The sequence below is a fragment of the Cucurbita pepo genome, chromosome 15, assembly GCF_057944985.1.
Source record: "Cucurbita pepo subsp. pepo isolate OVF chromosome 15, ASM5794498v1, whole genome shotgun sequence".
NCBI lineage: Eukaryota > Viridiplantae > Streptophyta > Magnoliopsida > Cucurbitales > Cucurbitaceae > Cucurbita > Cucurbita pepo.
The window spans coordinates 3,682,419-3,754,507 of NC_141812.1; the positions used below are offsets into that span (position 1 = coordinate 3,682,419).

The following is a 72,089-nucleotide window of genomic DNA, read 5'->3' on the forward strand; positions in this document are numbered from 1 at the left end:
AATTTGGCGAGGTTTTTCTGCGAGATCTGAACCCGTGACCAAAACGACCAAACTTGACTTCGAAACTCTCAATTCATAACACAAAGGGATCCTCCATGACTGTACATCATCTAAGGTACGTTTTGCATCCCTCTTGTCTGCATCGTTGTTGGTAACGAGGTCGAAAATTTGGTTTGTTGAGATACTTATAGATCTGTGGTTGTAGGACTTTTGAAGTCACAAGACTTCGGGAAACGGAAGAAGAGATGTGGATAGAGACGTAGAGGAAGAAAAAGGATGAGAAACGGCTTTGGCGAGATCTAAAATCGAGAACCCATGACCAAAGCGACCAAACAAATTTAGGAAGGTTTTTTGGCGAGATCTGAAATCGAGAACCCGTGACCAAAACGACCAAACTTGACATCGAAACGCTTGAATCACGCCACGAAATGGATCCTCAACGACTATACATCAATCTAAGGTGAGTTTTGCATCCCTCCTACTTGCGTCGTCGTCAGTAACAAGGTCGAGAATTTGTGATATGGAAATCAACCCAAGGGAAAGTATGGAACGGATTACCTTGATGATCAAGATCAAGAGTAAAGAAAACTCGTTTCTAAACTCGTGATTCGAATCACTCCACAAGAGGTTTGATCAATACCACTTGAATGACTCTACATGCAAGTTCTAAACACAAGAATTTGCAAAGAAAGTTTAGCTCTGAACAAAGCTAAAATAGAAATTCTATTCTTAATTCCAAAATCTGATGTCTAATCAAAGAAGAGAAGCTTTGAATAGCCTTTACAAACCTTAACCTATGTGATACATAACTCCAAAATTAAATGGGCTAGTAAATGAGAAATACCCATAACCTCCATATTAAAATGGCTAGTTAATGATGGAATATAGTAACCTATGTGGGTTACAATATAACCTTAACTCCTATATTTAAAACTAGCTTGAATATGACAACAAATAGTTAAACTATAATTAAATAATGTAAATAATAAAATGTGCTTATTAGTCATCCTTGGACTATTTGATAAATTCAGCGGAGTTCATTAAATGCAACTTAAAGTGCATTTAATTCATCTCTATCTTGAAGTTCAACTTTGCATAACTTATAAGGGAGGTCTCCAACATCTTCTAGAATTTCCTTTGATGAGCGCACCATAGCTTGAATATAACTGTATAAGGTTTGTTGTAGCTTCTTGGCTCTCGTCCTTGTAATTGGACCTTGAGGTATGGAAATTCCTTGGTCGTGGTTCATATCAATTTGGTTTGTTGAGATGCTTATAGATTTTTGGTTGTAGCACTTTTCAAGTTATAAGACTTCGGGAAAGGGAAGAAGAGAGGTGGATAGAGAAGTAGAGAAAGAAAAAGGACGAAAAATGGCATCGAAAACGTCAAATAGAGGAGAGAGAAAAGTCGCCATTGAAAAACCACGCAGAAGTCGGGTAAAGAAGAAAGGATCCATCGAATTCGAATTTGGGTCAGATTCAACCTGTAACAACTGCCCATCCATTCACTGCAACCAACGTGAAACGAGCCCCAACCTGTAACTAGTCTACCCCTAACAGCTAACCTGCACATCTGTTACCCGCATCGCCTACAGCCCATGAATCGAGGCCCAATCACCTCATCAGCCCAGCCTACAACAGATGAGACCCGTGTACCCGAAAGTGACCCGTGCACACCCTCCACGATCAAAAACTACCTACACACGCATCGACCTCCTGTTGTGCAACATGGTGCACCTACATCGAGCAGCTCCTTCGCTCAACGGCTGGAATCGGCTCGACTTCGATTCCTTCGGCTCCAAATCGGCTAATCGGCTCGGGTACTCCAATTTTAGCTCAATTTTCACCGTTCTGACCGTCTCGAACCTATTTTCGACCCTAATTAAGGTAATTGAGGTCGTTTTAATGCCGTATTTTACATATGTCAGTTGGAATTATTATTAAATTGTGAAATACTAATGAAAGGTGATGAATGGTCTAATAGGAAACAAACCCCAGCGACATTTGAAGCAGCTTTTTGTTGGGTTTGATGTCCTAAAACTCATAGTTTGTAAACAAAATCATATTCTGTTTTCAATAAAGTTATTATTGATGTTTATTCAGTAAAGATTGTTATTGAATAAAGTGAATTTTACGATCATTAATCTAAATCCAATAAACTAAGAACACTCTTGGTATAGTATGATTACTTGAACTATATGTATTGACATAAGAGTGGATCAAGTTCAAGTATGTAGTCAAAATGATCAATAGTACAGGGATAATGCTGAGTACCTTATTCTGGGGACACTATGGATGCGGCCCACTTTTGTATATGATATAAACAATGTGATCACTAAATTGTACATGTGGAGACATGTAAGTGGGGGCGTCCTTTGCAATGAGTATTGCATAAGATCGGATCATAAAGAAAACCTCTCTCACTTTATAATGTCGTTTACTGTTGAGACTGATTTTTTCATTCGATGACCTAGGTAACTCGATCTTAATCCTGAGCTAACTATGAACTCCTGTTTATTCGGAATTATCCTTAGATTTGCATGGGTGAGAGTGGCCTGAGTTCGCCGACTTAATAAGCCTCCCATTTCAGGGGTAAGACTGGGTGAATGGTTGGGGACATAGGGTGTAAGACGGAATTCACTCCTACCTGCTTTTAGGGATAGTAGAGAGGTTGTTCCCTTAAGTACTAACTCCAAGTCTTGAACAAGGGGCCCCACCCTCTCATTGGCCCGAGAGGGATTCAGTTTGGTGGTTGGACCACAAACCAGTTGTTCATTAGAGGATCAATGGGACTTAAGTAACAAGAAGTAACTTTAGGGGTAAAACGGTAAATTGACCCAGCTCTAGTTACGAACAACCTGTGAATGATCAACGTACTAATCATGGTTATATCAAATGGACAGAAATATATCTATAGTGAGGGGAGTGCAACTACTAGGCTATAGTGGAGTGTCTTAGTAGTTAACGAATGTTGGTTAACAAGGTTAATGAGTTTAGCCGGTTAATCTCGGATCATTGAAGCCCATGATCTGTAGGTCTATTAAGTCCCCCTGCTAGCTCATATCGGACTAAACCTTAGAACAGCGTGACGAGTGACTTCGAAGTGTTCGAATTCAAATTAGGGAATATATGCTAAATATATATAATATATTTAACCACATTTTATTTTAATTATGAATTAAACAAAAGGAGAGTATTGGAGATATTTAAATAAGATTTAAATATTTTAATTATGAATAGGGATTCATAATTCATATGTGCCGAGATTGATTAGGATTGACATTTGATTTAATGTTATATATTAATTAAATTGTTTAATTAATCATTTAATATTATTTTGATTCAAAATTAATTATTTAAATTAATTGTTGAATTAAAATAAAAAAAGTCAAAAGACTAACTTCACTTAATGGAAAAATCGATATTTGAGTTAGTGGTTGAGTTAGTGGAATATTGAGTGTCAATATATGGTTTAACCAAACTTGCATGTTTGCCACATAATCCCACAAATTTGAGTGAAATTTTGAGTGTCAAAGTTTGGTTAACTCAAACTTACCTGCTTGACACATAATCCCACACATTTGAGTAGAATTTTGAGTGTCAAAATTTGGTTAACTCAAATTTTCATACTTGCCACATAATACCACAAATTCCACAAAGTTGAATGGAATTTTGAGTCTCAAAATTTGGTAATTGCAAATATGACTCTATAAATAGAGTGATCGTACATGGAAATTCTGCTTTGAGAAAATCTCTCAAAACTCTCTCTTTACATATACTAAATTTCTATCAAGTTTAGTCACTCACCCGATTCCACAATCCCGTTCTAAGGCCGCATCTCAATCATGTAAAATTGATGGACTAAGAAAAAAGAATACGAAAATAGAGAGTATCTCGGTTTGTTGTAATTTGTCAATGGAAGTTCCCTTCTCTTAAGCTCTCACGTCCACCTTTTTGCCCTAATCAATCCTTATTGGCCTACTTTTCCTTTTGTTGACGGTTGGATTAAGGTTTTCTTCTTCTTTGGTTTTGTAAGGCCTACATTTTGGGCCCATGGGCCAATAACAAAATAACAGTTATAAAAAAAATATAAAAAATAAGCTCCAGGGTTCAGCAGAGGAGCCAAACCCTTAGCTAGCCGCCGCCCTTCCTTCCCTCTTTTTCACTTTTCTTCCTTAAGCCGCTGCCACCCAATGCTCACGGTCCGCAGCCGACTGTTTCTCACACCACTCCGTGCTCTTTCCCACATCAGAAAAACCCCCGCCCATCACCTACATCACCGCCGCGAGGGAACACCATTGTCGTTGCAAGATCCGACATCAAGAGAATTAAACGCAGCAAAGATTCAACGCCTACGTAGGAAAAAGGCTCAGTTCGAGGGGATTCAGACCGTCGTTGAAAAATGGGTCGAACAGAATTGTCCTATGGCTAGGTGCTGTGTAATATGATCGCCGTGTGTGTAATTTGATCGCTGTGTGTAATCTAATTGTTGTGTGTGTAATCTGATTGTTGTGTGTGTAATCTGATCGTTGTGTATAATCTGATTAGTGTGTAATTTCATTGTTGTGTAATCTGATTGTTGTGTAATATGATTATGGTGTAATATGGTTAGGTTGTGTAGTTTGGATAGGTGTCTATTGTCGGCATATTGTGATTTGTAGGTAGCCACTATTAAGGAGTTGTGGTAATAGTTACACGCTGTGTATTTCGGGTAACTAGCCACCAATAGTCACCTTTAGGGTGATTCTAGAAAACGACTATCCAGGTAAGGGTTATACGCTGTGTGTTTTGGGTAACCAGCCGTTGATAGTCAATTGGAGGAAATAAAGAGGTGAGGCCCTTGTGGTAATGGTTACACGCTGTGTGCTTCGGGTAACCAACTAGGAATAGCCACTTTAAGGAGTAAACGTGGCGTTGAGGTTGTGGTGGCAATAATCACCTACTGTGTGTTTTGGTTGATCGTTGACGATTTATATGTTGACACCAATAAGGGAGTTCCTTACTGTGTATTTTTATACTCATCCCGTTTATAAATGATTTTTCAGGCGAAGCTGTGGCACGGAGGTGACGAGTAGGATGCCAAAGTCAGTCACGGGGCGATTCAAGGATTTTTATGTTTTTTTTTTTTTTTGTAGTCTCATTTTATGGGATAGATGTTTCCGCACTTTTGTTATTAATTTAAACTATGTTGTGGACGCCTAATTTTGGGAACCAGGCGGTCACACCAGATTTTCTTTTTATTTTAAATTTCCTACTTTATTTTGAATAACTTTAGGCGACATTGTTTTTTTAAATTTTAAAGGGGTACCCCGCACTTGATTTCTAATAAATGATCGTTTTGCATGGTTTTCATTCTTTTCCAAATAAATTACATTATTTTTCATAACGGCCTTGACAGCTACTGATATGCTGAGTCGGGTCGTTACAGTTGGTATCAGAGCCCAGTTATGGGATTTTGTAGACTGCTTACATCGTAAGCCAAAGAGTCGCCCATGACTGAACGGCAAACCCTCGTCACTTCCAGGTACACTTGGCCATAAAATTGAGGAATATGTATTGTCGAATATTGAAATTACCTTGGTTATCATGGATGATTTTATGTATGCTTGTAACGCAAAATTAGTGGATAATGCATGCTGCTTAATGTACGAATATGTATTGTCGAGCATTGATATTGTGATTGACTATCATGTGTAGTTTTATGTACTCGTCAGTCATATAGTGTATAATACACGTGGTATAATACTCGGCTGAAAAAAAAAAGAAAAGAAACTTTACGAGGTAATTAATTGTGGATTAGAAACGAAACAAGCGAAAGGATGTCTGGCCAAGTAACAAATTGAGGAGGTAAACGTGCTTGAAGCGGGCCGGCATAGTACTCTACGCAAAATGTGCCCCTTTAGAGTACTACACACTTTAAGTATGGGTACAGGAGAACCTATCTTTAGAGGCCCCACCTCAAGAACAGTCAGTAAATGCGAACCCAAATCCGGGGATAGGAGTTCCCTCATCTGGTCTATCGAGAGCAAACTTTGATACTCCGGAAGTACCTAATATGACTGTGATGATGGGACTGATGCAATCCATGGCACAGACAAATGGGCAATTGACACAACTAATCCCGACCTTTAAGCAAAGTGCCAGGCAGATGACCCATCACAACCGAGGGGACGCAGACGCATCAGAAGAAAGCAAGTATTTTCGAGCTTTCAAACGTCGGGACCCCGAAGTATTCGAAGAAAAATCCAAGGACCCTGTCGTAGCTGAATTATGGTTGTCGGCTATTGATGAAATTTTCTACGTATGAAGTGTTCGAGGAACATAGACTGAGTTGAGTGACCTACCTGTTACGCGAAGATGCTAAACTGTGGTGGCAATCAGCCTCCCAGGCGATTGCTGCAGATGAGGATGACATCACCTAGACGTAGTTTAGAACAACGTTTCTCCAAAAATACTTCAAACCAGTTGTGCGATATAAGAAGCAACGTGAATTCCTAAGCATAGAGCAGGGAAACAGGTCAGTAGAGAAGTATGAACGAGAGTTCACCTATCTGTCCCGTTTCGCACCAATAATGATCTCAACAGAAGAGCTGAAAGTAGAATATTTTATTATGGGTTTGCGGCCCGATGTCCGAGGGGCGGTGTTAGCTCACCTTCCACCTGACTATGCAACAGCACTCCGACTTGCCGAGATGCTCGACGATAGGGAATATCCAACAGTAGACACCCAAACCCACTTAAACACGTCGGTTGACTAGAAGAGAAAGAGAGAGCAGACGTCACCAACCTCCTCAAAGGTACCTTGGCACCAGGCCAGACAAATTTAAACCAAGAGCGCAGACAACCAAAGGCTCGCCCACAGAACACGCCACATGATAGACCACGTTGCACAAACTGTGGGAGACGTCACCCAGGACAGTGTAGGTTTAAGAATAGGGTATGTTTCAACTGTCACCAAGAAGGCCACGTTGTCGTGCATTGCACCCAAGAGAGAGAAACTAGTACCAATAGACCCCTTGGTAATCAACCGACCTCAAACTCGAGGCCAGCTCCGCAACAGGGGCGAATGTATGCTACCACTCGCTTGGAGGCAGAAAACTCGAACACTGCAGTCATAGGTACGCTCTCTATTTTTGGGTACTACGCATGGGTCTTATTTGATTTTGGGTCAACCCACTCTTTTATCTCCACTAACCCTGTAAAACACGCAAGAGTAGAAGTTGAACCACTAGGGTACGAGTTGTCTGTAGGTACCCCGGCAGGGGTAAGTATGGAAGCCTTCGAGAGGGTAAAAGATTGTCAATTGTGTGTGTCAAACCACACAATGGATGTGATGCTGATAGTCTTAGATATGACCAATTTTGACGTCATCTTAGGGATGGAGTGGTTAGCTAAAAATCATGCATCCATTGATTGCTTCAACAAGAAGGTTGTGTTCAGACCTCCTAGTTAGCCAATCTTCAAATTCAAGGGGACCAAGGTGGGAACGGTCTCAAGGATAGTCTCGGCATTAAAGGCAAGGAAGATGCTATCCCAGGGTGCTTGGGGGATATTAGCTCATGTGGTGGAATTAGGGCGAACTGAGGCAAGCATTAACTCAATGCCAGTAGTGAGAGAATTCGTCGACGTGTTCCCAAAAGATCTCCCCAGCCTACCCCCGGAGCATGAGTTGGAATTCGAAATTGTACTTGAGCTAGGAACAACCCTTATATCAAGAGCCTCGTACAGAATGGCCCCTGCTGAATTGAAAGAACTAAAGTTGCAGCTTCAAGAGCTACTAAACAAAGGTTTTATATGATCAAGTGTGTCTCCTTCGGGAGCCCCAGTGATATTTGTGAAGAAGAAGGACGCCTCTATGAGCTTGTGCATGGACTATCGCGAACTTAACAAAATGACAATTAAAAACAAGTATCCTTTACCCTGGATCGACGACTTGTTCGATCAGTTGCAAGGAGCAGTTGTGTTCTCAAAGATTGACTTATGGTCAGGCTACCATCAGTTGAGGATTAAGGAGAGTGATATCTCAAAGACAGCATTTCGCACAAGGTATGGACATTACGAGTTTAGGGTAATGTCGTTTGGCTTGACCAACACTCTAGCAGCATTTATGGGGTTGATGAACAAAGTGTTCAGAAAATTCTTAGACAACTTCGTGATCGTCTTCATTGATGATATCCTTGTGTATTCCAAGACTAGGGAACAACAAGAGGAACATCTCAGGAAAGTGTTGACCATTTTGAGAACGGACAAGTTGTTTGCAAAGTTCTCCAAGTGTGAATTCTGGGTAGAACAGGTGGGATTTCTTGGGCATGTAGTTTCACGAATGGGAATCACCATAGACCCAACAAAGATTGAAGCGGTGACACATTGGCCTCGCCCGACCATAGTGACTGAGGTACGAAGTTTTCTTTGTCTAGCAGGGTATTATCGGCAGTTTATGCAGGATTTCTCCAAGATCGCCACCCCCCTCACTAAGTTGACCAAGCAAGTAAAGTCATTCACCTGGAATGATCAGTGCAAGGATAGTTTCCAGAAACTTAAACAGAGGTTAGTAACAGCCCCGATACTTACTGTGCCGTCAGGAGATGAAGGCTTTGTAGTTACAGTGATGCTTCAAAAAGGGGGTTAGGGTGTGTCCTCATGCAACATGGGAAGGTTATTGCCTATGCTTCGCATCAACTAAAAGAATACGAGTGAAACTATCCCACCCACGACCTAGAACTCGCAGCAGTGGTATTTGCACTAAAGATTTAGAGACACTACCTTTATGGAGAAAGGACCCAAATTTTCACTGACCACAAGAGTCTTAAATACTTCTTTACTCAGAAGGAGTTAAACATAATTTTCACTGACCACAAGAGTCTTAAATACTTCTTTACTCAGAATGAGTTAAACATGAGACAACGCAGGTGGTTAGAGAAAGGACTCTATCACTCGTGAAAGGCGAATGTGGTAGACGATGCGTTGAGCCGAAAATTAGCACACACGTCCGCTCTAATCACCACACAAAAAGCGATCCAGCAGGATCTGGAACGCGTCGGTGTAGCGGTGGCCGTGGGGGAGGTCGCTGCTCAATTGGCCCAATTAACCATAAAACTAACTTTGAGGCAACGTCTTATTGATAAACAACATGGTGATCTAGATTTGGTTGGAAAAAGACGTTTGATAGATGTCAATCAGACAGAGGAGTTTTCATTGACAGATAATGGGGGGCTCTTGTACCATGGGCGATTGTGTGTGCCAAATGAAGAAGAACTAAAGGTAGAAATCCTAACCGAGGCTCACCACTCGCCATTCGCCCTACATCTTGACAGTACCAAGATGTATCAGGATTTGAAACGACATTATTGGTGGCGGAATATGAAACATGATGTGGCCGAGTTTGTGAGCAAGTGTCTGGTTTGTCCACAAGTCAAAGCCCCAAGGCAGAAGCCAGCGGGGCTATTACAACCACTTAGCGTACCTGAATGGAAGTGGAAGAACATCACCATGGACTTTATCGTGGGATTACCGAGGACGGCCAGAGGCTACACAATTATATGGGTTGTGGTTGATAGACTCACAAAGTCAGCTCACTTCATGCCAGGGAAATCCACGTATTCCGTGGATATAAATGGGCTCAGTTGTACTTGAAGGAAGTAACAAGATTGTACGGGGTATCGGTATCCATTTTGTCAGATAGGGATCCCTGTTTAACATCAAAGTCTTGGAAAAGCCTTCAGAAAGCGTTGGGTACACGGCTAGAGTTTAGTACAGCATTCCACCCACAGACGGATGGGCAAACTGAATGCTTAAACCAAATTCTGGAGGACATGTTACGGGCCTGTATGTTGGACTTTGCCGGTAGCTGGGACACACGCTTGCATCTCATAGAGTTCGCTTATAACAATAGTTATCAAGCGACGTTGGGTATGACACCTTTTGAGGCCTTATACGGGAAGAAGTGTCGATCCCTAGTGTGTTGGGATGAAGTGGGAGAACGCAAGTTGTTGGGCCCCAACATAGTGCAAGCAACTAATGAGGTTGTCCAGAAAATAAGAACTAGAATGCATACGGCCAAAAGCAAGCAAAAGAGTTATGCCGATGTGAGACGAAGGGATTTAGAGTTTGAGATGGGAGACAAAGTATTCCTTAAGGTGGCTCCCATGAAAGGTGTTCTTACGTTCGGGCGCAAAGGAAAGTTAAGCCCACGCTTCATCGGACCATTTGAGATCTTGGAGCGAGTGGGACAAGTAGCTTATCGATTGGCCCTACCACCTGTACTCTCAGGAGTCCACACTGTGTTCCATGTATCGATGTTGCGACTATACATATTTTACCCATCGCATGTGATAGATTTCAAACCTCTGCGGTTGGATAAGGGTTTGAACTATGAGGAAGAACCAGTGCAAATTGTGGATAGAGAAGTGAAAACCCTACGTAATCGAGAGATTGCGTTGGTCAAGGTATTATGGCAGAATCACCAGCTTGAAGAAGCCACTTGGGAACGAGCAGACCAAGTACCCTGAGCGGAAAGGAAGTAGCGCAAGCCTTATGTATTTAAGTGAAGCTTTCTAAGACGAAAGTTTCTTTTCGGGTGAATATTGTAAGGCCCACGTTTGGGCCCATGGGCCAATAACAAAATAATAGTTATAAAAAAAAAAAATAAATAAGCTCCAAGGTTCAGCAGAGGAGCCAAACCCTTAGCCAGCCGCCGCCCTTCCTTCCCTCTTTTTCACTTTTCTTCCTTAAGTCGCTGCCACCCAATGCTCACGGTCCATAGCCGACTGTTTCTCACACCACTCCGTGCCCTTTCCCACATCAGAAAAACCCCCGCCCATCACCTACATCGCCGCCACAAGAGAACACCATCGTCGTTGCCATATCCGACATCAAGAGGATTAAACGCAGCAAAGGTTCAACGCCTACGTAGGAAAAAGGCTCAGTTCGAGGGGATTCAGACCGTCGTTGAAAAATGGGTCGAACAGAATTGTCCTATGGCTAGGTGCTGTGTAATCTGATCGCCGTGTGTGTAATTTGATCGTTGTGTGTAATCTAATTGCTTTTAAATTTCCTACTTTGTTTTGAATATCTTTAGGCGGCATTGTTTTTTTAAATTTTAAAGGGGTACCTCGCACTTGATTTCTAACAAATGATCATTTTGCATGGTTTTCATTCTTTTCTAAATAAATTACATTATTTTTCGTAATGGCCTTGACCGCTACTAATATGCTGAGTCGGGTCGTTACAGGTTTCACAGCAGTTCACTGCAGCAAAGGCTGCTATGCAATTCGATTTTTCTCCCAAAGTGTGTCTTCTCCTCTTTCTCCTCTTATATTGAGCATGGGTTCCCCTTTAGTGCTGAAAAGCAATGAGTTGTCCACATAGGATTTTCCTCATTGGGTAGTTAATGACACACTTGTTTGTTCTGTTGATGTGGATTTAAAAATTTCCATGTCATCTCCCATTTATTTTTACTCTCTCATGGTTCAGCATAAATATCTGAAATTTTACCACATAGCTCAATTAAATATACAATTAAGATTGATTTATGCCAAATCATTTTTTTTTCCATGTTGAACTGCAACAAACAACTTCATGCTCACTAAGTAGAATAAATGAGGTAATAAATGAGAAATGATGAATAAGGGTGTCATATTAAATACAAAAAGACATGATATTACTCTACTTTTAGAGTTATCAGATACATAAACATCACATAATCATAAACAAACATATCACATATAATATGGTGCATGCACCATCATACATCATATAAGCTAACGCCAACAGTAAGGTCACTTAGTTGGCCTTGGCCAAAGTCACTCACAATAAGGTAGTCACCTCGATAGTACAATTTCAATGCCTAACTATTTCCTATAAAAAAACATATAATCTGCTTAGGGCCGGTTCATAACTTAACCAAGCAAAACACCATGTTTAATTACTGATATAAGTCTCTAAACTAATCATATTCGGTAAATAAGAGTCATACTGACTTGAAATGGCTTAAATAAGGTCAGAAATGGCTTCAGAAGGGTAAAAAACGAGTCGTCTAAGCCGAGATAACAAGCCGCCAAGTCGAGCTGCTTGAAAAACGTAGTCGAGCCGACGTTACGCACACATTCGAGCCGAGGCGAGTTTGCGTGCACGTGCGAGCCAAATACATGCGAGTCTTCTGGGCATAGGTCGCATGTCGTAGGTGTTAGGTTATGGAGTCTGCTCCCTGTATTTATAGCTTGGTCAACGGCTATATCCGGTAAAGCTTTATTTGGTAAAGCTATATATGGTAAAGCTATATATGGTAAAGTTATATATGGTAAAGCTATATTCGGTAAAGCTATATATGGTAAATAGCTATATATAGTAGATGGTTAAATCTTGTAAAGCTATATATAGTAAACTGAACCATATATATATATATATATATATATATATATATATATATATATATATATATATCCCGTCCTGTAAAGCTTTGAAAATGTACTTTCTATTCTCTGTAATTCTCTCTTACTGTACATACGTGAAGTCATCCATAAAAAAATAAAAAAAATAAAAATCTTTTAACCAGAGTTCTCCTTACACTTTTCTCTATCCTGTTCTTTGGGTTCATCTAGATCGAGCATGTGCGTTGTAGTGCGATCCTAACAACTGGTATCAGAGCTAGACAAAATTCACCATGATCTGTGAAGATGGAAAGTTCAAAGATTGGAATTGAGAAGTTTGATGGATCTGATTTCGGTTTCTGGAAGATGCAGATTGAAGATTATCTGTACCAGAACAAAACTCTGGAGATTGAAGGGAAGGGAGATGTCTCCATTACAAACTCGAGCAGGAAATCAGTGGACATTACAAGATGTCAGATACATCCCTGGTCTCAAGAAGAACCTAATCTCTATTGGTCAGTTGGATAGCACAGGCTATACAGCAGAGTTTGGAAAGAGTTCATGGAAGATTGTGAAGGGCGCCATGGTTGTTGCACGTGGCACAAAATCCGAAACCTTATACACTACTGCAGAGTGTATAAACATGATTGCTGCTGCTGAGAGTGCTTCCAATTCAAGTCTATGGCACAATAAACTTGGACATATGAGCGTCAAAGGAATGAAGATGCTGACTGCGAAAGGAGCTTTAGAAGGCTTAAAATCTATTGATATGTGTCTTTGTGAGAGCTGTGTTATGGGCAAACAGAAACGAGTTAGTTTCACAAAGGCTACCAGAGAATCGAAGAAAGTGCGGTTGGAAATGGTCCATACAGACGTCTGGGGACCATCTCCAGTTTCATCACTTAGTGGATCAAGGTACTACGTCACCTTCATCGATGACTTCAGCAGGAAGGTATGAGTTTACTTTCTGAAACACAAGTCAGATGTGTTTACCATCTTCAAGAAGTGGAAAGCTGAAAAGGAAAATCAGACCGGCTTGAAGATCAAATGCCTGAGGTCTGACAATGGAGGAGAGTACAACAAATCAAAGTTTATAACATTTTGTACAGCTGAGGGAATTAGATTAATAAGAACAATTCCCTGTAAGGCAAGACAAAATGGTATTGCAGAAAGGATGAACAGAACATTGAATGAGCGAGCAAGAAGCATGAGAATTCATTCTAGACTACCAAAGACATTCTGGTCTGATGCTGTGAACACAACAGCATATTTGATTAATAGAGGGTTGTCAGTACCCTTGAAGTTCAAATTGCCCAAAGAAGTATGGACAGGAAAAGAACTCAAGTACTCTCACTTGAGAACTTTTGGTTGTACTGCGTATGTTCATGTTGATCTAGAGAAGAGAGATAAGCTTGATGCTAAGGCTGTGAAATGCTACTTCATAGGCTATGGCTCTGACATGTTGGGGTACAGGTTTTGGGATGAGAAAAATATGAAAATCCTAAGACACTGCGATGTGACCTTTCATGAAAATATCATGTACAATGACAGAGAGAAGATAAACTCCGAGACTACAAAGCAAGTGGGAGTTGAACTTGAGTGGCAGGAAAATTCACGTAATGATGTTAAAACAGAAGCTCAAGAAACTCCTGATCCTATTGCTGAAGAACCAGACGTGGAGCAAGTTGCACCTGAGCAGGTGTTGAGAAGATCATCCAGAACTATCAGAGCACCAGATAGATATTCAGCCTCATTACATTATCTGTTGCTGATTGACGAAGGAGAACCAGAGTCCTTTGATGAGGCCCTACAAGTGGAAGATTCAACCAAGTGGGAGCAAGCCATGGATGATGAGATGACCTCACTTGAAAAGAATAATACGTGGGTGCTGACTGAGTTGCCTACAGAAAAGAGAGCTCTGTTGAACAAATGGTGTTCAGAATCAAAGTTGAACTAGATGGCAGAAGGAGGTTTAAGGCTCGGTTAGTAGTTAAAGGATATTCACAAAGAAAAGACATTGATTATGCTAAGATCTTTTCTCCAGTTATGAAATTAACTACTATTCGAATTCTGCTGAGTATTGTTGCATCGAAGAATTTGCACCTTGAGAAAATGGATGTAAAAACGGCATTTTTACATGGTGATCTAGATGAGGAGATCTATATGCAACGACTAGAAAGGTTTGCAGCTCCATGCAAGGAGCATATAGTGTATAAACTCAATAAGAGCTTGTATGGACTGAAACAAGCACCGAGACAATGGTACAAGAAGTTTGACTCCTTCATGTGCAATAGTGGTTTCCACAAGAGTGAAAAGAATCAGTGTTGTTACCTCAAGAAATACACTGATTCTTATGTGTTTCTACTCCTGTATGTGGATGATATACTAATTGCTTGATCAAGTATGAGGGAGATAAACCACCTGAAAGCAAGCTTGTCTTTAGTATTTTAGATGAAAGATTTTGGTGCAGCGAAGTAGATTCTTGGGATGAGGATTTCTCGAGATAGATCTGCTGGCACATTAAATCTATCCCAAGAGCAGTACATTGAGAAGGTGTTGTCCAAATAAAAGATGAATAACGCTAAACCTAGGACTACCCCCTTGGCAAATCATATTAAATTTTCAAAGAGGCAATCTCCCAAGACCGTTGAGGAACGTGAGCACATGCCAACAGTTCCGTACGTTTCTGCAGTTGGGAGTTTGATGTAAGCTATGGTCTGCACTAGACCTGACATAACACATGCAGTGGGAGTTGTTAGCAAGTACATGGCAAATCCAGGGAAAGAACATTGGGAAGCTGTGAAGTGGCTTCTGAGATACTGAGAGGTACATCCAATACTTCACTTTGTTATGGCAATGACAAAGTAGTTCTGCAAGGTTTTGTGGATGCTGATTTGAGTGGAGATGTAGACTCCAGCAAGAGCACATCTCAATATATCTACACTATAGATGGAACAACAGTGAGTTGGATGTCCAAGCTTTAGAAATGCGTTGCTCTTTCATTACTGAAGCTGAGTACGTGGCAATAGCTGAAGCTGGAAATGAGATTATATGGATGACAGACTATCTAGAAGAATTAGGCAGGGAGCAGTACAAGAAGATCCTTTATACAGATAGTCAGAGTGTCATACAGTTGGTGAAAAACCCAGTCTATCATTCAAGGAAAAAATACATTAGAAGACGATACCATTTCACTCGCAGGTTAGTGGAAGAAGGCGATATGTGTTTGGAGAAGATAGAGGGTGCAAAGAATCCAGCATTCATATTGACAAAATGTGTTGATGTTGGAAAAATGAGGTTATGAAAAACCTTAATTGGTATGGTGTAGGATCAGTCTCCAAGTGGGAGAATTGTTAGGTTATGGAGTCTGCTCCCTTTATAGCTTGGTCAATGGGTTTGTTCGGTAAAGCTATATTTGGTAAAACTATATATAGTAAAGCTATATCCGGTAAAGCTATATATGGTAAATAGTTATATATAGTAGATGGTTAAATCTGGTAAAGCTATATATAGTAAACTGAACCATATATATATATCCCGTCCGGTAGAGCTTTGAAAATGTACTTTCTATTCTCTCTAATTCTCTCTTACTGTACATACGTGAAGTCATCAATAAATAAAAAAATCCTGTTCTTTGTGTTCATCTAGATCGAGCGTGTGCGTTGTAGTGCGATTCTAACAGTAGGATTGTTGACCGGTCGTAAATCTATTGGGTCGACGCCTTCACTTTGGCCGAAATTGTGTTGGGCCTGGACTGTGGCTAGCGGATTATGTCTGGGCTTGAATAATTTGATTAATTGTGGGCTGGATCATGGGTCGTGAGAAACTGGTTGGGCCGAGACAATTATGCTCAGGTGCGAGGTTAGACTGTGCGTGATCGTGGGTATTCGAATGTTGAAAAATTGACCCAACTCGTACCGACAAACCATCTCTCTACCCGATAATAGATCGCAAAACCCTAAATCGTATTATGTTGGATTCCGACGATACTTTGACACCCTTATGCTCGATTCTGCTGCCGTTTGTCTACACTCCTCGTTGTTCAACACTCCACGACATTACTTCGCTCCCACCCGAAGTCATCACTTAAAACTCAAATCCTTGCAAATGTCTCTCGATTTCTCTATTCAAAACCTATCTCTTTTTCTCTAACACATGAAACAATATCATACAAAGAAAAATAAATGACTCATTAGGTATTATAGCGCTTTAGAATAAAGAACTTAAGAAAATAGGAACGTTTTTATTAGAAAATAAATGTCTCGCCGAAAATCACGTGATTTTCAACAAGATTACATGCAATAAGGGTTCTAACATTTAATAGATGCAATAAGGGTTCTAGTTCAAACTTTGCTTGATTAACAAATGGAATAGATAGAAAGGAATGCGTAGAGCCGGATTGAAATAAGGTTAAAGCAAAGTGTCCCAAGACTTATAGTATACATGTAGCCACTATATCGGACTTCCCGGTGTCTCTATTGTGGACGCGTATACTCTTGGTGCTCTTGGTGGATTAACTGGGTTCTCGGTCCCCTTAGTTGTGCAATTCATAGCAATGTGGCCCTCCTAGCCACACTGGAAGCATGCTCTAGTTCCAACGATACACCTACCCCCATGCGATTTTCCACATATATTGCACCCCATCCTCCTCTTCCTCTAACTCCTTCTTGGTCTCTAGGGCGTCTGTCTGCATGTCGAGGGGGGTTTCTAGCTGCATATTGAGGTCTACGCGATTATATTGTCGATATGAATCCCTCGGTTCATATAGTCGTTTTTGGCCGAGAGTACGAAGAATTTCTGGATCCAAGCCCATGACGAATCTCTCACCTATTTTCAATTTTGTATCCACCAATGACCGTGCAAATCGTTTTAACCTCAAGAATTTTCTTGCATAATCATCAAAAGAATGTCCACCCTGTGTCAGGTGGGTGAACTTTTGTTGTCTTCAGAGTCGGGCTGCTTTTGGGTAATACTGCTTCAAGAATATTTCTTTCAACTTGTTGATAAAATTGAAGAAATAATAATAGAGAAAAGTAAGTTTTGGAAGGAAAAATGCTTTGGAAAATATCACGCTATTAAATATCAATATATGGCAAAACAGAAAGAAACGATAAATAAAGAGTTTATACTATTGACTTCTAAAAGTTATCGTCCTAAGTTCCACACAAAGTGAAATTTTATTTAGACTAAGTAAACTAACAACTATTACACTTATGTCTCGATGGAAAATTTTTCGTTTTCGACCCACCATAATTTTGAGTTCTTTAGCATGAATGACGCACAAGACACCTTCTGATCATCCGAAAAGTTCATTAATAAGAAAATCGTCTTCATTGATGATGGCTATAACTAAGTTTTTGTTGGATTCCCACAATTTCTCAAAAAGTGCGTCACCGCTTGAAATCCCATAAATATCTTACCTTTTGTGTAGATTGCATGTTGTTGGCTTGCTAGGTAAATCCCATAAATATCTTACCTTTTGTGTAGATTGCATGTTGTTGGCTTGCTAGGTGGCCACCATTGTTTGCTTCATGGCTTGGAATGATTCTCACATCAGGTTCATCGTGGGGTCTATTCGAGTCACTAGTGCTATTGGAGGAGGCATAGCCACGTCTATTCGAGTTACAGACCCTTCACGAGCTAGACTCTCTCCCCCTCTACACATTCCTTAAAATAGAAGGTTGTCCTCTTCCTCGATGTCTCTACAACATCCTCTAGCCGACATGGTTGTAAAGCCAATATATAAGTTTTCTTAAGTCTACTATTCGCTAACATAAATTACATCATATTTTATATCATCGAAAACATAAAATTAAGCCAACAATCATGCCGTCGTCAACATTAATATAGTGAATCTTATCAAATTCAATCATAAGTTAGAATTGATAATGGTCAATTAGTAACCATATACTCAATCAATGACATTTTTTTTTTTTCTTAATCTTATGCATCACATACGTGACGGTGACAGAGCATTGGTAGTGGGACCATGGAACATGTCAAATTTACCTCATAGGTTAGTCTACAAAATCTATAACCTAAAACTTTGATACCAACTATAGCGATCCTAATTACCCTAATTTTTCTTACAATTTCTTTTATTTAAGAGGAATAGAGGGGTGTAGCTCATATGCAGAGCACCTTACCAAGGGTTCAATTCCCTGCACCTCCATTTTTTTTTTTTTTTTTTTGTAAGTAACAAATTATCATATATAAATTTATAATTACCAAATTTTTTAAATTTTAAAACATAATTGCCTATTTTTTCATACCGTTTCTTTTATTTTAAAGAAACAACGGGGTGTAGATCATATGGTAGAGCGCTCGCTTCGCATGCAAGAGGCACAAGGTCCAATTCCCCGCACCTCCATTTATTTATATTTTAGATATCAAATTATCATATATAAAATTATAATTACTAAATTTATTAAAATTCAAAACATAATTGCTCTAATTTTTCATACCGTTTCTTTTATTTTAAAGAAATAGAGGTGTGTAGCTCATATGGTAGACCACTTACTTTGCATGCAAGAGATACGAGGTTCAATTCCTTGCACCTTTAATTACTAAGTTTTTTTAAATTCAAAACATAATTGCCCTAATTTTTCATACTGTTTCTTTTATTTTAAAGAATTAGAGGGGTTGTAGCTCATATGGTAGAGCGCTCGCTTTGCATGCAAGAAGCACAGGTTCAATTCCCCACACCTTCATATTTTTATATTTTAGATATCAAATTATCATATATAAAATTATAATTACTAAGTTTTTTAAAATTCAAATCATAATTGCCCTAATTTTCATACCGTCTCTTTTATTTTAAAGAAATAGAGGGGGTGTAGCTCATATGGTAGAGCACTTGCTTCGCATGCGAGAGGCACGGGGTTCAATTCCCCGCACCTCCACTTTTGTATTTTATTATCATATATAAAATTATAATTACTAAATTTTATTAAATTCAAACCATAATTGCCCTAATTTTTCATACCGTTTCTTTTATTCCAAAGAAATAGAGAGGGTGTAGCTCATATGGTAGAGCGCTTGCTTCGCATGCGAGAGGCACGGGGTTCAATTCCCTGCACCTCCACTTTTGTATTTTATTATCATAATATAAAATTATAATTACTAAATTTTTCTAAATTCAAAACATAATTGCCCTAATTTTTCATACCGTTTCTTTTATTTCAAATATATATAGGGGGTGTAGCTCATATGGTAGAGCGCTTGCTTCGCATGCGAGAGGCACGGGGTTCAATTCCCCGCACTTTCACTTTTATTATCATATATAAAATTATAATTACTAAATTTTTTTAAATTCAAACCATAATTGCCCTAATTTTTCATACTGTTTCTTTTATTTCAAAGAAATAGAGGGGGTGTTGCTCATATGGTAGAGCGCTCGCTTCGCATGCGAGAGGCACTGGGTTCAATTCCCTGCACCTCCACAAATTATAATTACTAAATTTTTCTAAATTCAAAACATAATTGCCCTAATTTTTCATACCGTTTCTTTTATTTCAAATATATAGAGGGGGTGTAGCTCATATGGTAGAGCGCTTGCTTCGCATGCGAGAGGCACGGGGTTCAATTCCCCGCACTTCCACTTTTATTATCATATATAAAATTATAATTACTAAATTTTTTTAAATTCAAACCATAATTGCCCTAATTTTTCATACTGTTTCTTTTATTTCAAAGAAATAGAGGGGGTGTAGCTCATATGGTAGAGCGCTCGCTTCGCATGCGAGAGGCACTGGGTTCAATTCCCTGCACCTCCACAAATTATAATTACTAAATTTTTCTAAATTCAAAACATAATTGCCCTAATTTTTCATACTGTTTCTTTTATTCCAAAGAAATAGAGGGGGTGTAGCTCATATGGTAGAGCGCTCGCTTCGCATGCGAGAGGCACAGGGTTCAATTCCCTGCACCTCCACTTTTGTATTTTATTATCATAATATAAAATTATAATTACTAAATTTTTCTAAATTCAAAACATAATTGCCCTAATTTTTCATACCGTTTCTTTTATTTCAAATATATAGAAGGGGTGTAGCTCATATGGTAGAGCGCTTGCTTCGCATGCGAGAGGCACGGGGTTCAATTCCCCGCACCTCCATTTATTTATATTTTAGATATCAAATTATCATATGTAAAATTATAATTACCCTATTTTTTTAAAATGTTTAGCTCATATGGAAAGTTACTTTTTTAATATTTAAACTCAGATAAGGTAATTCTATTGAGGGATATGTGATATATACCTTTCAACGAACAATGAAGATTGGAAGGTAAGTTCTTTAGTTTTATGTTCTTAGTTTTATCTCAGATCGGTTAAATTTTCAAGGAGCTCGATTACAAAATTTTAGTATGATATTCTTAAGAAAATTTTGCACAAATTTTGTGAAGGAAGTCGTAGTTGAAACCGATTGAAAGTCAGAGTTCCAACGAGCCTCGAAAATCTAATACATCTGAGAGAAAACTAAGAACGTAAAACTAAATAGCTCACCTACCAATATATATCACATATCCCTCTAAACTCTCAGCATGGTAAGTATTAGGGCTGACACTAACCTTTGTTTTAGATCTTGCAAACTTTTCTCACATGCATCATTCCATATAAATGGTACACCCTTCTTCGTCAATTGTGTTAGTGGTGAGACAATTATTACGAAGTCTTGCACAAACTGCTGGTAGTATCCCGCTAACCTCAGAAAACTGCACACAACAGTAACAGTGATCGAGCGATCCCACTTAGTGACCACTTCAATCTTGGTGAGGTCTCCTGAGGTTTCATCTTTTGACATCATATGTCCTAAAAGTGAGACTTTTCATAGGCAAAATTCACACTTGAGAATTTGGCGTACAACTTGTCGACTTTTCGAAGGTATCCTCAGTATTTTTTGTCTGTCTTTGAGTAGACTAGGATGTTGTCTATGAACACAATAAAAAACATGTCGAGACATTCCTTGAATACTCGATTCATTAACTCCATAAATAGCGTTTGGGCGTTAGTGAGACAAATCGAAATCACCATAAACTTGTAGTGGCCGTACCTTGTTCTTAATGTTGTCTTTGACACATCCCCTTCTTTAATTTTAATCTGGTTCTACCCTGTCCGAAGATCTATCTTGGAGAATATTGTCGCTTCTCTGAACTGGTCGATAAATCTTCAATAAGAGGGAGTGGATACTTATTCTTTATTGTCCTCTTGTTTAATTCTCTATAGTCGATGCACAAACACATCGAGCCATCTTTCTTCTTAACAAATAGCATCGGTGCACTACAAGGAGATACGCTAGGGCGGATGAAGCCTTTGTCCAGTAAGTTTTTTAATTGCAGCTTGAGTTCCTGTAATTTTTCTAGCGCTATATGGTAAGGGGCTTTAGAAATATGTCCACTTCCTAGCTCAAGCTCTATACCAAAATTTTCTGTTCAGGGAGGGGGTATTCTTGATAGATCTTCGGGAAGACATCCAAAAATTCATTCACTGTGGGTATAGTATTTAAGGTCTTTTATTCCTTTTTACATCTACTCTACTTTTTAACTGTTAGGCTTATGGAGTCTGATACTTATTTATAGCTTGGTCAACGGTTATATCCGGTAAAGCTATATTTAGTAAAGCTATATATAGTAAAGCTATATATGGTAAAGCTATATCCGGTAAAGCTATATATGGTAAATAGCTATATATAGTAGATGGCTAAATCTGATAAAGCTATATATAGTAAACTATACCATATATATATATATCTGGTCCGGTAGAGCTTTGAAAATGTACTTTTCTATTCTCTGTACTCTCTTGTTGTACATACCTGAAGTCATCAATACAAAATCCTTTTAGCCAGAGTTCTCCTTGCAACTTTTCTCTATCCCATTCTTTGTGTTCATCTAGATCGAGCGTGTGCGTTGTTGTGCGATCCTAACAACTGGTATCGATCCTAACAACTGGTATCAGAGCTAACGACTGATATCGATCCTAACAACTGGTATCAGAGCTAGGCGGAAGTCAGAGCCAGGCGGAAGTCAAAGCCAGGCGGAAGTCAGAGCCAGGCGGTGTCAGAGCCAGGCGGAAGTCAGAGCCAGGCGAAATTCACCACGATCTGTGAAGATGGAAAGTTCAAAGATTGGAACTGAGAAGTTCGATGGATCCGATTTCAATTTCTGGAAGATGCAGATTGAAGATTATCTGTACCAGAAAGATCTTCACGAACCTCTGTTGGGGGTGAAGCCGGATACCATGACCACGAAACAGTGGAAGCTCAAGGATCGATAAGCCTTGGGGCTGATCTGGTTAATGCTATCCAGAAACGTGGTGTTCAACATTATCAAGGAGAAGACAACATCAGGTCTGTTGAAGACGCTGCCGAATATGTATGAAAAACCGTCGGCTATGAACAAGGTGTATTTGATGCGGAGATTATTATGAGTCCTTGTGAGAACTTCGTTATGAGCAAACATAAATGTGTTAGCTTCACAAAGATTGTTAGAGAATTGAAGAAAAGTACCGGAAGAAGCGTCGCTGAAGCTCCAGAGGGGGTTGCGTCGCCCGGAAGCGTCGCTGAAGCTCCAGAGGGGGTTGCGTTGCCCGGAAGCGTCGCTGAAACTCCAGAGGAACTCCAGAGGGGGTTGCATCGCCCGGAAGTGTCACTGAAGCTCCAGAGGAGGTTGCGTCGCCCGAAAGCGTCGCTGAAGCTCTAGAGGGGGTTGCGTCGCCCGGAAGCGTCGCTGAAGCTCCAGAGGGGGTTGCGTGGTCCGGAAGCGTCGCTGAAGCTCCAGAGGGGGTTGCATCGTCCGGAAGCGTCGCTGAAGCTCCAGAGGGGGTTGTGTCGTCCGGAAGCGTCGCTGAAGCTCTAGAGGGGGTTGCGTCGGCCGGAAGCGTCGCTGAAACTCCAGAGGAGGTTGCGTCGGCTGGAAGCATCGCTGAAACTCCAGAGGAGGTTGCATGGGCCGGAAGACTCTTGCTGAGAAACCAGAGGTGAAGCAAGTGGGAGTTGAGGTTGAGTTGCTCAAAGATTCACAGAGTGATGTTGTAGCGGATACTCATGAAACTCTTGAGACTCTTGCTGAGAAACCAGAGGGAAGCAAGTGGGACTTGAGGTTGAGTTGCTAAAAGATTCACATAGTGATGTTGTAGCAGATACTCAAGAAACTCCTGAGACTCATGCTGTTGGCGAGGAACCCGGTCTATCATTCAAAACACAGAAGGCGATACCATTTCACTCGGAGGTTAGTTGAAGATGGTGATGTGTTTTGAGAAGATAGAGGGTGATCCAGCAAACTGTGTTGATGTTGATGTTGAGGTTGTGCAAAACCTCAATTGGTATGGTGCAGTGAAGATGCTCATGGTCGTTTGAGAGTGAAATTCTTGGTTGACTAGATCAGTCTCCAAGTGGGAGAATTGTTAGGCTTATGGAGTCTGATACTTATTTATAGTTTGGTCAACGGTTATATCCGGTAAAGCTATATTTAGTAAAGCTATATATAGTAAAGCTATATATGGTAAAGCTATATCCGGTAAAGCTATATATGGTAAATAGCTATATATAGTAGATGGCTAAATCTGGTAAAGTTATATATAGTAAACTATACCATATATATATCTGGTCCGGTAGAGCTTTGAAAATGTACTTTTCTATTCTCTGTACTCTCTTGTTGTACATACCTGAAGTCATCAATACAAAATCCTTTTAGCCAGAGTTCTCCTTGCAACTTTTCTCTATCCCATTCTTTGTGTTCATCTAGATCGAGCGTGTGCGTTGTTGTGCGATCCTAACAACTGGTATCAGAGCTAACGACTTATATCGATCCTAACACTAACATGGCTCAACTTCCTTGTTGAACCAGTCTCTTGGCTTTCATCATCGAGACTACTTTAGGGGTAACTTAACACATGTTCCCTTAAACCTAAAATTGGATCTAGATGAGGGTGAGAATAATGCCTCCTTTTTGTAACAATCTATACTGGCATCCCTAGTATTTACGTCAAAGTCTGACATGGTAACAACTATCAGGTCTACTTTTAAGGTTCGTCCGGTTACTATTACTTGCCCATCTTTTACTCTATCCTTAGCAACTAAGTCTACCCTCGTTGGGTACTAAGCGTTAATACATGAAATAAGGGTTCTAGTTCGAACCTTGCTTGATTAACAAATGGGACAGATGGAAAGGAATGCGTAGAGCCTAATTCAAATAAGGTAAAAGCATAGTGTCCTAAGACTGATAGTGTACATAGCTACTGTAGCAAAATTCCCGACATCCCTACGAGTGGACGCGTATACTCTTGCTTGGAAATGAGTTTGCATATGTTGTAAGCTTCACTTGGTGGATTAACTGGGTTCTCGGTCCCCCTAATTGTGCAATTCATAGCAATGTGACCCTCCTAGCCACACTGGAAGCATGCTCTCGTTCCCCAGCCATACGCCTACCCCCATGCGGTTTTCCACGTATATTGCACCCCTTCCTCCTCTTCCTTTTACCCCTTCTTTGTCTCTAGGGCGTCTGTTTGCATGTCGAGGTAGGTGTCTATCCGCATATCGAGGTCTATGCGCTGGTGATTGTCGATATGAATCCCTTGGTTCATATAGTCGTTTTCGCTTGAGAGTACAACGAATTTTTGGGTCCAAGCCCATGACGAACCTCTCACCCATTTTCAATTTTGTATCCACTAGTGACAGAGCAAATTGTTTTAACCATATGAATTCTCTTGCGTAATTATCAATAGAATGTCCACCTTGTGTCAGGTGCGTGAACATCTATTGTCTTCGAAGTCGGGTGCTTTCGGGTAATACTATTTCAAGAATACCTCTTTAAACTAAGACCATAATTTTTTGGTTGTCTTACAATCCACCATAATTTTTGCATTCTTCTTTAGCATGAACGACGCACAAGACACCTTTTGATCGTCCGAAAAGTTCATTAATAAGAAAATCATCTCCATTGACGATAGCCATAACTGAGCTTTTGTTGGATCCCCCATAGTTTTGCTAAAATTGTGCAGGTCATACCGCTTGAAATTCCATAAATATCTTACCTCTTGTGTAGATTGTGAGTTGTTGGTTTGCTGGGTGACCACTATTGTTTGCTTCATAGCTTGGAATGATTCTCACATAAGGTTCATCATGGGGTCTATTCGAGTCACTAGTGCTATTGTGGGTGGCATAGCCACGTCTGTTCGAGCTACGGACTCTTCACGAGCTGGGCTCTCTCTCCCTCTACACCTTCCTTTAATAGAAAGTCGTCCTCTTCCTCGACGTCTCTTCAATGCCCTCTAGGCGACATCGTTCTAAAACCAACATATAAGTTTTCTTAAGTCTACTATTCGCTAACATAAATTACATCATATTTTATATCATCATAAACATAGAATTAAGCCAACAAATTCAATCACAATTAAGTTACATTTGATAATGGTCAAGCAGTAGTATTAGTATAAGCAATCAATGACATTTCTTTTTCTTATCTTATGCATGACATACGTGACGGTGATAGGGCATCAGCAGTGGGACCATGGAACATGTCAAGTCTACCTCATAGTCTAGTCTACAAAATCTATAACCTAGAGCTCTGATACCAACTATAACGATCCTAATTCTCTACTAACCTAAAGCCGCTACCTTATGCATGACACACTATGATTTTTCTTTTTTTTGCGATGACACATGTCGTGTAAGTACAAGTGCGTCCAAACGAGGTTAGACAGAGGCAGGTGGTTCAGGTCGCGCCTTGGTTCTCGAGTTGGAGGAGTAGGTGTGAGTTACCCGCTTACTCCATGAAGTGTAGCATGAGCTCTACATTGAACGTGTGAGCTCTACATTGAACGTGTGTCCTCATTGATGACCAACGGCCATCCCACTCCTCAATTGACACATGTCTGTGGTTCACGTCTTCCTTACATTGACTTTTGCAGTTTTCACACGATTTTCATTAGTTTTTCTAATTCATTGGATTTTCTTAAGTTTTCCTATTTAACTCAAATTAACATGATTCCTTCGCAATAATGGTAGAATTCTAATCTTATTTTCCAAAGATAATTTTCTCATAATTAATCGGATTTTCTTAAATTTTCCTATTTAGCTCAAATTAACATGATTCCTTCACGAGAATTGTAGAGTTCTAATCTTATTTTCCAAAGATAATTTTCTCGTAATTAATCGTCAATCACATAAAGAAATAATTGTACTCAAATTAACTTTCAGTCTATTTTTACTCTGACTTCCTTCACGAGAGTTGTGCTAAATTTTCTAAAGAACATCATACTAAAATTTTATAATCTAGCTTCTTGGGAAATCCAACCGATATGGAGAAAACTAAGAACGTAAAACTGAAGAGCTTACCTTCCATCTTCCTTGTTTTTTGTCGAGTTTGGACGATTCAAGTGACCAGAATACTTCTCGTATGACTATTGAGCAACTTTTGTAAAGGAAGCTCGACTAGAATCGGACTCTAGGGGGCTAAATGGAAAAGTCTCGAGCAATTTCTTCCTTCTTTCTCCCTAGGGTTTTCTCTCTTTTTCTTTCTTTTTTCACTAATCCCTTAATTAGTTTATTTCCAAATGCCTTATTAGGAAATAGAGCATAAATGACCAAATTACCCTTTCAAAGTTGAACTTAAACCATTTTTATCATTTTTTTTTTCTTTTTTCTCTCTTCTATTCCGCCTCTAAGTCCTTCAATAAAATTATTAAAGCATCAACATTAAAGAAAAATCCGCTATAAAATCTCTCGTTAGAGCTGAAGTGTTACATTTCCTTTGATCAATTTAGAGAATCATTTGCCTTCTCCAAATTTTTATAATTTTTTTTATCATTTACCAAATATTACAAAATTTTAAAAATAATACATTTAACCCATTTTAACCTTCATTAATTTGACTAACTAGAGTCTAAATTGTTTTAGTAATTAAAAAGTGAGATCTTTTTCTTTTCTTTTCTTCCTAAAAATTAAATTGATTTTTCTCCATTTAAAACATTTATTTGAAATCTAAGCTCTTTTTAAATTTATAAATCATTTTTTAGAAAAATAATCTGAAATAAAAAATAATAATAATAATAATAAAAGAAGAAAAAAATAGAAAAGCTGCTGAACGTTGGATGGAAAATGACTTTTCATTACCTTGGAGGATGTGAGAGCGACTTTAATTTAATTTTGTCCGTTGAAGGGAAACAGATGTGTCAATCACATCAATTGGGTAGGGGGCCATAATCAATATTCTCCCTAAATTATAAAACAATATCAATTTTTAAAAAAATAATAATAATCATAAATGCATTTATTATTTGTATGTATAAATACAATTTTGACTCTACCTTCCAAACTCGCATGGCTAGGTTTAGGGCATAGATCTAATACCATGTTAGGAATTACGATTCTCGACAATGGTATGATATTGTTCACTTTGAGCGTAAGCTCTCATAGCTTTACTTTGGGCTTTCTCAAAAGGTCTCATATCAATGGAGATAATATTCCTCACTTATAAACTCACGATCTTTCACTAAATTAACTAAAGTATGACTCACTCGCAATAATCCTCACCACTATTATATTAATAAGATGGACAATCAAACCTATTTCTCGTTCGAATCTCACGAGTGAATAAAAAAGTTCAAAAGAACTTGTATTTGAAATAATCGAGACAGAACATAAAACAAATATTCAAAAGTAGAAGCTTCTATGTATGGAGGGACAAAGTGTAAGGCAGGCAGCATGCCTCTTCACTCTCTAACTGCAAATCAAAATTTGTTCCTTATTTGAAAGGGAAGAAGATGCTGATTGATGGGAAATAATAAGCCTCAAGGTATTGTCCTTGATGATAAAAGGTATCTTGTATGATAGCCACAAGGTATCCAAATACAACTGGATCTTCAACTTTGGCATAGCATTGATTGTTGCTTGAAGGTTATGACTTAGATCTCGTCACTTCGAAAAAGCAAAGTTGCTCGTTTCCTTGGCTTGAAGTTGTACAAATTGATTTTAAAGGATGAGATTCATCGTGGAATGATGAAAATTCATACCATGTTTAGGTTTAGCAAGATTTCTATTGTGATTGTGAAGATACAGTGCCGTAAAAATTAGAAGGCTTACACTAGTATATGCATGAAAACGATTATGTCAAGGGAGGTTAGATATTTTAGTCAGTTGTCTTGAGACATTGGATGTGGTGTTATGACCATAGAGATAAAAAAGGATGTACCCATGTGTACTAGTAAGGGTGCTTGGTAGACAATAAGATTCTATAGGCTACTACAGACATCAAGAGGTTGAAGAAAATTTTATCACTGTGAAGTACGCAATATAAAATTATAGGGTTGGTATGAACACGAAAAAGAGTGATTTGAGCTTACTAAATGGAAAACTTACGAGCTAACATCATGAAAGCTCAAACACTATATACTTGAGCTAATGAGTGAATGTTATGCCACCCAAGTGAACCAACCATGATATTTTGTTGATTTGAACTTTTTTCAAGCTGGTTCTCCTATATTTCTTTCGGTTCAAAGAAATACCCTCCATTCGAGATGATTTGGATAAATTCAGATACTAGAAGCTCAAGAACTATAGACCTGAACGTTAAAGAACAAGTAGTAGTCAATCTAGACTTTTCTCTAATCTTACTTGTCGGAATCACTAGAAAATATATATGATCGTTAAGTTAGATAAGATTTAAAAGACTATTGGAAGAGCTAAGTCCATAACCAAAAGTTAAAGGACCTAAACCACACAATTTTCATGAGATTCAAGTAACTTTAAAATAACCTATTAAATGGACTTTACTACCCATGAAATTTTAATAGAAGGCTTAATATGATACGATAAGGTTATGCATTAAATTTAGTGGTCATTGGATTATGTCGAAGGGGCTAAACCAAGAATATGTATAAAATAACCAAAAAGAGTTAGGTGACCTCTAAATGACATGAAATTTTATAAGGAGCCTTATTTCATGGTTTAAAAGGATTATGCAAGTTTCAAGGCTATTTGAATATGTTACGTACTTAAACCAAGATTTGGGGTGATAAACAACCAAAACACCCCAATAAGAATTCTAAGATGTCTTGAAGACCTAAAAGACTCTAAAAGCTAAGAAACTTTGCATGATACTTTTGAGGACCTTAAGGGTAATTGTGTAAGATCTCAAGGGGATTAGAACATGATTGGGGTATGAACCATGAGAAAAATGACGAAACAACCCCTCAAGACCTTCATAAGAAATCAAGGTTTTTATGAATACCACGTGACAAGATGCCTATGAAAGATTTATGCATGTGAAGAAGTGTTTATGACTCATATGAATTAAGGCTTACATGTTAAGAATTTTGCTTTGCTTTTCCTCCAGACTTATTAGAGAACTCTTAGAGCAAACCCAAGAAACCTAAGAATCTAAAGATGACTCTCTAAAGACCAAAATCACGCCAAGAGTGTACAACTCAAATCCTAAGCCGACTATGATATGAAGATGGTTAGGTGATGACTCTCTAAAAGTAGAGTTACATGGAACCTCTTTATAAATAATTTTGAATTCGTGCTCAAAATTTTCTCATTAACTCATTAATTGTTCCATTTATTTTAATTAGCAAGCATGAAATAGTTCATTATGGTTCAACCCGAAAAGAGAATCAATTTATACACATCAAGCTTAACTGTACATTTAATTGAGTTATTTTGTAAAGAGGCAAAACACTTATGCTGAATCATGATGCTGTAGAAAATCTGGAAACAACCCTAATGGAGATGACGTACCTACAAAAATTGATAATTCTAATGCTGTAACAATTATGGCAGCAAATTTGTCACGGATGACGCAAAATTTTTACTCCAAATTAGTAAGCCACGTGGATTGTTGACTTCCGAATTAAAAGGTACCTAGGTTGACAAATGACAAATGACAAATCCACCAATGTTAGATAGCTCCAAGATAGTTGGACTACCCAACATTAGTGGATGTTTTTGCCAATGAAGCTATGTTGTCAAAGACGTACAATAAAGCTTATGAGATCCTAGAAAGAATAACATCTAACAATTGTTAGTGGGCTGATGTGAGGAGAAATCCAGAAAAGAACACCCGAGAAGTACTTGAAGTTGATGTTTTGACCTCTATCAATGCTCAATTAACTCCGGTGACTAATATTCTACCGGCTTTAACATTGGGACAAGGCTTAATGACAAAGCACCAGTTCAAGCTGCATCTGTAATGACTCAACGAGTAGCTGAATCTTGTGTATATTGTGGGGGGAGCACACTTTTGACGAATGTCCAAATAATCCAGCTTCAATTTTTTATCTAGGGAATCAAGCTAGTCAAGGAAACCAGAAGAATTACTTCTTCGCAAACACATACAACTCAGCGTGGAAAAACCATCTGATATGTGGAAATCACTACAAAGGGAGTAAGATTCAGATTATCTTGTTGATCGAATATCTCAAGACAAGAACATTGTTTGAGATTCGAATCACTTCACATGCAAGATCGATCATGTCTAGCTTGAATGATTCTTGTTGATCAAATATCTCAACGCAAGAACACTTGTTTGAGATTCGAATCACTCTACAAGCAAGATTGATCATGTCGAGCTTGAATGATTCTACATACAACCTAAACTATATAGAATTGCAAAGAAACTTAGTCATTGGCTAAAAAAAAGAAAGCACAAATGTTTTTTTTACTACATTTTCGAAGTCTCCTTACAAATACAATATACATGGCTTTATATAGCCTCAAAATGGAACTATTAAAAGCATTCCAAGAGTTGTAACATTCATACCTTATGGTCATAATTAACCATGATGTAAATGTAACCTAAAGTAAATAAAATGTCTTAAAATACATTAATGAAATACAATAACTCTAAATTACTAAATTGTAATCCACCCAAAAATTTATAACAATGAAACTTCATTCTTCTCTAGCATGAATTGAAATATTTTTTGATAATTTCAACAACATTTTTTTCGCATCTTCATTGAAATATATTGTATGATTGATGTCTCTTGGTTCATATCACCATCCAAACTTCTCATGGAAGGGACAAAACCCGTACAATCAGCAAATGCAACCTAAGACAATTTACCCTCCAGATTTTGAATTATAAAATCAAATGACTTATGGTTCTCAACAAGCCTATACATAAAATAAATGAAATACCCAAGCTCAGCAAGTACCAGGGACATCACTGGAGAGCCTAATGTAGGAATATATGACCAAAAACGACGTTGTGATACAAAATCAACAAACCCCCTAGTGAAATTTGGAAGTTCAAGTAAGCGAATTAGCAATTGAGCTATGAAATAAACGTATTGGGAAGCTACCAACAGATATCGAAATGCCAAAAAGAGAGGACAAGAAAGACTGTCAAGTAATAGAATTGAGAAATGTGAAGAAAATACCCAACACGAGAAGTGTAATTAAAGAAAATAACAAGAATCACCCCAAGAAACTGCTGATACACAGTAGAGCAAGGAGGAAGACACTGAATAGAAGGAGCATAACTAAAATTATGCCTAAGCGGAAAAGTCTTATAAAATGCAAGAAACATACCATAGTCAAGAAGAGAGCATAACACACTTTTTCTCTCTCGAAAGAATAAAAAGAAAGAAAGAACAAACCTATTTTGAGAAGTTCATGGATATTCTAATAGAAATTCATATAAACATACCACGGGTGGTGTCCTTCAAGAAAATGCCAAGTCAGGTGAAAATTTTGAAATATACTCACTAATAGAACAAAGTTTGAAAAATTCAAGGTAGTTGCACTAAATGAAGAGTGTAGTGCAATTATGAAAAATAAGATCTAGCTAAAAGAAAAAGATCCATGCTCGTTCACTATTCTAGTATCCGATGGAGAAAATGAGCTAGATAGAATATTATGTAACTTGGGGGCGAGCACCAACTTAATGTCTCTATCCATTTATAAGAAGTTAGGGATTGGTGAGGCTAGATCAACATCAGTCACCATTCAACTAGCTGATGGGTCCATCACAAATGAAAATTTGAACACATGTTAATTCATATGGTTGATTTCATTCTTCCCAAAAAAAAATTATCATTTTGAATTATGAAGTAGACCATGATGTACCAATTATCTTGGGGAGACAATTTTTAAACAATGGGTGAACACTCATTAGATATTTACAAGGGTACCATAACATTTAGAATGGGTGACAAGAAGTTCAATTTAATATCAATGACTACTTGAAATATCCAATAAAGGCAGAGGAATGCTTAGCAATTTATGAGTTGATAGAGCAACCAACAGAAGAGAAATGGGATTGTTGGAAATGTGAGCAAGAAGAAGACAACAACTGGAGTAATTCCACTAAACAACTAACATTTTTAGATGAATTCACATGGTTTATGTTATGAATGTAAACTATGGGGACATCATGCATGTATGTATGTCATGTGCATTCGAATACTTCCCTTTATGTTATGTTAGTACAGACGCGTACCTTCAGTGTTTATGTCTGCGATGATATAATGCGAGCCTTTCCTTTTTTGTGGCATATGGCGACGTGTTAACCCATTGTGCCCAACCAAGCCAGACTCAAGGGATATTCATACGAGCCTGCCTGGTGGTTCCACGTGCGCGTGCGTGGGCCATGTGTGGGGAAGTACCACACATTTAACCTTGTTTAGAACTGGAAAGAGTCCAAGACCATGTTATGGTTTTAAAAGATACGTTCGGTCATTATATGTATGTGATTGTCTTACTAACCCCAATAGAGGGGTGACTTACTAAGTATTTCTTGAAATACTCAAGCTACGTGCTACCCTTATATTTTCAAGGTAAAGGTAAAGGTAAAGCGTCCCTGCATGGATGACGGTGAATGCTAGAATGGCCATGGAAGTCAAGATAGGGCAATAGTATGCATTGATTTTCATTTATTAATTGATAGGAGGTTTGTTTCATTTTCCGTGTTCAAAGACTATGTAATTTATATTTTCTTATTTTAAATTAAATGTGTAAGTCCATGACTTCATTTGTAAGGCATGTATGTAGTAATGTCTCTAATTTAGGCAAGAAAATTAGGGGCGTTACAGTCACACTGTCATTCAAGTAGCTGTGGGTTGTTACACTCCTAAGCTTATATAGGTTACTTCGGGTAAAGTCTCAACTCTATGGAGAATAGGCGGGACTATATAATGTCAGTATTAATAGTAGTAATGCCTCAGTCTCATAATCAATTGGGATTTCAAGTTACATCTTATGAAAATTGCTTACAGAGATATCATACAACTATTGGTGTGACGTTGTTCGAAAGTTTATATTGAAATAGATAAGGGCGCAGTGTGCTATGATGAGGTAGGCAAATGTGAACGGTTAGAACAAGAGTTAGTCTAAGCCACCAATGAGGTCATGTAAAAGATCAAGGAAAGAATGTGCATGACTCAGAGTAGACAGAAGATTCATGCCAACGTGAGGAGTAGAAACTTGGAGTTTAAGGTAGGTGACAAGCTATTTTCGACTAAAGGGCAAGCTAAACCCACGATTCGTCAGACCCTTCGATATTCTAGGTTGGATCGGATCAATGACATACAGTTTAGCCCTACCACTATCTCTCTCTATGGTGCATAACGTATTCTACTTTCCATACTTCGCAAATACTTGATTAACTCAGCACACATTATAGATTACGAACCTCTCTAGATAGATGAGACTTTGAGTTATTCTAAGCTTAAGTTACTTTCGAGGATGAAAGTTTCTTTTAGATTTGTATTACGTAACAAACGAAAATTAGAAAGAAAAACAGTTGTTCCACATCGATTAGATTGAGAATGTGGAAAGTTATAATCTAATATAAAAGAGAAGTCTTTTGACTTACTAAGTCACAACAACTACTCCATTTCATCTCACTTTCACGATTTGAAGAATCCATGTTCTAGTGGCTCCAACTCGACTTCTTGACGATTTTGAGCCCGTCAAAGAATCCATGTTCTAACGATTACAATTCGACCTCTCAGTTGATCTAGCTCGGACTTGATATTTTCAGACACTTTCCTACCATTTTAAACTCTTTGAGAGCCATTTCTGAACTTTTGGAAGCGTTTGAGGTTAATATGGCTACTACTTTGCTAGTTTAAATTATCTATGGTTAAGTTTGGATTGCATCGTGCAACTAGATAAGCCAACTTGCATAGTAAAATTCTTAATTATGATTGTGGGATTTCTTTGATGGATTCAGAGCCAATATTAATTGTATGATTGTGGAACCTCTCTAAAAGTAGAGTTACATGGAACCTCTTTATAAATAATTTTGATTTCTTTGATGACCCACCAAGCGGACTTGTAAGATACTTTTTTTCTAAGAAAATTTCCAGGAGGTCACCCAATATTAATTGCTCCTAGCAAACTAGGCTTTAACTTTCGAGTTCTTATGATTAAGTCATCAAAAAAGACGGTGCATCTGGTTGGTACACATAGTAACTTTCAATTCTTTTAAGTTTTTTTTAGCCTCTCGATATCTAACTTTTTGTTGAAGACTCTTCTCATTCATTGTTTTCATCTTCCACATACAATCATACAATTTCAAAATTAATGCATGGGATGACAGATATCAAAGCTAGGTACAAGAAGTTGGTGTATTTTTTATGGGAAAGTTATTGGGTTTGGTGATACTTCAAATTCAGCTGCAGTCAAGCTTCTTACATCCCACTTATCAGTATTTAAAATTCTCCTGCAGACATGGACTACACACTGTCTCTCCCTCTGCATTCACCCAAGAACGAACTAATCACCCTTCTGATACACTTTAATTTTAAAATAAAAAATAAAAAAAAAAATTCTTCGGAAATTGAAAAATAAAAAATTAACAAACAATTTCGAATTAATTCGTAGTCTAATGATGAAGAACGACAATTTAGATGAACATATTGTTGATAACTTTGAATGTATGTAAATCATAGCTCAATCGATTTGCCTGTTAATAATAGGGTTATGCATCTCCTATCTCTCGATACTTAATGCAACGTATTCGATTTGAATTCATCTTCCATTATGTACCTAATATTTCATTCTTCCATCTTCTTTAATGTCACTTTACTTTCTTGAATCGCCTCTCTCGTAGGCTCTACTCATCTTCCGTTATTTTGGAATATGTAGAGATATTTATCTCATTTACACGGTTTTCGTTTTTGAATGTCAAAATTTTTTAAGATAGTAGGTAAGATCTATATATCTCTATGTGTTATTTAAATGATGTCATTTCTTAACATGTTATAAACAAACAACGCCATAGTTATTACATATTTTGTTTGACAAAATCGAACAAACCCAATTGTCGTAATCGAGTTATTCTTTTAAGTTGTTGGGATAAGATGAAAAAAGTGTAATATTGTGACTGACATCTTGAATTACAATAAAATTATTAGGTTTTGGACAATATTTGAAATAATGTGTTTCTGATAGTTGGCAATCGATTCTATTAGTTGAGAAAGAATTGAATTACGTCTTACCGACATTGAGTCTAACTTAAAATTATTATAAATATATTTTTTACGGTAAATGTATGCAACCAAAATATGTCGAGCAGAAGTTTTTAGAAGAATAATTTTGTTATGAACAATTATAACACCGAGTAGAGGAAGAGTACAAAGGCTCTTAAGAATTGAAAGTTATAACCTAAGCTGTCCTTTTTATTTTGGTGGCTCAATCATAGAAACTCTAAAATTAATCGTGTGTTTTACTTGGATCAATTTTATATTGAGTGACATCGTATAAATTTTTCTGAGAGTAAATTTTGCTGAAAGAACTCTTTAGTCTCAAAAGCGAGCGAGTAATCTAACCATATCGCTGATTCTCAGAAGCAAGAAATAAGTAATCTGAAAGGCGTCACTCTCATAGGCGAGTAAGTAACCTGATCATGTCACACGTAAATGTCGGGTCCATCAAGTACCGAATCTAAATTTCAAATCTTAATCTGAATCCTGGACACGAGTCGTTACAATAATATATATATATATATATATATATTCAATCCTAATTTTTAGCCATTTTTATTATTTAATTTTTTTAGGGTAGGGGCTACCTGGTTGAGATGGTTCCAACTGTCCATGCACTGTTGAGACATCAATTAAATTAAAAGGTCAGAATTATAATAAATATAATAGCAACTTTAGAAAAAATAATAATAAAATATTATTGTTTATTTTTTCAAATAATAAAAATAAAAACATTTTTAAAATATCCAACTAAATATTTAACAATAAAAAGAAAAAATCAAATCTTATTGAGACCGTTTTCCTTTGGACATCAATCATTTCTCAAAATATTTATTCAAATCATTTTTTAAATAAATATTTAATTATAAATAATTCTTCATAAATAAAATCTTCAAAAAATAAATAAATAAATAATAATGGGATTTTTGTTTTGCATCCATATTTATTTTAAGTAAAATAATAATAATAATAATAATATTCAATAAATAAAAGGAATTTTAGACGAGTTTTAGGCAATTTTAAGCACAAAATGGATTACGGACGAAGTACGAATGTGATTATTAATTTTCTAAACAATAATAACTCGAAAACCAAAATCAAAACAAAAGAGGTAGAAATAGAAACATTAACAATAACAATAAATGCATGAACGGGTAAATAAAAAGCCTAAAGAGTAGGAAATTCAGTCGAGGCTCACATAAGTATTGACCTAAAGATGAGTATTAACTCCTACATGAATTGATAGCAGGCTACCATGATCGCCGTCTCGATCGGTGTCAGTTTGGTAGAAGAACACGAATTCAGGAAGAAAATGAAAGAAGTGGAGGAGAAAAAATAGAGAGAAATATGAAGAGATGAGCAAAGAACTAAAATTAAAGATGCTTCAAATGAAGAAAGTATAGGAAGTATATATAGTTAGTTGTAGGTACTGAGTTTGAACAGTGTTACAAAATTGACAATGGGAAACTCTTGTCTCTAAATTTCTTGTTATTTATTATTATTCAAAATTCATGTCGTAATGTTTGGATAAAATTGTAAATTTTAAATTTATGGATCAAATAAAATCAAAATTAGTATAAATTTAACATTTTGAAATCTAAGAACAAAATCGGATTTATATTCAAAACCATGGAGTAAAATGTAAGAATGAAATTTAATTTTTTTTTTCACTAAACTCATGTCCTTGATGGCTTGAAATAACTCGTAGCTAGAGAAAGTAGGTTGTGACCCTCACACGCAAGACAGACAAGGGACAGCCCTCAATTGGCCCTTATCCAGCCACGTGAAAGCCAAGATAGACAGGTGGCATGAGGCGATCAAGAAGAACGGTACATCATCCAACACACTAAAAGTGTGCATTTAAGTTAAGCTGAGGTATATGCAAGGTTTGAGAGAATGAGGCGATACAAGTGTCGAAAACAAGCTCGGAGAGGATCGTATAAGGCCCTGAGTCATAACCCTCAGAAATCAGAGTTTGCGTCTCTGGAATTAAGTCTATCAATATTAAAGATAAAAGCTCACCAAATTTGGTTTTAATCGGATACTTGACGAGCGCTCCATGGGGTCGTATGACCGCTAGCCAAAATGACGTCTACTCCAAAAGATTGGGAATGCCTCAAAGTGTACTATAGGGGAAGTATGGTGTCAGTTCTCCACAATCCCTAGGCCTTGGCCTAAGCGAGCTACCCTGTAGCACATATGTGCGTTACAGTGTGGGTGAGCGCTATGCGACATTGGACATTGGACCCTAGCCCATGTGTCGAAGGTTAAATTATGCACCTACTATCTCGAACGGATTCCATAAATGATTTAGCATGGACACGGAGGATCCAATACCTTGATAGAATCTAGATGGATAGATGTTTGGGATGTCCCAATGAGATGAATGACATGTGAGTCAGTTTCGATTGATATATCCGAGCAAGCCAAGATGGTCGAGCTGTCTTGAGACATAGGATGACATCACAATGCATGGATCATTCGATGAGAATATAGATGATGATGAGATGCGACATTGCACACAAGAAACCATGGCCTAGAGTAGTTCAGTTTGCAGGTTGTAATTTTTTTGGTCGAATCAAACTGACCGACTCGAAAATAGTGTTACAATCTAACTCTATCTTATCCTAATTTTAAAAAAATTAATAATATTTAATATTTATAATCGATATTAGTGATGCAACGTGACTCGTAAATATCTAATATTTGAGTTTTATGAAATTTTAGTTATTAAAGAACATGTATCGTATTTTCTTAAATAATACAAAAAATAATCCAACTCAAATGCTGTGAACTCTATTCGGTTTGTCCAGACTATCAACCTAACCATCCCAAATTTCAGGTTGGTCCAAAAGATTTTTCCAGCTCCCATACATCTCTAGATAAATGGAAACACGAAACCTATAAACTTGAATTATGTAGCGGTTTTCGAGCTCGATTTACCTTCCAGGTCACTATCACACTGTTTCGAGTCTCAAATATCGGTCCAATATTCTAACCAACTACGATTATCAAATATTTATGAAAGTTAGGAAGTAATATTACAAGATTTCCTTTCCAATTTTGAAAAGATTCTTAGTGATTCTTTTGCAGACATAGTAAGTTTTACAATCCAATCATTGATGAGTTGAAAGAAAAGTAGAAAGAATACAATCAAGTGTGTAGGTTTAAATGGGGTCTGAGATTGTCTGATGAAGATGACAAATGTGTGGTCCTAATATTATTTTTATTATTATTTATTATTATTATTATTATTATTATTTAGAAATGTAGATGAAAAAAGTAATTACGTATCTTAGTGATGATAAAGTGACATTGATGCACGAAACATCTGTATTTCCTCCTCTGCTCAACCCTAATGAAGGTGGTAGCGATGGCGGTAGTTGGCTGTCACCCGCCATTAATTCTATCATCCTCATACAACATATATTTTTATATACCTACCTAAACCTATACCTATACCTTACAATATCATTTATATTCGTTTCTTCTCGATCTTTGTAGGTAACCATTTTGGTTTCGTTTGATAATTATTTGATTTGAGGGTTACCCTTGAGAGGGTCAAGGTTGCAAAACCCTACAAACGTCGTGGTTTGTTGGGTTGTGGTATTGCTCGTTGTTACTACTGATCAAAGAACAAATGACGGTTAGAGAAGAAGGATGAAGAGGAGTGTCGATTGGAAGAATGAACTCATTGGGTGAGTTTTACGATTGGAAGAGGGGGACGAGAGCGAGGGAAATAAGTTTGTTCATTTTTATTTTAAGAAAAAATCAAGTAGAGGAGGAAAAAAAATATGTTCATGTGAGATCCTACATTGATTGAAGAGGGGAACGAGTGCTAGCGAGAATGCTAGTTTCGAAAATGGTGGATTGTGAGATCCCACATCGATTGGAGAGAGAACGAGTACCAGCGAGGACAATAGGCTCTAAAGAGGGGAACGAGTGCTAGCGAGAACGCTGGCCCAAAAAGGGTGGATTGTGAGATCCCACATCGATTGAAGAGGAGAACGAGTGCTAGCGAGAACGCTAACCCCGAAAAGGGTAGATTGTGAGATCCCACATCGATTGAAAAGAGAAATGAGTACCAACGAGAACACTGGACTCTAAAGGGGGTGGATTGTGAGATCACACATCGATTGGAGAGAGGAATGAGTGCGAACGAGTAGGCTGGTCCCAAAGGAGGTAGATTCACACATTGGTTGGAGAGGGGAACTAAACATTGTTTATAAGGGTGTGGAAACCTCTCCCTAGTAGATTTGTTTTAAAAACCTTGAGTAAAACCCGAAACACGAATGCAAAGACGACAATGGAAGTAGATGGTTTTACTATTTTAAAATTTTAAATTTTAGTTTTAGTTCCTATTTTTATTTAGTTACACATTAGAAATATGACTCAAAATAAATAAATAAATAATTATTTATTTATTTATTATAATAGAGACCGAAATGAAAATGAATTAGTATCATGTATTTAGCAGTGATAAGAATATTTATTTATTTTTTTCTAATAAATATTAAAAATGTTTGATTTATTTTTAGATTAAAGGTCTTTATCAAACATAAATAAAACCTACCTACCCACATTTTAAAACATGTTTTTTTTATTTAAAACCCTTAATTGATATAGTTGAATTAGAAAAAAAAAAAAAAAAAATCTTTTTTTTATTTAGACATTACGAAGAACATCTGTCAATTTTTGTATAATATTTTGGAAATTTATGCTAAATTAAAACTATAACTACACAACCATAACAACTAAACAATAATTAAACCTTAAAAAATGCTAAAAATATAGAATTTGAGTTAAAAAAATAATTAAATTCTCATTTAATTGTGTAGACATAGTAACAAAAAAAAAAAAAAAAAAAACTTAGCATTAATTAGTATGTTAATTCCATATTCAAATTAAATAAATGTGAGTATAATTGTATTGTAACCCATTCATTAATCTAATTTATAAATTTATTTATTTAAATAATTGAATACCCTTAATATTTTTCACAAAGATAAAAAAATATAAAAAAAAATCATTTTCTAATGAACTTTATATTATTTTTTTAATGTATAAAAAATAAATTATTATTTAAGAAATCTGTAAAGTCGGTGAATTAATAATTAACAGTACGAATTTCAAGGAGAATTTATGATAAAATTTACTCGTAGGTGTGACTTAATGTTACTCGACCAACTCATCAGGTTTTTTTCCATCAATCTCTACCAGGCACACACTACAATTAGATATTTATACCCTTCTATTTATTTTTAACCCTAAAATTAATAAATATTTTATTTCAAAAATATTTAAAAGATTTCGCTTTTAAGTCTTCGAAAATATCCTTACAGTTAGTATATGAATATGACTATTACTACTACGTTTCAAAAATAAAATTAATATCCTTAAACTTAAAAAAAAAAAAAAAAAATTTTGAGATAGTTTATTTATTTTTATAAAAATTAAGGGTAAAATGCTACTTTTTAAAATTTTATAATTAGTATTTAATCCTGGCAGGATTATTTTTAAACTTTTAAATAATTTGAGGATATTAATAAAATTATTTAAACTTCTACGGTATTTTTAAATATTTTAAATAAAGTAAATATGATTTCTATTAAAATTAAATTATTTTAAAATTTTGAGTATTTTTATTAATTTATGGATAAAAGTTATTAATATGATTCATTAAGTTTCTAAATGGACTTAAAATAGACTATTATAAATAAATAGACAATAAATTCATTTCAAATAATTACATAATAAAACTTTATGCATAATATCATAAATCAAATATATCAATGTTGGTGACGTCATGATATCATTTAAAAAAATAATATACATTTCTAGAATAAAATTTAAATCTTTGCCTACAAAAAAAAACCCTAAAAATGATCGGAGTAGTTCTTCCGAGAACTATTAAAGACATGTCGTTTTTACAACAAGATTAGGAGCATGTTCGAGAGCTATTCTTAAAATGGTTAAAACCCTTTTTTTTTTCATGTTCAAAATCAATATTCGAGGATACGAAATATTATTTAAAGTATAAAAACTAAACGATAATGGATTTTAGATTACTATGTACATGCTCGGAGAGATTTTAACCACTAAAATCACTTCTAAACGTGTCGAGAAAATTTAGCACAAAAAAAAAAAAAAAAAATTAAACATCACCCTTGACCACCATGCAATATTAGTTCAACATATTAAGAAAGTAATCACTTACGAAGCATCTTGAATGATTAGATCATCATTATCATGAACAACTGATTAAATATATGTTTTGAAGAATTAAACTCACAAATCTCAAAGGAATAACGTAGGAATTTAATGAACTCCATCTTGGTTTCTTTTCAAGCCAACTTTTTGGGCGCCGTCTTTCCATTTCCACCATAGTTCTTAGCATGAAAATCAGAGAACAAAGCCAGAAGCGAGGAGTAAAACACGACATTAAAGCACCATCCCCACACACCAGCACAGCCAGATCCTTTATGAGTGACATGAAAATAAAGCATCAAAGCCAACACCACGAAGCTAAACTGAAATTGCACAATTTGACACTCGGTAACAAGCCGTTTCCACCGTGGCCGAACCCCGAGCGCGCACGACAAATAATACGTATACATCAAAACATGAACCGACGAGTTCGTCACCAGAACCAATGGAAACAACGATTGAGATGAATGTAGCCATAGATAACACATGATCACCACTGTCGCGTGGTGGTACACGTGAAGGAATGTAAGACGTTTGATCGAACCACTGAGGATGATCAAGAACGTGTCGATGAATTCCACGATCTTCGAGAGGTAGAACACGTAAGCCCAGAAGAAGAGTGGACCTTGCGCGGGTGTTTTTGGAGGTAGACATAGGATGTAGTGAAGGTGAGGTGCGTGGGAGAAGGTGGCGAGAGTGCAACCGAGGGCCATTGTGAAGGAGAGGGCGAGGAGGACGAGGTTGTGGACGACGGTGATTCGCTTGAGAACGGCGGGACGGAGGTGCGGGAGGGTTACGTTCGAGAGGAGGAAGGTTAAAGAGAGATAGGATACAACCGTGATTGTGAGGAAAAGTGGGGATGAGCCTAGGGTTTCCCCTTGAGACCATGAGAAATGGAGAATGTTTGGATGGTTTACCAACCAGTAATGGAGTGTATCTGAGACTTGCATACTCATTTTCACAAAGTCCTGAAAGAGTGGGAGAGATTGAAGGGGTATAAATTGAAGGGGAGGGTGTGAGAGCTTTTGTGTTGGGATGGGATGGTCCTATTTGATAGCTGGAAACATGTCAGCTTTGGTTATTGACCATTGCCCTTCGTATTTATAAGTCATGAAGAGGGGAAAGAGAAGGCTTATTCACTACTACAAATTGGGTCTCTCTCGAGATTAGTGATGGGGTATGGGCTAGGGTGCTGCCAATGTTGTTGGGGGAAGTGGTGCACTTTGATGGCGATAATTAAGATGAAAGAGAGAGAGAGAGAACTAAAGGGCTATGGCCGACGCAGAATGGGGAAACATACCACTTTCTCTCATCTACCCTCCTAATTATCCATTAAATGTTTGCTCTCAAAGTGGAGTTTTTTTTCTCCTAATCTTTCATTGGGATGTGGTTCCTAGAGATGGAAGTGTTACTTTGAGATTCATTGTGGGTTATTTGGGAAAGTGTGATGCATGTTCTTACTAGAGATGGAAGTGTCTTTTGATTGGGAGGAATGTTTTCTTGTAAGATTGCCTTTTAGAGTATAAGTTGCCTTGGTTGCCTTGATTTGATTTTAATGATACAAATGAAGATTTAGCGGATAAGTTGTGCTAACAAATTTTTAATTATAACTTGAAGTGTTCTTACATGGAGCCCGTAGTAAAAAGTTGGTAGAGATATATTTGATAGATATTTAGATAGTAGGTAGTTATATCGGTTAAAGCTATATATATAATAAACTAAAATCATATATATACCCCTAGGCAGGTTTGAAGGTGTACTCTCTGTATTCTCTGTTGGTGTAGGTATCTGAAGTCATCAATACAAATCTTTTAGCCAATATTCTTCCATGCATTTTCTTTCTCCTATTTCTTTATGTTCATCTTGATGAGTGTGTGCATTTTCTTTCTCCTATTTTTCTCCACAGCATTGACGAAAGGGGAAGAAGTGAATCGAAGGGCCCAAAGAAAGGTCGATCAAAATCAAAGAACCACCGAAAATTTTCAAACAGACCAAATGTAACGTGTTGGAGTTGTGGAGAAAAATGTCACTTTCGGACATAGTGTACAAGACCAAAGAGGAAGCAAAATCACAAACTAGAGGATGGCAATGATTTTATAAATTCAACAGAAGACATTGGGGATTCTCTAATCTTTAGCGTGGACAGTCCGACTGAATCTTGGATTTTGGATTTATGTGCATCTTTTCATTCGTCTCAAAATAAGGAGTTGTTTCAAAATTTCAAATTTGAAAATTTCAAGAAGGCGTATCTTGCTGACAACAAAGCTTTGGAGATTGAAGGAAAGGGGGATGTGTGCATAAAAACTCTCGAAGGAAATCAGTGGACATTAAAAGATGTCAGATATATTCCTGATCTCAAGAAGAACCTGATCTCTATTGGTTAGTTAGACAGCACAGGTTATGCAATAGAGTTTAGGAAGAGTTTGTGGAAGATTGAGAAGTGTGCTATGGTGGTAGCACGTGACATAAAGTCTGGAACCTTATACACAACTGTAGGGTGCATGAGCACGGATGTTGTTGCTGAGAGTGCTTCAAATCAAGTCTATGACATAATAGATTTGGACATATGAGTGTTAAAGGAATGAAGATGCTGGTTGCGAAAGGAGTTTTAGAATGTCTGAAATCTGTTGATATGAGTCCTCGTGAGAACTGCATTATGAGCATACAGAAACGAATTAGCTTCACAAAGGCTACTAAAGAATTGAAGAAAGTGTGATTGGAAATGGTCCATACAGATGTTTGGGGACCATCTCCAGTTCCATCACTTGGTGGATCAAAGTTCTACGTTACATACATCCATGATTTCAGCAGGAAGGAGTAGATTTATTTTTTGAAACACAAGTCAGATGTGTTTGACATCTTCAAGAAGTGGAAAGCTGAAGTTGAAGATTAGATCGGCCTAAAGATCAAATGCCTGAGGTCTGACAATGAAGAAGAGTACGACAATTCGGAATTCAAAGCATTTTGTGCAACTGAGGGAATTCGATTAATGAGGATAGTTCCCGATAAAACAAGAAAAAATGGTATTGTTGAAAGGGTGAACAGAACATTGAATGAGTGGGTAAAGAGTATGAGGATTCATTTTGGATTGCCAAAGGCGTTCTAGGTCGATGCTGTAAATATAACAATCTACTTGATCAATAGAGGGCCGTCAGTACCCTTGGAGTTTAAGTTACTAGAAGAAGTATGGACAGCAAAAAAACTCAAGTACTCTCACTTGAGAACTTTTGGCGGCACTGTATATGTTCATGTTGATCTAGAGAAAAGTGACAAGCTTGATGCTCAGCCTGTGAACTGCTACCTCATAGGCTATGATTTTGATATATTCGGGGTACAAATTTTAGGGTGTCAAGAATAAGAGAATCCTGAGACATTATGATGTGACTTTTGATGAAAATGTCCTGTAAAAGGACAAAGAGAAGAAAGGTTTTGGGACAACGAAGCAAGTGGGAGTCGAGGTTGAGTTGTGGAAAAATTCACTTAGTGATGTTGTAGCAAATACTCAAGAAACTTCTGAGACTGTTGCTGAGGAACCAGAGGTGGAACAAATGACATTTGAACAGGTATTGAAAAGATCATCCAGAGCTATCAAAATACCAGATAGTTATGTACCTTCATTACACTATCTATTCCTAACTGATGGACGAGAACCAGAGCCCTTTGATGAGGCCCTACAGTTGGAGTACACAACCAAGTGGGAGCAAACCATAGATGATAGGATGTCTAGGCTTCAGAAATGCATTGTTTTTTCATCTACTGAGGCTGAGTACGTGGCAATAGCTGAAGCCGGAAAGAAGATGATATAGATGACAGACTATGTCGAAGAGTTGGGCAAGAAGCAACATGAGGAGATTCTTTATACAGATAGTCAGTGTTTCGTACAGTTGGTGAGGAACACGGTCTATCATTCAAAGATAAGACATAGAAATCGTAGGTTAGTGGAAGATGGTGACGTGTTTGGAGAAGATAGAGGATGCAAAGAATTCAACAAACATGTTGACAAAATGTGTTGATGTTGGAACATTGAGGATGTGCAAAACCTCAATTGGTATGATGCAGTGAAAATGCTGATAGTCATTTGAGAATGAAATTCTTGGTTGACTAGATCAGTCTACCAGTCGGAGAATTCTTGGGATATGGAGTCTGATGCCTAGAGATGTATTTAGTAGATACTTATATATAATAGGTGGTTATATTTGTTAAAGATATATAGTAAACTATATATATATATATATATCCCTTAGACACTGCTTTGAAGATCTACTCTCTTCATTCTTCCTTCTCTGTATTCTCTATGGGTCAACCTACATGAAGTCATCCATACAAATTCTTTAGACAATATTCCTCTTCCTATTTTTTTTTTTTTTTATTCATCTTGATCGAGTGTGGGCGTTGTTGTGAGATACTAACAAAAACATCTATTACTAATAATTTTTTCCCCAAATAAAATACCACCTATTCTACTCCCAAAATAGTGTTATATGGGTAAGTCAATAATTTTGGTTTGTGCTTGATTTAGTTGAAGAAGACTTAACCTGTGGATCAAATTTTGAAGACTTAATTGGTAAGTTTTAAATTTAGGAGATAATATTAGATATTTTTAAATTTAGATGATTTTAAAAGTGTAAGAATAAGATGGAGGATCACAAATGTGGAGTTCATTATCTATTTTATGTTATAAATACCTTTCCACTCGTGCCATCAAGTTTTTCATACAAAAAAAATCAATAAAATAAAGTGTAGCAGTGTCTTGTAAGTTCTTTAGGATAGAGAAACTCTCCCGTCCCATCAAGTTAATCTCTTTCTTCGGTCATTCATTTTAGAGTATTTGGACCAAGGGTCAAAACCAACACCTATTAAAGAGTTAGGATGTCAAAACAAATATTTTCGTCACAAAAAGTCGCTAGAGGAGATATGACAACAATAAAAAGTGGAAAGGACAAGAGTGTAAGATCTAGTACCCGTTACTCACAAAGAGTAACTACGCAACATGGTCGATAAAGATGCATGTTAATCTACATGCACATGGCTCATGGATGACTCTTACTGCCATCTACCAAGTAGTGTTGTTGAACGTCCTTCTCATGTTGGAAAAGGACTTGACAAAGGCAACATGAAAATACGCTGCAAACAATGCATATGGGTATTGAATTGGTCAAGGAAGCTAAGGTGCATTCCTTGAAGAGTGAGTTCGAGGCTATCCCATGAAGGATGGTGAGTCGGTGGACAACTTTGCCATGAAGTTGACGACGAACGTCACCATCGTTCGTTATGCGACAAGATGGAGAGATCTCCATCGTCAAGAAGTTCTTTCAAGCCGTCCCCTTAAATTCATACACATTATTACCTCCATTGAGCATTTTGTGACCTCAAAAACATGTCTGTTGAGGAGCTCATTGGTTGTCTTGATGCCCATGAGGAGAGACTTCGTGGCTAGGACAACAAAGAGGAGAACAACACCTCTTGCTCACACACAAGGAGTGGCTCGCGTGGATGAAAAAGAAAGATGTAGTTGATTCTTATTTTTTAGGTATGAAGGGATGCGACGACCACAACAAGAAAAATAGAGGTTGTGGGCGTGGTTGCAGTTGTGACCGTGGACGTGGTGGCAGAGGAGATTGTGTATGATATTGATTGTTATGTCTGAAAACATGAAAACCTTATGGTATGATATATGTGCGACATGAATGATATGATATGATTGACATGCAAAATGATGAACTAGCATGAAATACAACCCCGACATATGCATGAAAGTTATGATAAATGATATGATAAACGTTATGAGAAATGATATGAAAAATGTTATGAAATGAAGAAGACGCTAGCGGGGTTGTACTAAATGATAATGGAAATGAAAAAATGTTGGGATGTCATGCATTATTGGGTTTTCATGCATCAGGGGATATCCATATTCCTTCACGATAGTATGGACGCATACGCTACGAAGCAGAGAAAAAATCATTATGTTTATCATAATGTTGTCATGATGGTCGCTATTCCTAAACGAGTGTCCAGTATCCACAGCTACCAGAGAATGCTCGCCCGACCAGAAAGGCGCTCAGGAGATGTGTGAACTGACTGGTAGGTCCATGCTTGTACGCATAGACCGTGTGTAGGAAATTAAGTACACATCCAAGTTTCCGTTTGGATAGCCGCCGTAAGAAAATAGACCGTTATAATAGGTCACATGCATGTAACTGTATGTGTTTGCATTTAACCTTGACAGGGGTCGCTTATTGAGTATTTTTTAAAATATTCAAGTCATGTGCTATTCTATTTTTCAAGCAAAGGCAAGGCTCTCCAGTACGGCTGACAGTGGCATCGCAACTACGAGACAGTGGCACATGCTTATGATAGTTTCATAATTTGAATTTAGTAGACTATAGGTTAGTATAGGTTAGTGCATTTCCATTTAGTAGCATATTGGTTAGTATTGACATTTTACTTTATGTTATTTTCTTATTTATTTAATTTGTATTGTTTTATTTTAAAAGCATAAGGACAAATTAGGTTTTATTATAAAGTTTCACATTATGTATTTTCGTATTAAATGTTCATGATATGTATACAGTATCGACTTTAGGTTAAGTAGAAAGTTTAGGGTCGTTACATTTAGGCTTGAGTCATTATGTATTTTCGTATTAAATGTTCATGATATGTATACAGTATCGACTTTAGGTTAAGTAGAAAGTTTAGGGTCGTTACATTTAGGCTTGAGCTGAAGGCTGCCGAATCAAAAAAATTAGGAGTTACTACTCGGAATGAAGAATCTTGAGTAAAAGGTAAGTTCTTTAGATAGAGAAACTCTTACCTCCCCTCAAGTTAGTCTTTTTCTCCTTGGGTTATTCATATCAATGTGCTTCAATCAAGGGTCAAAAACCAACTCATATATCAATCTTAGCTTTGCAAAGAGCTTGCTTTAATCTTGGGCATGCAACTATTTTTTCCATCGAGAGCACACCACATAAAAGTTACTATGATAAAATTTCGTGCTTGTCTAATATTGAGAACGGTTTATTTCTTTCTTAAGTATATGCACGTCTAATAAAGCCCAATCTGGATGACATTGTAGTATAATCTTATTGAAATTTATGTCATAAAGTCTCATAATTAATTATTTAATGTTTAATAATAATTTTGATTATTTTATTTACAATTTAATATTATCTCTCGTATGAAAAATTCAAAGTTATTAAAGTAATCTAAAACTGTAAGTGGTTGAGATACATAATGATCATGTTCAAGAAATAACCTAAAGAGACACCTTATATGGATAAGATTGAGTGTCTGATCTTGTAACAATACTGATACGACTTATTTTGTAATTGTTACAAATGATTTGATCCAAATCGTTAATGTGGAGACATGTGACTGTGGGTATCCTATATAATGAGTTTGTATGAGAATGAACCATTCAATATTTAATTTCTCTTTATAAACGATTGTCCTTTATTTTCCATCTCATGATATTTAGAAATGAGTGATATTGCAAATGGTATCGTTAAAGTATTTAAGCTTTTACCTAAAACATGAAGTGAGCGTGCCGAGGTGGTTATTGGGCATGACTATAAATCATGTGGGCTTTGCTTGCACAGGTTTGAATCTTGTCACTCACGCTATTTTGGATGTAGAACACAAAGAGCACCTAAAGGAAGTAAGGAAGTTCTGAGCTTTGCTCGCACAGGTCCAAATCTTGTCACTCACGCTATTTTGGATGCAGAACACAAAGAGCACCTAAAGGAAGTTCTGATTACATTTTGGAAAAATGATGTCTAGGCCATGCCTCAAAATGCACTCTAAGGGGGATATGACTAGTTTCATGTCTAGGCATGCCTCAAAATGTACTCTAAGGGGGGATATGACTAGTTGTCAACTTCCCCCTACCAATAGTTATATATTGTGAGCCGTTGTTGTTACTCTTTTGTTTGCATATATAACACCTCTTTCGAAAATCTCTCTCTGTCCTCGTTTTCTAAAACCTTCTTCTTAAACTGAGGCCAGAAGCTCGAGCATACGTTGCTTGGCCGTAGGCGACATAAGAATGAATTGGCTTAGCTCACTTGTTGTTGGGAAGTGAGTACCGCACAATCGCAAGTCCGCTACCATCAAAAGTGTGATTGTGACAAGTGGTATCAGAGCTTTGTTAGCTCCGTGACATAGGAAAGACCGAAACCATGTCGATGACAAAGTCGACACCCAAATAACAAGCCGACCGGCTTACTTTAATAGAGGAGAAAATGTTGTTCCTCAAAGAAGTCCCTGACACCGTCCGCTTCCTGGAAGCACAAGTGACGAAATTGAATGGAAAAGTCGTAGAAATCGACGCAATGGGCAACCGCCTGGATGGGTTGCCAATCAAAGAACTAATGTTTCGAGTGGCATCGCTCGAAGAAAGAGTTGCTCCTACGAGCAGCACAAGACCTGCTAGTAGCCCTGATAGCTCTGTCGCGCACAAGGAGGGACGTGGCGAAGAGTTTGACGAGCTACAGAATACCATGATTAAGTTGTTTAATGGATTAGCTGACGAATTCAGAACAACGATCGATGCCATCCAAGAAAAGATGGCCGAGATGAACACCCAAATTGGGGTGACCATGAAAGCCGTGGAGAACGTCACGGCTGGGCAAACTCATACAGGATCCAATAAACTGAAGTTCCTAGACCCCAGACCCCAGACCCTATACCCTTCAAAGGGAACCAGGACGTCAAAGAGTTGGAGAACTTCATCTTTGATGTCGAACAGTACTCTAAAGCCACAACGGCCTGTACTAACAACATAAAAGTGACAGTAGCCTCAATGCATCTCATAGACGATGCAAAGCTTTGGTGGCGTTCGAAGGTGCAAGACATCAAAAATGGATTGTGCACCATCGACTCATGGGAATACCACAAGAGAGAGTTGAGAGATCAAGTCTTCCCCGCAAACGTAGAATATATAGCAAGAAAAAAACTAATAGCCCTAAGAAAAAGTGGAAGCATAACGGATTATGTCAGACAGTTCTCGACCCTAATGCTAGATATCAGGGGCACGTAAGAGAAAGACAAGGTATTTCTCTTCATAAATGGTTTGCAACCGTGGGCCAAAAAAAAATATACGAGAAAAAGGTTCAAGACCTAGCCACCGCAATCGCCAGCGCCGAGAGACTCCTAGGCTTTGGAAACGAGGTGTGTTTTCAACGAAAAACAACACAGGCCCCAAACACTGGGGCAAAACATATAAGCCGCTAGATCATCGAAATGAAGGCCCCAATAGGCCAAACGGAAGTAACGACATACCAAGTGGGTGGGCAGATAGACCTCCTCAAAAAAACCAAACGGGGACATCTCAAGGACCTTACCCCCAAAAGAACTACCCGACGACACCTTTACAGTGCCTGTTGTGTAAAGGCACCCACAAACTGTCCTATCGTCCTCACCGGGCCTCTCTCAGTGCACTCCAAGTGTTCATTCAAGAGAGCAACGATACAGGAGTCGAGACTACGCAAGACAAGAGGGAAGATCAAGACAACCCTCGAATGGGTGCGCTTAAATTCTTGTCAGCCCTCCAATGGAAGGTCGACCCAAAGGAGATAATAGAGAAAGAGCTTATGTTCATAGACGCAACAATAAACTCCCAACCGAGCAAGAGCACCTTGATAGACTTAGGTGCGACCCACAACTTCATCGCCGACCAAGAAGCACGAAGATTGGGACACACCATAGAAAAGGACCACGGAAAAATGAAAGTTGTCAACTCCGAGGCCTTGCCTATCGTGGGAGTCTCCAAAAGAGTCCCCTTGAAATTAAGGACCTGGTCAGGAGAGATGGACCTTGTCATGGTTCATATGGATGACTTCGACGTGGTACTTGGGATGGACTTCCTCCTAGAACATAAAGTTATCCCAATGCCACTGGCGAAATACTTGGTTATTTACCAACCCCAACCCCACACTAATACCTGCAAGCATCAAGCAACCAGGTAATCTTAGGATGATCTCGGTCATACAATTGAAAAGAGGACTCACACGAGAGGAACCTACATTTATGGCTATACCCCTGATGGAAGAAGTGACCACTGAGGAAACTATTCCAACCGAAATCAAGGATGTACTAGACAGTTATGCTGACATAATGCCAGAGAGCTTACCACAAACATTACCACCTCGTTGAGGCATCAATCACGACATTGAACTCCTCCCTGGGGTTAACCCCCAGCGAAGAATGCATATCCCCCTGCAAAGGCACCTGAAGGAGCCCCCGTACAGTTTCAGAAAAAGAAGGATGAGACGTTGCGTCTATGCATAGATTATAGAGTCTTAAATAAGGTGACTGTATGCAACATATACCCATTACCGATAATATCCGACTTGTTTGACCAGCTTCACGGGGCCAAATACTTTACGAAGTTTGACTTACGATCAGGTACTACCAAGTACGTATCGCCGAAGGGGACAAGCCCAAGGCGTGTGTAACAAGATAAGGGGCTTTTGAGTTCCTATTAATGCCCTTTGGCCTGACAAACACCCCAGCTACGTTTTGCATGTTAATGAACCAGATTTTCCACGAATACTTGGATCAGTTCGTCGTAGTATACCTCGACGACATAGTTGTATATAGCGCAACCCTAGAGGAACACAAAGTGCACCTAAAGCTAGTGTTCGACAAGCTGCGGCAGAATCAGTTGTATGTCAAGAAAGAAAAATGTACCTTCGCACAAACATGTATCAACTTCCTTGGACATGTCATGAGTTGTGGACAGATCGGTATGGATAAATACAAGATCAAAGCTATCCAAGAGTGAAAAATCCCTACTTTCGTGTCCGATGTACAATCCTTCTTGGGATTGGCAAACTATTATAGGCAGTTCGTCGAAGGGTTTTCACAATGAGCCGCCCGATTAACAGAACTTTTGAAGAAAGACCACCCTTGGTCGTGGTCAAATGAATGTCAAATGGCCTTTGCCCTAGGCGATGTCCTTGGATTGGTGGATGTTTATAAACCATTTGAAATAGAGATAGATGATTCCGACTTTGCCCTAGGCGATGTCCTTATCCAAGAAGGCCACCCCATCACTTATGAAAGTCGAAAGCTCAATGATGCTGAAAGAAGGTACAATGTCTCCGAAAAATAAATGCTAGTTGTGGTCCATTGCCTAGGAGTCTAAAGACAGTACCTCTTGGGATCACAATTCGTGGTGAAGATGGATAACAGCGCCATTTGCCACTTTTTTGATCAACCGAAATTAACGGCAAAACAAGCCCGATGGCAAGAGTCGTTGGTTGAATTCGACTTCAAATTCGAACACAAGGCAGGAAAGAGTAACTAAGCAGCCGACGCGCTAAGTCGGAAGGGCGAAAATGTGGTCTTGTGCATGTTAGCCCATATTCACTCAAGTAAGATCGATGGATCGATGCGCGACATCATCAAAGAACATTTACATAAAGACCCATCGGCCAAAGCCGTCGTTGAACTAGCAAAAGCTGGGAAGACACGACAGTTTTGGGTCGAGGGAGTTCTAATTACAAAGGGAAACAAATTATACGTTCCAAGAATAGGAGAACTGAGGAAGAAGCTCATTCAGGAATACCATGATACTTTATGGGTTGGACACCCTGGGTGGCAACAAAATTATGACTTAATCAGAAAGGGGTACTTCTAGCCAAATATGCGGGACTACATAATGCAGTACACCAAGACGTGTCTCGCTTGCCAACAGGATAAAGTTGAGAAAGCCAAAGTCTCGGGACTCTTGGAACCTTTACCTATGCCAACAAGGTCTTGGAAAAGTGTGTCTCTGGACTTCATAACACACCTCCCAAAAGTAGGGGAATATGACGCCATCTTGGTTATCGTAAACTAATTCTCGAAGTACGCGACGTTCGTTCCCACCCCCAAATTATGCTCGGCTGAACTAACAGCCCAACTATTTTTTAAACACATTGTGAAGTTATGGGGCATTCCATCGAGCATCATTAGCGATAGGGATGGTAGATTCATTGGCACATTCTGGACCGAGTTATTCGCCTTCTTGGGAACGACTTCAAAGATCTCCTCAAGCTATCATCCCCAAACTGATGGATAGACATAACGGTACAACTGCTTGCTCGAAGAATACTTACGTCACTTCGTCGACGCTCGCCAAAAGAACTGGATACAACTACTAGATGTCGCTCAATTCTGTTTCAATTGTCAAACGAGTTCGTCTACGGGAAAGAGCCCCTTCGAAATTGTAAGTAGATAACAGTCGGCCTTGCCCCATATTATTCATCATCCTTATGCAGGAAAAAACCCTCAAGCTCAAAACTTCACCAGAGAATGGAAGCAAACAACAGATATAGCCCGGGCGTACTTGGAGAAAGCTTCCAAGCATATGAAGAAGTGGGCAGACAAGAAGCGTCACCCCCTCCAATTTCAAGTAGGAGACCAAGTCCTCATCAAATTGAGGCCAGAACATATTAGATTCTGCAGTCGAAAGAACCAGAGACTAGTTCGAAAATATGAAGCCCCGGTTGACGTCCTTAAAAAGATTGGGGCTACTTCTTAAAGAGTTGCGCTACCCACATGGATGAAAATCCACCTAGTAATTCATGTGAGCAACTTGAAGCCCTATCACATGACCAAGACGACGATCAACGAAATGTAATCACTAGACCGAGCATCGATCTAAAACAAAGAGACACCAAAGAAATAGAGGAGATTCTAGCCGACAGGGTTAGGAAGATAGGAAAACCTATACGGAAGATTCGCGAATTCCTTGTCAAATGGTAGAATCTACCTACGAAAGAAACCAGTTGGGAACGCGCCGAAGATCTGGACTCCGCCGCCACCGACAAGTTAGATAAATCCCTACCTTTCTGCAAGAGTGATCATAATTTTTAGTTAACTATTTTTAGGTAATTTTAAACCCACACAATTAAAGTGAGTGGGAAGTACAGGTCGAGTGGAAACTCGTGAATTAAGTTTCCCACATCTTTCCATTTTTAGATGTAATTTGTTATTTAAATATCCAACAAATGAGAAATGAAATCCATTGGGTCTTCAGCGCAAATATTCTCTCTCCCTTTATTTTTCGTTATTTTCTTCTTCGAATAAGTTTTCCTTCGGCCGTTTTTTACTCCGTCGATGATTTCCTCTCGATTACCAGAAGTCAACAAGTAGTATCAGAGCCTGGTTTAGTCCACCAATGGTATATCATTGCAGAGGAGCCGACTTTATCAAAAGCCAAGTTGAATAGCTCAAGTGGTTAGAGCGTCGACCTAACAACACAAAGCTCTTAGAGGTTCAAGTAGAAGAAAATGCAAAGCGTGAAAATACACACATTGTGGGGTCCATCTCGAGCAGGCTCGCTGACTCCTCCACGCCGCCGCCAAGTGCCAGCTTCTCCATCACCACCACTAAGAGGCCGACGCCGCGAAGATGGACCTCGAGTTGTCATCAAGCGAGTGATTAGGGAGATGACTGCTTCTGTGCAATACCCGATGCCGACGAGGTCCAACTACAACGAGTGGGCCTTGTTGATGCGCGGCAACCTACAAGTGCAAGGGTTGTGGACCATTGTCGAGCCGGAGGAAGGAGAAACGATCGAGTACCGAGAGGATCAACTGGCGTTCGCTGCCATATTACAGTCTGTGCCTCCAAAGATGTTGGCGTCTCCACTAAGCGCACCGTGCAATCGACTTGGGAGGGGATCAAATCCCGTCGAGTTGGTGTGCAGCGAGTGCGGGAATCCAACATCGAGCAGCTACAGAAGGAGCTCTCGGAGATCCGCTTTAAGAATGGTGAATCCGTCGATGACTTTTCAATGTGGATCACGAGGCTTGCCAACAGCATCACCACTCTCGGTGGGAGCATCAGCGATACAAAAATCGTGAAGAAGATGCTGCAAGGTTCCCCCAATCACCTCGAGCAAGTCGCGATTTCAATCAAAACGTTACTTGACGTGAAATTGCGACTTGCTCGAGGTGACCAGGGGTGACCTAACTGCGGGAAAAAAGGCCACCTGAGCAAGAATTGTAGGAGCAATCTCAAGGAAAAAGTCCTTGTGGCCCAATCCTAGGAGGACGTTCTTTTCATGGTGAGTGCATCAGTCCTACTTGACGTCCCTAATTCTGATTCCAAGTCCACGAAAGTAATCGACGATGGTGTAATTGCTCCAGTGAGCCTCAAACCCGAGAAGGAACGAGTGTTCGCTCAAATTGGTGAAAGAGACGAGCAGCAAGAGCACCGGCGATGGGTCCTCGACACGGGGGCAATAAACCATATGACTGGGGCCAAGTCTGCATTCTCTAAGTTTGACTCGGGAATTCGCGAGACAGTTAAGTTTGGCGACGACTCCGTCGTCGAGATTGAAGGGCGCGACACCATCTTGTAAGTCAGTAAGGGAGGCGAGCACCACAAGCTGACCGACGTTTACTTCATCCCGAGGCTCAAGGCTAACCTTGTGAGCCTGGGTCAACTCGATGAGGCCGGCTGCCACATTTCCATCGAGTGCGGGCTACTCAAGATTCGCGATGATCGACGACAGCTGCTCACACAAGTTCGGTGCACGGCAAACCGCCTTTACATCCTGGAGTTGGAGATAGAGCAACCAGTCAGCCTCTCGGCCAGGACCGAAGAAGTATCTTGGAGATGGCACGCAAGGTACGGGCACCTAAACTTTCCTACCCTACAAAAATTACACAAGGAGGAGATGATGCACAGTTTTCCGGCAATCAAAGGCCTGAATAGGTTAAGTGACGGGTGCCTCATTGGCAAACAGAGGCGCACCCCTTTTCCATCTCAGGCATCCTACCGCGTCCTTCGATCTCAACGACGAAGCCATCGCCAAATTTTACCGTCCCGCGAATCCCCGATTCAAACTCAGAGAACGCAGACTTGGCCTCGATCATATGGTTTGTCACCCCCATGTCGAGGACCCATCGTCGGTGCTTTTGCTGCTCGCCTCTTTAACCAATTTGAGCGAACACTCGAGCCTCATCATCCCGAGGCTCAAGGCTAACCTTGCTAGGTCAACTCGATGAGACCGACTGCCACATTTTCATCGAGCACGGGCTACTCAAGATCTGCGATGATCGATGACGGCTGCTCACATAAGTTTGGTGCACGGCAAACCACCTTTACATCCTGGAGTTGGAGATAGAGAAATCACTTAGCCTCTCAGCCAATTCGGAAGAAGTATCTTGGAGGTGGCACGCACGGTATGGGCACCTAAACTTTCCTACCATACAAAAATTACACAAGGAGGAGATGGTGTACGGTTTGCCAGCAATCAAAGGCGTAAACAAGCTGTGCGATGGGTGCCTCATCGATAAGCAAAGGCGCACCCCTTTTCATCTCAGGCATCCTACCGCGTCGGTGAGCCATTGGAGCTCGTGCACGACGATATTTGCGGGCTCATCAAGTCAACGGCCCCAGGCGGCAAGACCCTCTTCCTTCTGCTGATCGATGACAAAAGCCGCTTCATGTGGTTGATCCTGCTGCAAGCGAAAAGTGAGGCGGTAGAGGCGATTAAGCACATTCAAGCGCAAGTAGAGGCCGAATACAGGAAGAAGATGCGAGTGTTGCGCACGGCCCGAGGCGAAGAATTCACCTTCGCGACCTTCGATAAGTACTGCGACAAGCTTGACATACAGCAGCACCTAACGGCACTCTACTCCCCCCCCCAGTAGAACGGGGTGGTGGAGTGCCAAAATTAGACCATCGTCGGGACAGCAAGGTCATTACTAATGATGGTCGGGATGCCTGGGAGGTTCTAGAGAAGGACGGTAATGACGGTCGTCTACCTCCTCAATCGATCGCCAGTGCGAAACCTCGACGGGAAGGCGCCACACGAGGCCTGATACAACAAGAAGCCAGTAGTATGTCATCTCCGAGTGTTCGGCTGCGTTGCATACATGAAAGACGCGCGTCCCCACCTCGCCAAGCTCGATCCTAGAGGGCTGAAGGTGGTCTTCATCGACTACCAACCCGGAAGCAAGGCGTACAGGTCCTATGATCCTATGGAGGGGCGAGCTCACGTGTCGCGCGACGTCATCTTTGACGAGACCACCTTCTGGCAGTGGAACGACATGACCAAGGTAGACCAAAACCCAAATCAATTCACAGTGGAGTACCTCATCACTGAGTTGGGAGAAGGAGGAGCATAGCATCGGGAACCGTCACCGCTACCAGTAGCTGCGCAGGGCACGCATACTCCAACCCCAACCACAACTCCGGCTGCACCCCCTAATCTAGTGGAGTTTTCAACACCTCATACTGCGGATTCGATGCTAGATGCCAATCATGATGATGGTCTGGTGGCCAGGTACCAGAGGATGGAAGACCTACTAGGAGGAGGTGAATCACCTGGACTGGCGGTACGCGAGCTCAAATCGGAGTTCAAACAATAATCTAGATATATGATAAGGCTTTTTGAGGAGATTGTTAGATAAATCCCTACATAAATCTCTTTACACAATTGGAGTGAGTGGGAAGTACACATAGAGTGTAAGGAATTAAGTTTCTCACATCTTTCTATGTTTAGATGTAATTTGTTATTTAAATATCTCAACTAATGAGAAATGAATTTTCCTTCAGCCATTTTTTACTCCGTCACGATTTCCTCTCGATTGCCAGAAGTCAACACGCCAGGTTTGAAAGTATGATAGAGACGTCAACCAATTAGGTAGGGGAGGATGTCACGGTCATGCTCGTCCAAGGCGTGTTGCCCATGGCCGCATGCCCATGATAAGCCAAACCCTTTACGTCTTTCCATGTTCTAGTGTTTTATTTTGTATTTCTAGTAAGTATGACGTTTCAAAAAAATCATGTCTAGGCCTGTCAGACATGAAATGCGTCAAAATATACTATAGGGGGATATGACTAGTTGTCAACTTCTCCCTACCAATAGTTATATACTGTGAGCTTGCATATATAACACCTCTTTCAAAACCTCTCTTTCAAAAATCTCCTCGTTTTCTAAAATCTTCTTCTTAAACGACATAGGAACGAATTGGCATATATAACACTAGTGTCTCGAGCATACGTCGCTTGGCCGTAGGCGACGTAGGAACGAATTGACTTAGCTCACTTGTTGTTGTGAAGTGAGTGCCGCACAATCGCAAGTCCGCTGCCATCAAAAGTGCGATTGTGACACCAAGGACGCATAGATTATATGCTATGTTTTTGAAGTATGGGTACTGGTTCCTTCCTGTGCGGGTGCACAGATATCATAGTGCACGAGCTCCAACGACTCACCGGCAAACCGTGCACCGCTAGCATGGAGGAGTGAGTGAACCTGCCCGAAATGGACCCCATGATGTGTGGTATTTTCACGCTTTGCATTTTCTTCTACTTAAACCTAAGACCTGTGTGTCGTTAAGTCGATGTTCTAACCAATTGAGCTAATCAACTTGACTTTAATAAAGATGGCTCCTCTCTGCAATGATATACCACCAGTGAATTAAATTAGGCTTTGATACCATTTTGTAATAGCCTAAAAATAAATAAAGAAATAAATGAATAAAAATAATTATAAAAATAGTTAAAATAATAATAATAAAAAAATTAATTAATTAATTAAAAAAAAAAAAATCTTCCCCCACTCCTCTCCAATAACCTCTCATCCCTTCCCACAATTATCTCTCATCAACCTATCCTCATGCCAGCAAGTAACAGTTACTGCAAAAAAAGAAATAGAAAATCAATCATCGTAAGATTTACTTGAAAAAAAAATGAGAATGACCTTTACCTAGTTGAGATTCAACGTAGATTTACGTGAAGATAGATCTAATCAACGAGGTATATATTAAATCTTTATTTTCTTTTATCCTATTTTTTTTAGAAATTACAACTAGATCTTCATTGAATTATTACAATGATCCTTAGATTAAATTTTTATCGGTAGCCAAATGAATAGATTAAGGATAGAATGGCCAAGAAAACTTTTGAATAGGAAACACTGAGAGGAAAATTTGGAAACAGAGATCTGGAAATTTGGAAGGCATGACAACAGAATTAAAAGGAAACAGATAAAAAAAAAGAAGATTAGGAAATTAAAAACCACAAACTAAATATAGAGGGAAAAAGAAATACAGAGTTTATAGAGAGTAGTAAAGCAGAATAACTTGAAAAAGCTGTATCTACTTTCTTATACAACAGTATGAAAAATAAGATTTTTAATAAAAATATAATTATAGATATATAACATTTCAGACTTTTAACAATGGACCAATGTAAATTAGAGAAATAATGTTGTAGAGTTCAAACCTGAAACTAATGTCATGGGCTCATATAGGTTGACTCGGATTTCAAAGGACGGAATCGAACTTTAATTAAAGATATATTCGTGACAACGACTTAAGCTGGCCAGGTAAGTGACCTTACTATCGGCATGGTTATATTTGATGTTGACACGTGCCCTGTTGTTCTGCACGTGTCATATATATTGATATGTGTGAATTGTCTGTGAATCGATATGCTTCCTATATGTTATGTTATGTTATAATATGTGGATTGTATGATAATAATTATGGTACGATGTGTTCTAGGAGATGTTTGAGATAGGATACGAGAAGGATGCACAAAACGAAATGTAACGATAGGAGTAAGATACGTTCATGAAACGTTAAGGTTAGGTTACACACTGGAGTGCTATGGATAAAAGAGATTGATGAAAGAATACGGTTAGGTTATGGGTAGAAAGGGATAGGTTTGTGATAGATTGATAGGATGGCGTTAGGATACGTTCTGGTGATGATATTACTAAGGTACGTTATGTAATGATATGTCCGTGATAGGTATAAGAACGTTAAGGCTATGGTAAGTTAGAGAATGATATGACTATGAAGTGTTTACGTTATGACTTGTTTATAATATGATGCATTGTATGCTAGATTATTGTGCTTAAGTACGTAGTTATGTGAATGTGAATGTATGCTTTTAGTCTGATGTGATGTGTAATGCATGTAACGATGTGTGGTCCTTGAACGATTATGGCTTGTTGTATGAGTATTGGAATGTAACTGAATGAATTGTATGACATGAAATACGGTAAATTGCATGATACATAACCCCGCTAGGAATATGTATGATATGTAACAAAATGAGAATGAGAATGACATGTAAGCATGAAAACGTGACACGGGGTTATGTTCATTAAATGATGACTGTAGAACTAGTGGGACCTCATGCATATTGTGTGATCATGCATTTGGGGGATACCCCTATCCCATCACGAGGGTACGGACGCGTACATCCAAATGGCAGGACAACGATCGTTATGCCCTGCATAGCGCTGTCGTGACGGTTTTAGTTTTAACGGGTCCCGGTAGGCCCCCAGAGCATGCCCACCGGCTAGGGACAGTGGCCCAACGGTGTGCGAACTAGCTGGTGAGCCCATACTCGCACGTATGGGCTGCGTGTAGAGTATATGGTACACGTCCACGATTACCTGTTAGGATTACACCGTAGGGAAAACGAAACGAAACGAAAGATAGGTCCCATCATTTCATTGCATGTGATTATTGCATTTAACCCCAATAGTGGGGTCACTTACTGAGTAAAATACAGGCATCCCTGTACGGCTTTTGTTGTGTCGTTTTAAAGATGTTTTCGAAACACGTAAGTTCATGGCTGTGTTTTAAGTTAAAGATTATGTTTTATGGAATTTAAATGAAGTCTTCCGTGTTAGACGAACACGACTCTCCACAATGGTATGATATTGTCCACTTTGAGCATAAGCTCTCATGGCTTTGCTTTGGGTTTCCCCAAAAGGCCTCATACCAATGGAGTTAGTATTCCTCACTTATAAACCCATGATCATTCCCTAAATTAGTCGATGTGGGACTTCCATCATCCAACATTCCGCATTCAATGTTTATGGTACGTATACAGTAGCGACCTTAAATTAAGTAGAAAATTTTGGGTCGTTACACATTTGTTGTTTTTGACTGAGCAAATCGGAGGAAATCATTGACGAGAAAAAAAGCTGAAGGAAAATCTTTGGAGAAGAAAATAACGGAAAAACAAAAGAGAGAAACAAAACGTATTGAACACGGGATGATTTGTTTCTCATTCATTTAACCTATTTAAATAAGAAATATAATCTAAAAAGGGAAAGAAGTGGTGACTCAATTAAAGTCCTTCCACTCACACTAATTCGATGGCTTTAACAAGAAAATAGGATCACTTTCACTCAAAAGTAGTGATTTATCTAATAGATACTCATTTATGTCATTCTCCCCCTTCTATTGCTAGCCACAAATCTTGAAGTAGAAGTATAAAAGTATTAGGGTTAGGGTTGTTTTGCTGAAACGTATTGATTTGGTCAGCATTATTGTTGCTACTCAATGCTGCATTCAAAGCCATACTCTATAGTAGTTTTAGTTGGAAAGCTTATCTTCTTCTTCACTTTGAGGTGTGGACTGTGACACTCTTTGAATCCTCTTCCTTAGTGGGATGTATTCAGTTCGAAAGAAAGTCGAGCTGATTTCAAAGCCTATCGGTTCCATATAGCTTTAATGAAACTCATAATTTTATATCGAGTTTCACATCTTCATCCCATCCCGTTTTTCATATTTTCATAAATTCAATATCGACGTAAGAGATGAACTGAAGTTTCAATTATACGGTAGAAAGTTGACCAAATATAATTAAAATATAAATTATTTAGTTCACTTTTAATATATTAATTTAGGTTTTTTTTTTTTTTCTTCTTATTTTTGTGGACATCTATTAGCTTTAATGTACGTTAAAATATCATATCAAAATTTATTAAATAAACCTACCTTTTTGTACAACACGTTAAATTATCATTATTAGTTAATAAATAAAGAAATAAATATATAAATAATGTGTCGATTTCAACATAATTTAATGAAAAAATATTATTTAAGATTGATGTTCGATCTCCCACCTACAACTAATGAACAAAAAGACAATTATAATCAACTAAAAAAAATCTATAAAATATTATCAATGGCAAATGAGTTTGTAAATAAAAAAAAATAAAAAAATAAATATTTAATTATTATAACAATCACACGCAAGTCATTAAATTTCAAAATTATTTGATAAGTTTAAAAAAAAAATTGATTTTATATTTCATAAATGATTGAAATTTCAATTTTGTATTGAATTTAAAAAATTAATTAATATATTTAATTTAAATTTAAATTTGAGGTCTAAAAGGAAAAGAAAAAATCAATTTTGTGTGAACTAGTTTATAATTTAAAATTTTTAGAAACAAGTAAGGTTCTAAAACTAAATTTATAATTTAATTAAAAAATTCCTAAAATTGGTTCGGTCTATGAACTAGTCGATGCCGGTAATGGTTGAAAATAGGGGGCCAACCAAGATTCCCTAATAAAGCTTCGATAAAGCAAACGACTTGTTTCGACAACTTCGGACCAGATTCACCCCTTTAAAGAAAAGTCGTCTTTGTTTGAGATGAAAAAAAAAAAAAAAAACAATTTGAAGATTTCTATTTTTACTTTGCATTGAAATAAAAGATTTCAAAATAATACCATTCAATCCGACCCCAAATTAAAATATTCTAAGCCCACCTTTAGTTCAAAAATAAATTTATAATTCAATGAAAACCTAGTAAAATTTAATAATTTTGGCGACAATAATTAAAATATTCTAAGCGCACCTTAAAATGTTCGAAAATAAATTTATAATTTAATGAAAAAGCTTGTAAAATTTAATAATTTTAGCCACAACAATTAAAATATTTCAAGCCCACATTAAAATAGTTCAAAACTAAATTTATAATTTAATGAAATAGCTGATAAAATTTAATAATTTTGGCCACAACAATTAAAATATTCCAAACCCACCTTAAAATAGTTCGAAAATAAATTTATAATTGAATGAAAAAGCTCTTAAAATTTAATTATTTTTACGTCGATAATTAAAATATTCTAAGCCCACCTTAAAATAGTTCGAAAATAAATTTATAATTGAACGAAAAAGCTCGTAAAATTTAATTACTTTTACGTCGATAATTAAAATATTTTAAACCCACGTTGGAAAATTCATAAAATTTGAGGTAAAAAAGAGTGGGAGAGCATTATGAAAGTAGGGGGGTGTTCCATTAAATAAAGAAAAGGATGTAATATTGAGACAAGAGGACAGTTGAATTAGGAGAGTGAATTAAATGAGTACATGCAACCATATCCACCATATTACATTATAAATAATGTAACATGCAAAATTGAGGTGTCGGATGGCTAGTGGTCCACGTGTGTATATGTATGCTTCAAGGCTTTTGCATCATTCATAGATTGGAAAAAAGTAAATGAATATTTATGTTAGTGTTGTACGTGTTTTCTTCTAAATATGTTAACTTAATGGTGTGGACCATGTAAAATGGTTATTCAAATCTAATATGATTTTGAAGATTTAATCTCATTCGACATGATTTAAGTTGGTTGGCTTGGTTGATGTAACATAGTAAAAAAAAACGTAAACTTTACACATATAGAAGGACAGATATCCTTTGAACAGGTCAGTAGTCAAATTTTACATTTTACTTTTTCTTCTTATGGAATGATATTAATTTCTTTGTAATTAGTTAGCTTTCAATTAGAGATTAAATGACGAGCATTTGGAGAATGTATGAGTTTTAGGAAATAAATTCATAGTCATTTTTGGAGAAAAAGTAAGAATCGTTAAAATTGGCCAAAAAAAAAAAAAAACTTGGGAATATAATTAAAAAGAAAAAAAGAAACAAACACCCACTAACAAATACCCATTTTGACCAAGAAAAAAGAATAAGGAGAAAAAGAGAAAGAATCAAAGAAAAGAGTTACGTGAAAGAAGACAGTAGGAAAAGCCGAATGAATCTTCTTGAGTTTAGTCTTTACTGTTACAGTTAAAGAAAAGAGAACGAATTAATTGAATATGCGAGTGAAGGAGCGGATCAGCCAGCCCAGCCTAGTTACCTCGTAAAAGAATGTTTGAAGGTTCAGTCAGGAGCCGTACCGAGTTCCATCTATCGAATTAATCTTGACTTTAGGCTTGACTTGATTCATAAGGAGAAAGAATTCGCTTTACCCAGTTAAAGAAAGAGGGTTTGTTCAGTAGTGATTGAGTTTACAGGACAGGCAATGAATTAGCAGCTTGACAGACCGTAGAGTCTTTGAGTTCAATCAGGGACAGAAGTATATAGTATAGAGCCAGGATGTTAGAGCAAATCCTTTCTTGTCTTCTTGCTTTCTTTCGTCTTTCTTTCTGCATTACCTTGTAACGGTAGAAAATGAGATCTTTAATTAATATATATATATAAACATTCCAAGACTCTAATCATGCAAAGGGTTTAATGTCCCTGTGAAGTTTGACACATAGACCTTTTGTAAAACTTAGCAAAATAGTTTGACTGAAGTTTGAAATTGAAATTGATGTTATGGGCTTACCTAGGTTGACTTGGATTTCAAACGACAAAATCGAACTTTCATTAAGGATAAATTTGTAACACCAGCTTAGACTAATTAACTAAGTGGTCTTACTATCGGTTCGGTCGGAAGACTTATCTTATGTATGATGACGTGTGCCCAATGGTCCTTGCACGTATCATTTATGCTTTATATTATATGATGATGTGATGACGTTATATGATGACGTGATGATGTGATGATGTTGAATGATGATGTGATGATGTTCTATGATGACGTGATGGCGTTATATGATGATGTGATGACGTTATATGATGACGCAATGACATTAAATGATGATGTGATGACGTTAAATAGTGATGTGATGATGTTATATGGTGATGTGATGATGTATATGCATGATGTGATGATGTACATGCATGATGATGATGATGCATGATAACAAGATGATGTGAGACATATGATGATAAAATGACTTAATATGATGATGTTCCATATTAAGATGATGTGCATGTATTAAATGTCACAATACACTATTGACAACGAGTTTTCAAAGACACAACTCTAGTTAATGTTATTGATGATGAATGTATAAAAGTCAATACGTGCATATTACTTTGAGTCGATGTATAGGGTTGTGTCATAAAAATGATTTAAAGATGAAAACTATAGGAATCTGATATATTTTGTGTGTCCATATACATCGAGATACTTCTCCATTTATGATGATGATCATGTCTCGCATGACACTCGGGGTCTGCTGACCTCCGGACATTGTTACGGACAGCTAGCTCGACTATGATGGGTCCAGGGGGTATGAACTGCCTAAGGATCCACACTCGTACGTGTGGATCGTGTGTAGGGAAATACTACACACCCAATTTTGTCCAGATTGGAGGCCACCCCCATGATGGTTTAAACGATAGGTTCCTAATCATAAGTTGCATGTGTTTGCATTCCCTAACCCCAATAATGGAGCCACGTACTGAGTATTTCTCAAAATACTAAGTCGTGTGCTACTTATTTTTCAGGTAAAGGTAAAGCATCCTTGTACGATTAACCAAGACATCACAATTCGAGACCATGATAATGCATAGGGTAGTTGTACTAGTTTTTTTAGACTTAAATTAGAATAAGGTCTTTTTAATTTTAACGTTATTTATTTTATTTAGTTTTTTGCCGTGTCATTTAAAAGATGTTTTCGAACATGTAAATCCATGACACTGTTTTAAGATGAAGACTATGTTTTATGATGAAGTTTTAAATGTTTAATTTCACATATGAGCATAGATGATGATGACGACTGTAGTGACTCTAGGTAAGTAGAAATTTAGGGTCGTTACAGTTGAACTCTGTCACGTTCTAAGTCAGAGAAAAATTTTGGACTATAATAATAGAAAATCAAAGGTTTGATTTAGGGGTAGTTTAATAATAATAATAGTAATTTCATTTTCAATAGTATCGTCATCCCCAATCTCTCGTAGCTCCTCTCGGATTCCCTCACTTGCACGACTCATATCCCTTGTGACACTCGAGTAAAGAAAGGGTACATGAATAAACGGAGACTATATCTAAATGAGAACGATCTTCAAGATAGAATGACTAAGAAAGAATTAAAAGAATAGAAAGTTACTACCTATATCAACAATATATACCTTCCTTTTCGAATGATCAGTCATCGAAACTTCAAAGTTAAGCGTACTTAAACCAATTCTACATTTGATGACCTCCTAGGAATTTTTCTCCTAACCGGACCTGTGTTGGTTTGTAAGAATAGTTTTCACTTTTAGAAGCGAGAAATAAGTAACTTAACCATGTTGTAAGAGAATGTCAAAGTCATAGGTGTCCTATCATGATCCAAATCCTAAGCATGACGTGTTACATCCTCGTCTCCTCAAATCATTACTCAATCTTATCTTTTGTTTCCCTCTCACTTTCGGCTTCAACCATAAGGCTTCATCTTGCTATTAACCATTGCACCTTCAACTAATTAGTCGCCAAACAACGTCACGTCGCTAGGCAATTTATGTGCTTCTACCTTCACCCATCGTCGTTTTTGTGTTTTCTTATTAATAAGTCATGAATGATATGTAATTGAAATTATATATGATTGTCAAGAATGTTGTTATACATTGAAAATTTTATATGGTGCATCGTTGTTGTTAAGAACTCATGTTTTTCCATTTTTGGAGCCTCATACATTTGCGTGTTCATAAAAGTTATGAATCTTTAACGTATTTCTTTCTGTTCGATATATTTTTTGCTACACGAAAGTGAAGCATGTTCAAAGGTTCTACGTGCATGAAAGTGACGTACATAGAGTCAGTATATATGAACGTGATAAATTTCCAAGAAAAAAAAATGAAGGAGATAGGTTTTCATGAATTAGAACGTATTTATGGGACTAATTATTTATTAAATAGCATTAATTAAATATTTATGGGACTAATTATTTATTAAATAGCATTAATAAACTCATAGAATTAAGAGAATTTAAAAAAAAAAAAAATGGAGCTAGGTCGCCTCCACCAACATAGAGGACCTCTACTACTAAAAAAATTTATTAGGTCGGCCAACTATTCAACAATAATGAAACTCACTATTTCAAGAACACAAATTACCAATGAAGCCATGGGTTCAACCTCTCTTTCGGGCAAAATTGTACGGGCGTTCAAATGATTCGAGAATCCGAATATTTCAAATTACCAATAATTTCTAGTACGTTAGTTTTTTTTTTTTTTTTTTTTTTTTTTTTTTTTTCATTTGGGTCGGATTGAATTTTAAAAAAAATGAGAATTTGGGTTGGTTTGCGTGTTAGTACCTTTTTTTATCGGATCAACCAGATCAACTTGGTCAACCAGAAAATAAGTTTCAAACCAATCCAACTCTATCTTACTTTTAAGACTATTATGAAAATGAAGAATATTTGACTTTTAGAATCAATGTTAGTGATGTATTGTGACTTACTAATATTTGAGATCTATAAGATTTTATCAATGTAATATGTATAGTAGATAAATTGATTTTTTTAAAATAATTAAAAAAATATCTTGACAATCCAACCCAATCAGCCTATGATCGTGAACTCTATTCAAGTTGTTCGGTTCATCAATCCAACCAACCTAAAAATTTTAAGTTGGTCCAAAAAAAAATTTACCCAATCAGACAGTTCTAGTTAAATTGGTTGTATTTGATGTTAGAATTGTGTTGAAGTGAATAAAAATAATGGTCATATCATTGTTTTTCCTTAAATGTTAACATAAATGAACCCATTTGGGGTAGGAAAGTTTTATTGTTTATGACGTTGAAGCGAAATGAAAGGTATTAATAATGACATTCAATAAGATCAATTATTTTGTTTATTTCTATCTCATTTTAAATGTAATTGTGGTAGTTGCATTAATGTTTCTTGGACACCGTTCTTATGGTAAATATAACATAAAAAAAATTATTCATTTAGCTTAAAATATGTTAGAGACTCATCAAAAATATAAAATGAAATAGTGAAAAAAAAAAATCAAAGTCAATTTTGAAGGGTATTTTAGTCATTTCTACACTTTTTATCGGTTGAAACTGTTGATGGTTAATCTCGAAGATCGAGGAGAAGATAAGAAGAAGAAAAAGGAAAGAAAAACAAAGAAAAGGAGAGGGAGAAGATTTTGAGAAATGAGTCCAATCAAAGGGTATTTTAGTCATTTCTACATTTCGAGGCATTTTTTGAAATATCTTAGAGGTATTTTTTGGTTGAGAGTCCTTCACAAAAGTTTCTCGGCCTATTGAGAATAGTTGTTATGAGATTTTGAATCATTGAAATTAACTAAGATTAAAGAAAAAAAGTAAGAGTTGTGGAGTAATAACTTCTCGAGATTGTTCATAATGTGTGAGGACACGTGTTGGCGCCACAAAAGATAAGAGGAAAAGGAAGTCGTTTACACGAAGGATCGAAGTGAGACGCAATGGTGGAGACTCACTTAGGAGACAACACGTGTCTTAAGGAGAAAAATTGGGAGAAATTACGGTGAAAACTAAGGCTCAAACTCGAGAATAAAGCACGAGTACACGGAGGTACCGCATGTGTGACTTCTTTTTTTCACGTGAATGGTTAGTTTGACCCGTTTTGGCCTATGTTTCAATGTTTTGCACTGCGATTACAGTACTAAGACAATTAGAGCGTAAATGAGGATCAACTAGAGAAATTTCTAAAGATCTGCAGGGTAAGTGGATAAGGCACGCATGATCAAGTAAGTAACCATTAAGATTCTCGTAAGTAGTATTTGTAGGAATAGTTAGGATGAGCTAGCATGCCAGCATAATATGCCTTATGTAGCTAGAATATGCATATTTAAGGCATTGAGTGAGCTGAAAAGATAAGCATGCAGTGTATGATGTTATCTATATTGGGTATAGAGTATGCCCTAGGACATGTCTCACTCGCTTTAGTGCAGTGGGAGATTGTTGGGATTTATGCTCTAAAGTCTCGTAATTAATTATTTAGTTTTTATCAATAATTCATAATAAAATCAAAACGGTTCTCAATGTTTCCGCTACGTGGATGATGAGTTCATTCCCTTCGATCTATATCTGAAATGCCCTTAGATTGTGATTTTTGAACTACATGTTATATGAGATGTTTCTATTGGGCTAGTTATTCTGTTTTAGATATGATTTATACTCCAAGTTGATTGAGTTATCTCCTTGCAGGTATGTTTTGAGAATGAGTTATGTACTTGCGGTTATTGATAGTGTTATCTTCCTATTTAAGCCTAAGAACCTAGTAAACCTCTACGACATTTAAAAATGACTAAGAAACCTTACCAGACTTACTAGTAGTGTGAACGGTAGAACTAAAGCCAACATCACTTCCTTTTTCCATCGATACCTCATAGTACTATTTAACGGCCAAAGTTGGGCCAAGTGATAAGATTGGTCAGATAGGATAGTATGACAAGCCTACTTGAATTACTATTGAGTGTATAAGCAGGTCAAAGGTCAAGGTCATAATTCCATAAACTGATCGTGAGAGGAGACTATTGACTACATGGGTAGTTAGCTCAAGATGAGTGGCCCTAATGTGTGTGGAAATAGACCCAGGCCTTTCGAGTAGAGAAATGGATGAGAAATCATATAGTGAAGCTTAGTAGTTAGTTAAAACACGGGATCACTCTCCAAGATTTACTGTGACTTTATGGCCCTATGTTAAGGGTAATCAATTAACCTTAGGAATAAATAGGTGTAGAGCGAAGCCATGAGACATACAGAACAAGAGGGCAGGTTCAGTCTCATTAATCTTGTTTCGTTAGATTCCCTTGGAGCAGAGGAGAGAGAATGTAAGGTGATTGAGGACAGAGTTTACAGTTCAAGAAGTAGGAGTAGGTTCTTTCTCATTCACCTCGTAAACCAAGGTAAGTAAAGTGGCTGGATGAGAATCAGGTCAAGCAGCTTGACTCGAAGAGGAAAGGAAGTAAGGAATGAATAAGTAGCTCCACGAGAAATTGACAAAATTAACCAGTGAAAAAGGAAGGCAATGGAATCATAGATGATGTTTAGACGAGATGATAGCATATTGTCCAAGCAAATACGATGAGGTTGCACCTCAACCTACGATACTAGTCATTCACTATTGTAGCAAGGTAAGCGACCTAAGTCTAAACAACATAAAATTTAGTTTACCTATAGATGAGATACGCAGTTTAGTAAATCCTCAGTGCTAAAACTTGGTGAATAATTTCTAGACCTCGACTGTGTCTTCGTGTGATGTCCCAAATTGGTTGAGGAGAACAAATCACCTTTTATAAGGGTGTGGAAACCTTCCCCTAGTACACGCGTTTTAAAACCTTGAGGGAAAGCCCGAAAGGGAAAGGCCAAAGAGGATAATATCTGCTAGCGGTGGATCTGGGCCGTTACACTTCGACAAGTAAGTGAACTCCTCAGAACTTAATGATTTTATACTCACGCCATTTTATGTTTTTTTTTTTCAGGTATTTCCTAACTGTCCATCAAGGTGAGGAGTATTTGGGAGGTGCGCGGTCACACAGAGAATCGTCCTAAAGCATTAGTCTTTTTGAACTTTGGGTCTTCCTACATTGCTTAAAATTATATTCCAATTTGGAGACTCAGATTTGTAATAAACTTAAACGAACACAAATTTCTTCAAGATCACAATTTATTTTTAATAGTGGCATTGGTCGTTACTCTCTGTTGTACATACGTAACATATTTTGATCTAATAAAGTCCTTAATATTGTTGGGTTTTATGTCCTAAAACTCATAGTTTGTAAAAAAAAAACATATTCTATTTTCAATAAAGTTATTATTGTTATTTATTCAGTAAAGATTGTTATTGAATAAAGTGAACTTTACGACCATTAATCTAAATCCAATAAACTAAGAACACTCTGGCTATAGTAGGATTACTTGAACTATATGTAGAGACATAAGAGTGGATCAAGTTCAAGTATATAGTCAAAATGATCTATAGTATAAGGATAAGGCTGAGTACCTTATTCTAGGGACACTCTACTTTTGTATATGATATAAACAAAGTGATCACTAAATTGTACATGTGGAGACATGTGAGTGGGGGCGTCCTATGCAATGAGTATTGCATAAGATCGGATCATGAAGAAAACCACTCTCACTTTATAATGTCGTTTACTGTTGAGACTGATTTTTTTTTCATTCGATAACCTAGGTAACTCGGTTTTAATCCTGAGCTAACCATGAACTCCTG

At 37.7% G+C, this 72,089-nt stretch overlaps 1 protein-coding gene, 1 long non-coding RNA gene and 6 other non-coding genes across 8 annotated transcripts; 6 read left to right on the forward strand and 2 right to left on the reverse strand.

Moving 5' to 3' along the window:
- The first annotated feature begins 19,196 nt into the window (after positions 1-19,196).
- On the forward strand, positions 19,197-19,269 carry TRNAA-CGC (transfer RNA alanine (anticodon CGC)). Its single transcript has one exon. It is a non-coding gene; the product is annotated as a tRNA-Ala (tRNA).
- A 292-nt stretch (positions 19,270-19,561) lies between these two features.
- TRNAA-CGC (transfer RNA alanine (anticodon CGC)) lies at positions 19,562-19,634 on the forward strand. Its single transcript has one exon. It is a non-coding gene; the product is annotated as a tRNA-Ala (tRNA).
- A 260-nt stretch (positions 19,635-19,894) lies between these two features.
- Positions 19,895-19,967, forward strand: TRNAA-CGC (transfer RNA alanine (anticodon CGC)). The gene has a single exon. It is a non-coding gene; the product is annotated as a tRNA-Ala (tRNA).
- A 102-nt stretch (positions 19,968-20,069) lies between these two features.
- TRNAA-CGC (transfer RNA alanine (anticodon CGC)) lies at positions 20,070-20,142 on the forward strand. The gene has a single exon. It is a non-coding gene; the product is annotated as a tRNA-Ala (tRNA).
- Positions 20,143-20,227: 85 nt separating this feature from the next.
- TRNAA-CGC (transfer RNA alanine (anticodon CGC)) lies at positions 20,228-20,300 on the forward strand. Its single transcript has one exon. It is a non-coding gene; the product is annotated as a tRNA-Ala (tRNA).
- A 110-nt stretch (positions 20,301-20,410) lies between these two features.
- TRNAA-CGC (transfer RNA alanine (anticodon CGC)) lies at positions 20,411-20,483 on the forward strand. Its single transcript has one exon. It is a non-coding gene; the product is annotated as a tRNA-Ala (tRNA).
- Positions 20,484-36,013: 15,530 nt separating this feature from the next.
- On the reverse strand, positions 36,014-37,215 carry LOC111811357 (uncharacterized). The gene is made up of 2 exons (XR_002817532.2): positions 36,994-37,215; positions 36,014-36,412 (listed from the first exon to the last, which is right to left on the reverse strand). It is a non-coding gene; the product is annotated as an uncharacterized LOC111811357 (long non-coding RNA).
- Positions 37,216-41,979: 4,764 nt separating this feature from the next.
- LOC111811355 (uncharacterized) lies at positions 41,980-43,084 on the reverse strand. The gene has a single exon (XM_023698164.2). It carries the CDS (start codon positions 42,956-42,958, stop codon positions 42,140-42,142), a length of 819 nt encoding a protein of 272 aa, XP_023553932.2. The 5' UTR covers positions 42,959-43,084; the 3' UTR covers positions 41,980-42,139.
- Between the last annotated feature and the right edge of the window lie 29,005 nt (positions 43,085-72,089).

What these genes read in the sequence shown, in the direction of transcription:
- LOC111811355 (XM_023698164.2), bottom strand. Translation starts at nt 42,958, where the DNA reads ATGAGTATGCAAGTCTCAGATACACTCCATTACTGGTTGGTAAACCAT.